Source organism: Eschrichtius robustus, chromosome 19 (genome assembly GCF_028021215.1).
Source record: "Eschrichtius robustus isolate mEscRob2 chromosome 19, mEscRob2.pri, whole genome shotgun sequence".
NCBI lineage: Eukaryota > Metazoa > Chordata > Mammalia > Artiodactyla > Eschrichtiidae > Eschrichtius > Eschrichtius robustus.
In genome coordinates this window covers 67,132,458-67,192,334 of record NC_090842.1, presented here as the reverse complement: position 1 = coordinate 67,192,334, position 59,877 = coordinate 67,132,458, and the positions used below count along the sequence as shown (strand labels likewise).

At 55.7% G+C, this 59,877-nt stretch overlaps 6 protein-coding genes across 11 annotated transcripts; 4 read left to right on the top strand and 2 right to left on the bottom strand.

Moving 5' to 3' along the window:
- The first annotated feature begins 2,131 nt into the window (after positions 1 to 2,131).
- LOC137752343 (leukocyte immunoglobulin-like receptor subfamily A member 6) lies at positions 2,132 to 5,228 on the top strand. 2 transcript variants are annotated; one of them, XM_068527078.1, is made up of 8 exons: positions 2,132 to 2,165; positions 2,326 to 2,361; positions 2,540 to 2,824; positions 2,972 to 3,274; positions 3,500 to 3,796; positions 4,056 to 4,358; positions 4,900 to 4,950; positions 5,092 to 5,228. In XM_068527078.1, the coding sequence occupies exons 1-8, from the start codon at positions 2,132 to 2,134 to the stop codon at positions 5,226 to 5,228; spliced, it is 1,446 nt and encodes a 481-aa protein (XP_068383179.1). The 2 variants fall into 2 exon arrangements, with proteins under 2 accessions (XP_068383179.1, XP_068383180.1); XM_068527079.1 differs by lacking the exon at positions 4,900 to 4,950.
- A 15,236-nt stretch (positions 5,229 to 20,464) lies between these two features.
- ZNF784 (zinc finger protein 784) lies at positions 20,465 to 22,716 on the top strand. The gene is made up of 2 exons (XM_068527998.1): positions 20,465 to 20,551; positions 21,795 to 22,716. Exons 1-2 carry the CDS (start codon positions 20,474 to 20,476, stop codon positions 22,683 to 22,685), a joined length of 969 nt encoding a protein of 322 aa, XP_068384099.1. The 5' UTR covers positions 20,465 to 20,473; the 3' UTR covers positions 22,686 to 22,716.
- A 3,153-nt stretch (positions 22,717 to 25,869) lies between these two features.
- Positions 25,870 to 35,961, bottom strand: ZNF865 (zinc finger protein 865). Its single transcript, XM_068527873.1, has 2 exons — positions 35,834 to 35,961; positions 25,870 to 29,441 (listed from the first exon to the last, which is right to left on the bottom strand). Exon 2 carries the CDS (start codon positions 29,412 to 29,414, stop codon positions 26,244 to 26,246), a length of 3,171 nt encoding a protein of 1,056 aa, XP_068383974.1. The 5' UTR covers positions 29,415 to 29,441; positions 35,834 to 35,961; the 3' UTR covers positions 25,870 to 26,243.
- Positions 35,962 to 37,563: 1,602 nt separating this feature from the next.
- ZNF524 (zinc finger protein 524) lies at positions 37,564 to 41,006 on the bottom strand. Of its 3 annotated transcripts, none has more exons than XM_068528007.1 (2): positions 40,925 to 41,006; positions 37,564 to 38,619 (listed from the first exon to the last, which is right to left on the bottom strand). In XM_068528007.1, the coding sequence occupies exon 2, from the start codon at positions 38,578 to 38,580 to the stop codon at positions 37,795 to 37,797; it is 786 nt and encodes a 261-aa protein (XP_068384108.1). In that variant the 5' UTR covers positions 38,581 to 38,619; positions 40,925 to 41,006; the 3' UTR covers positions 37,564 to 37,794. The 3 variants fall into 3 exon arrangements, with proteins under 3 accessions (XP_068384108.1, XP_068384107.1, XP_068384106.1); XM_068528006.1 differs by lacking the exon at positions 40,925 to 41,006 and adding an exon at positions 40,756 to 40,865; XM_068528005.1 differs by lacking the exon at positions 40,925 to 41,006 and adding an exon at positions 40,204 to 40,321.
- Positions 40,363 to 46,209, top strand: FIZ1 (FLT3 interacting zinc finger 1). 3 transcript variants are annotated; one of them, XM_068527925.1, is made up of 3 exons: positions 40,363 to 41,138; positions 42,652 to 42,997; positions 43,915 to 46,209. In XM_068527925.1, the coding sequence occupies exons 1-3, from the start codon at positions 40,789 to 40,791 to the stop codon at positions 45,112 to 45,114; spliced, it is 1,896 nt and encodes a 631-aa protein (XP_068384026.1). In that variant the 5' UTR covers positions 40,363 to 40,788; the 3' UTR covers positions 45,115 to 46,209. The 3 variants fall into 3 exon arrangements, with proteins under 3 accessions (XP_068384026.1, XP_068384027.1, XP_068384028.1); XM_068527926.1 differs by lacking the exon at positions 40,363 to 41,138 and adding an exon at positions 41,722 to 42,050; XM_068527927.1 differs by lacking the exon at positions 40,363 to 41,138 and adding an exon at positions 42,058 to 42,152.
- A 7,084-nt stretch (positions 46,210 to 53,293) lies between these two features.
- ZNF579 (zinc finger protein 579) lies at positions 53,294 to 56,480 on the top strand. The gene is made up of 2 exons (XM_068527949.1): positions 53,294 to 53,372; positions 54,373 to 56,480. Exon 2 carries the CDS (start codon positions 54,375 to 54,377, stop codon positions 56,064 to 56,066), a length of 1,692 nt encoding a protein of 563 aa, XP_068384050.1. The 5' UTR covers positions 53,294 to 53,372; positions 54,373 to 54,374; the 3' UTR covers positions 56,067 to 56,480.
- Positions 56,481 to 59,877: the final 3,397 nt, after the last annotated feature.

The window sequence follows — 59,877 nt, the reverse complement described above, 5'->3', positions numbered from 1 at the left end:
TGTCATGACCTTTCCTTCTGACACTTACAACAGATATGACGTTCGTTGGCCCTCCTCATTCTATTCCCCAAGTATCTTGAATTTCCATTTCTGGTCTCTCTAACCTTCATTCTGGAACATTTCCTCAATACTGTATTCAGTTTCATAATGGGTCCCTCAGCTGTCTTGTCCTTGATGGGATGACATTTTTTAATGTGTTGATTCTACTGGATTTTTCACCTCTACCTTTTCTAACTCTTTTCAATAACTGCCAGTTCTTCTATAAAATAATCCATATGGCTGCCTCCCTTTCTTTTTCAGATATGTAAACACGCTTAATTTAAATCGACTGTCGTATTTTCCTACTGATTCTTTTTTTTTCGTATTTTTATTTCAGCAAAGTCACTCATTGTGTTGTTATACAATCAAGATATTCACATCAAGTATGTTCTATATATTTTTTTCACCTCTTTATTGGTTTCCTACTGACTCTATTTCCTTGCCTAGGACACCCCCATGCATCAGCAGACGGCTGTCGTAGCACTGTCATCATTACTGGGTCACTGTGATGTCCATTCCTGTTAAAGGCGCTCCCCTCACACCCCCGATCTTTCCTAGAAGGCTTCTCCCAGGGCTGTGCTGGGCGTCAGGCGACCAGGGGAGACCGCTGCAGCCGCTCCTGCCCCGGGCTCTCCACCGTCTCAGACTTAGCACCTGCTCACGGCTGTGCCCTCGGGGATGATCCAATGGGACCCTCACACTCCCACGAGGGTGGACGCCCATGGCTGACAATCCTGGACTGAGTCTGTTTCATGCCACACAGGGGAGGTGGCTCAATGCTGACCACGGGTCTGGGGCAGTGAGCAGAGCCAACCCAGTGCCCGTCCAGAAACGCGGGGAAGGGGGTCCGCAGCTTCAGCCTTCACCTGGAGCCCTGACCCCTCCCCGCCTGTGAGGCCCTGGGTCCCTCTCTCTGTCCACACAGGTGGGAACCTCCTCCCTATGACCCCCTGGTGATCCCGGCCAGCGGGGGCCACTCAGCCTAGTTCCCTCGTCTTTGCTCTGGCTCCCTCTCCATTTGGGAAACTTTCTTTCTCTTTTTCTGCATGTGTCTGTGGGTACGTGTTTCAGAAATGTTCAAAATAGCATTTCTCAGTGTTAGGAGCAGAGGAGGGCTCTTGGGTGGGCACCACAATCACCCACTTTGCTGTGGAGTCTGAGCCCAGGGTCCTTTCCTGTCCCACCCACTCCTGTTGTCACCTGCTCTGGAAATTAACAATGATGATCCTGCAATGAACCTGACACCACTGAGCTCACAGCCACTCCGAGGAGTGGGGCTCGTGACAACATGCAGAGGAGGAAACTCAGGCTCAGAAAGGGCACTGCCCTCAAGGTTACAAGAGCAGTGGGGACAGATTGAAATAGAGATGTTTTCCTTCAAAGTGAGGCCTCTAACTCAAATCAACGTCCCCTAAGCTTCCAGGCAGGATGACAGGACGGGGAGGAGAGCCCTGTCCAAGGATCAAGGGCCACCAAGCAGGCAGGAATGACTCAGGGGCTTGTTCCCAGGAAGGTGGGGCGGACGCTGATGCACGAAAAAGGGAGAAGTCCCTGAAGGGGGCTGAGTTAGAAAGCAAACCCACACCCCGGGGCCAGGGGAGCAGGCATGTTTCCTTCCTTATTTCCCTGAACTTCTCCTCTGTGCTCATTGCCACGTTGACCTCCACGGAGCTGTAGGTAGATGTTAAACGTGCGTCTCTGCTGATCTGAGCTCTGCGGGGCAGCAGGAACCTGCATCCTCCCTGAAGCATCTCCAGGGCCTCGGTGACCCCTGTCCATGGTGAGGCCCCCACAGGGACGTGCTGATGGACGGGCTGAGGATGAAGGAGACCCCACGACGAGGCTCTGAGAGGGAAGGACGCGCCCGGGTCACCCTCACCTGGAAGGGGCGTCTCAGGAAGACATCGGGTCTGTCATGGGAATGAGAGCCAGGCTGTCAAGGAGGGGCAGTTCCCCTTCCTGTGGGACTGCTGACGTGACAGCCCCGTGACGGGGAGGACCAGCCTCCCAGTGGACACACCCTCGGGTCTCCGTCCTGAGGGCACCGTGGTCTCCGCCATCTGCACCGCCTGGACCACAGGGACGAGACACCATGACCCCCAGCCTCACGGCCCTGCTCTGCCTCGGTGAGATGGAGGAGGGGGAGGGGAAGCCCTAGTCACGGAGGGACCCCCCCCCCACAGCCAGGCTGCTCTGTCAGGAGCCCCCAGGACTCAGGAGGCTCACGGGGAGGAGAGGCGCTGCTCAGGATTCAGGGCAAATCTCTCACCGGGGTCTCTCTTCCAGGGCTGCGTGTGGGCCTGAGGACCCATGTGCAGGCAGGTGAGTCTGTCCCCAGGTGTTCCAGCTCCCTCCTGCTCATGGGGACAAGGGGCCACCCCCAGGCGATGGGGAACAGCAGTTCTGGGCTGAAGGAGGGGGAGTCTGGGAGGTTTGGGGCTGAGAGCTGGGGACCTGGGGATGAGGATGTCTTGTGACCCAGCCTCTGACGTCCTTCCAGGGACCCTCCCCAAACCCACCATCTGGGCTGAGCCAGGCTCTGTGATCCCTTGGGGGAGCCCCGTGACCATCTGGTGTCAGGGGACCCTGGGGGCCCGGGAGTTCCGTTTGGATAAAGAGGGAAGCTCAGGTCCCTGGGACAGACAGCCCCCACTGGAGCCCAGGGACAAGGGCAAGTTCTCCATCCCACACATGACACAGCCCGACGCAGGGAGATATCACTGTTACTATCGCAACCTCACTGGCTGGTCAGAGCGCAGTGACCCCCTGGAGCTGGTGGTGACAGGTGAGAAGACACTCGGGGGTCCCGGCCTCAGGCTCTGCCCTCAGGAAGGGGGTCTGCTCTCAGGGGTGTGTCCCTCTCACAGCCCAGCCCTGGGGGAGGAAAGGGGGGTGTGAGCCCCATTTCACAAGCTCCCTCCTTCTCTCCTAGGGGCCCACAGCAAACCCACCCTCTCAGCCCTGCCGAGCCCTGTGGTGACCTCGGGAGGGAACGTGACCCTCCAGTGTAGCTCATGGCAGGGATTGGACGGGTTCATTCTGACTAAGGAAGGAGAACACAAGTCCTCCTGGACCCTGGATGCACAGCGACGCCCCTATGGGCAGACCCAGGCCCTGCTCTCCGTGGGTCCCGTGACCCCCAGCCACAGGTGGACGTTCAGATGCCACGGCTTTAACAGGGACAAACCCCAGGTGTGGTCAGCCCCCAGTGACCCCCTGGAGCTCCTGGTCCCAGGTGAGGAAGTCCCACCCTGGCCTCACACACTTTGAGGCACGAGACAGATTATTAGATGCTTTTCTCCCAGGATTGTCCCAGATGAGAGGGTGGGGTGAGGGGGGAGTGGGGCGCACAGGACAGAGACACAGAGTGTGAGCGACAGTGAGGCCTGTGGACCAGGACGGGAGAAGGGGCTTCACGGGAGGAACCAGCCCCTACAGCCCAGGGCTGGTCTTCCCCCAGGTGTGTCTGGGAAGCCCTCCCTCCTGACCCCGCAGGGCCCTGTCGTGGCCTCTGGACAGAGCCTGACCCTCCAGTGTCGCTCTGACGTCGGCTACGACAGATTCGCTCTGTCCCAGGAGGGGGGACAGGCCCTCCCCCAGCGCCCTGGCCGGCAGCCCCAGGCTGGGCTCTCGCAGGCCGACTTCCCCCTGGGCCCGGTGACCAGCACCCACGGGGGCCGGTACAGATGCTACGGTGGGCACAGCCTCTCCTCCGAGTGGTCGGCCCCCAGTGACCCCCTGGACGTCCTGGTGGCAGGTGAGGAGCCAGCGGGTCAGTCAGGGACCCAGACTCTGCACAGGCCCTGCCGGGGGAGCCCCAGGTGGTGATGCTGGGACCAGGCGTGCGGGGTCCCCAGGGAGGGAGAGAGACAGAGAGAGACGGGGGTGGGCAGGGAGAGGGAGAGACTCAGAGAAAACAGAGACAGACAGCGATGAGGGGCCTCAGGGAGGCCCTGCTGAGTCGCAATTCAGAACCAGGGGGGCGGGCAGCCCCTCACCCCCCTTCCTCTCTCTAGGATGGTTCCCTGACACGCCCTCCCTCTCGGTGCAGCCGGGCCCCGTGGTGGCCTCAGGAGAGAACGTGACCCTGCTGTGTCAGTCAGGGAGCAGGACGGAAACTTTCCTTCTGTCCAAGGAGGGGGCAGCCCGTCCCCCACTGCGTCTTAGATCAAAGTACCGAGGTCGGCATATCCAGGCCGAATTCTCCATGAATCCTGTGACCTCAGCCCACAGTGGGACCTACAGGTGCTACAGCTCACTCAGCAGTAACCCCTACCTGCTGTCAAACGCCAGTGCCCCCCTGGAGCTCGCGGTCTCAGGTGATGGACCCTGACCCTGTCCCTGCTGACTCAGTCAGCTCAGGGCTCTGTCCCCAGAAATGTCTGAGGTAGTAATGAATGAGGGGATACAGGGGGGCTCCAGAGAGGAGGACATTCAATGCCCCTGACTCCAAACTCTCATCACTGGATCCTGGGTCCTCAGCTGTTGAATCAGTGGGAACTCCCAGAAGTAGGAGAATAAGATTACAGGGTCTTCAATCTCAGACTGAACACAGGACACACAGCACTCAATTATTTCTGCATTAAGAGACCACTTCTCTCACTAATCCTGAGCACCAGGGGCACAGCCGACTCGGTTCCAAAGTGATTCAAAAGCAGGTTCTGAGTTCAAAGAACACAGGGAGGCTGAGAGAATGCAATGAGGAGGGCAGAGGGGACCTGGCACATTAGAGGAAGGGTTCATTAAGGAACTGCGTAGGAGCTGTAATATGAGAACTGGGGGCATTGAGCACACAGAACCTGGGAGAAGGGCTCGTGTCTCCCCAGTTCCTCACTCACACCCTCACTTTATGCTTCTCAGGAGCAGCTGACGCCATCCACCCATCACAAAACATGTCAGATCCCACGAGAGGTAAAATCACTCAGATATGGGGCTGGGCTCCGAGCGTCATGTCCTGTCAAGGGGAGGCGGGTTCCCTAGGTGGACACCCTGGATTCTGGGGTGATTCTGATCTGCTCTGACCTCTGTGACCTCTTTGTCCACAAATCCTAGCCTCACACCCCCAAGACTACACAGTGGAGAATCTCATCCGGATGGGCGTGGCTGGCTTGATCCTGCTGGGCCTCGGGATTCTGCTCTTTCAGGCTCAACACGGCCACGGAGGAACCCAAGATGCAGCCAGGAGCTGAACACAAGAGGGAACCATGCACCGTCCCGAGTGGTGGAGCCCTGGACATGACCTTATGTGCCCAGGACGTTCTGGAAGAGAATCTGCAGCACGTGTTGTGTGAACTGTCTGACCAGGGAGGGAGAGACACGGTGTGGGTGCAGGAGAAGGTCTGGGAGTCCCTGTGGAGGCCTGGGCCTCGGTTAACCGTGGTGCCTTCCCTCCCCACCAGTGGTGACTCTCCCTGACTGCCCCGTCCCCTCTCACCCCTGTGCCGTGAGGCACATCCCACATGGCAGGTCTGCGTCCACACCTTACGCATGTTCTTGCTCTGGCCCACTTTCATGTAATACATTTGTTTATTTTTAAATTCCACCTTCGCTGGTGTGTGCTACTGACCTCCATCCCTTCACTCAGAAACAGAATATTGGACTTCCCTGGTGGCTCAGTGGTTAAGAACCCGCCTGCCAATGCAGGGGACATGGGTTCGAGCCCTGGTCTGGGAAGATCCCACATGCCGCGGAGCAACTAAGCCCGTGCGCCACAACTACTGAGCCTGCGCTCTAGAGCCCGCAAGCCACAACTACTGAGCCTGCGCTCTAGAGCCCGCGAGCGACAACTACTGAAGCCCACATGCCTAGAGCCCGTGCTCCACAACAAGAGAAGCCACTGCAATGAGAAGCCCACGCACCGCAACACTGAGCAGCCCCCGCTCGCCGCAACTAGAGAAAGCCCGCGTGCAGCAACGAAGACCCAACACAGCCAAAAATAAATAAATAAAACTAAAGTAATTTTTAAAAAAGAAACAGAATATCATTTAAAAGCTGAATGAATGGGTGAAATTGGGGCCAAATTTGGAACAGGTAAATCAAAAAGTCTTCCCTAAAACCCTCTCTTGACCCTTCAAGCCCTTCTCTCCTCATCAGATGACACCTGGTATAGTTTCTCCAGAAACACCATCAGTGTGAAGGAACAAGGTGTCGTTTGAAGTGACAGCCAGTTGCTGTGATATTAAACAGGCTTAGGAATATACCACTTTGTAAAAAGCCCAGATTCATGACATGTCTTTCTTTAGCGTAAATACTCTCTTTGCGGCCAACCTCATGGTACCTGTGTGAATGCGCTGAAGGCAGAGTGGGGAAGTAATGAGTAGAATTCTCTTTCCCAGAGAACTGAGTCTGATCCAGCTGGAGCACAGCTCAATGATGACCCCGATGCACACAGATGAGTCCTTTATATAAAGCATCATGATTAGATCATTTCCACGTCAGTTTTATGCCCTGGTTTTCATGAAATTATGATGCCAAACTCCTAGTCCATCCACATGAGAGGCAAAAGAGAAAACAATGGAAATCTCAGCTGTGGGAGAAACACTGAGCACTTTGAATCCCAGTACATTATTGGTAGGTGTACTACTTGCCTCAGTCAATTTGGAGAGTAAATAAGAATCATCGGTTAAAAGGAAGAGACACGCAGCTCTGACCCACAGTTATATAACCTAGAGGAACATGTGTACATAACCATGAATATACATTCAGGAGAACTTTGACAGAGGGGTCGTTCATGTCAGACAAAATGATAGAAACAAATCTCACCAAAAATTAATGGTTTGGTGTATATACTCATGTATGCAACTGAATTTTATATGACAGAAAAATACACAAAGTTAAACTGATACAATAATACGGATCAATTTTCAAGCATGACAGTGAATAAGTGAAGAAAAACTATAACGGTATATTTCATTACATCAAATTCAAAAGCACACAATCTGGGACCCGACTAAACCAAATAAGAATATGCAAGAGGAAAAATAACAATCTACCCCAAAGAAATACAAAAAAATCATAAGCTAATACTATAAACAATTCTATTCCTACACATTGGACAACCTAGAAGAAATGGACACGTTTTTAGGAACATACAGCCCACCAAAATGGAATCAAGAAGAAATAGATAACTTTGAACATACTGATCACTAGACGTGAAATAGAATCTGTAATTTAAAAAAACAAAAAAACTCCCTGCAAACACACGTCCAGGAGCAGATGACTTCACGGGAGAATCCTGCCAAACATACAAAGAAGGACTTACACCGATCCTTCTCAAACGTGTCCAAAAGATTAAAGAGGAGGAAACAGTCCCAAAGTCGTTGTATGAAGCCACCATCACTCTGATACCCAAAACCAGACACATACACCACCAAAAAAGAAAATCACAGGCCAATACTGTTGATGAATATAGATGCAGAAATGGTCCACAAAATATTAGCAAACCGAATCCAACAACACATCAAAAAGACCATACACCATAAGCAAGTTGGATTCATGCCAGGGTCACAAGGATGGCTCAACATACACAAATCAATCAGTGTGATACACCACATCAACAAAAGAAAAGACAAAACCACATGATCATCTCAATAGATGCAGAAAAAGCATCTGATAAAAGTCAACACCCAATCATGATAAAAACTCTCACCAAAGTGAGTACAGAGGGAACATATCTCAACGTAATAAACGCTATTTATGACAAACCCACAGCCAACATAATACTCAATGGTGAAAAGCTGAAAGCCCTCCAGCTGAATTGTGGAACGAGACAAGGATGCCCACTCTCACCACTTCTGTTCGACATAGTATTGGAAGTCCTAGCCACAGCAATCAGACAAGAAAAAAGAAAAAGGTATTCAAATTGGAAGGAAAGAGGTAAAATTGTCATTGCATGCAGATGACATGATACTCCATATAGAAAACACTGAAGACTCCACACAACAACTATTAGAACTGATAAACGAATTCAGCAAGGTAGCAGGATACAAGATTAACATAGGGAAATCTGTTGCATTTCTTTACACTAACAATGAAATACCAAAAAGAAAATATAAAATCAATTTCTTAAAATTGCATCAAAAATAAACTACCTAGGAGTAAACCTGATGAAGGAGGTGAAAAACTTATACACTGAGAACTATGAAACACTGATAAAGGAAATTGAAGATGATGCAAAGAAATGGAAAGATAGCCCATGCTCTTGGATTGGAAGAATTAATATAGTTAAAATGGCCATACTACCCAAAGCAGCCTACAGATTTAATGCGATCCCATGTCAAACTACCCATGACATTTTTCACAGAAATAGAATAAAAAATCCTAAAAATTTATATGGAACCACAAAAGACCCAGAATGGCCAAAGCAATCCTGAGGAAAAAAAACAAAGCTGGGGGCATAACCCTCCCAGACTTCAGACAATACTACAAAGCTACAGTAATCAAAACAGAATGATACTGCCACAAAAACAGACATATGGATCAATGGAACAGAACAGAGAGTCCAGAAATAAACCCACACACCTATGGTCCATTAATCTCCAACAAAGGAGGCAAGAATATTCAATGGAGAAAAGACAGTCTCTTCAATAAGTTGTGCTGGGCAAAGCAGACAGCTCCATATAAAAGAATGAAATAGAACATTCTCTAACACCATATACAAAGATAAACTCAAAATTGATTAAAGACCTAAATGTAAGACTGGATATGATAAAACTCCTAGAGGAAAACATAGGCAGAATACTCTTTGACATAAATTGCAGCAATATTTTTTTTTGGATCTGTCTCCTAGAGTAATGGAAATAAAAACAGAAATAAGCAAATGGGGCCTAATTAAACTTAAAAGCTTTTGCACAGCAAAGGAAACTATAAACAAAATCAAAAGACAACCTACAACTGAGAGAAAATATCTGCAAACGATGGAATCAACAAGGGATTCACTTCCAAAATATAAAAAACAGCTCATGGAGCTCAATATCAAAAAAAACAAAAAAAAAAACAAAAAAACTACCCAGTCAAAAAATGGACAGAAAACCTAAATAGACATTTCTCCAAAGAAGACATACAGATGGCCACCAGGCACATGAAAACATGCTCAACATCACTAACGTTAGAGAAATACAAATCAAAACCACAGTGAGGCACCAGCTCGCTCCATTCAGAATGGCCATCAAAGGGTCTACAATTAATACATGCTGGAGAGGGTGTGGAGAGAAGGGAACCCGCCTACACTGCTGGTGGGAATGTAAATTGGTGCAGCCACTATGGAGGACAGTATGGAGATTCTTTTAAAAACTAAAAATAGAGCTACCATATGACCCATCAATCCCACTCCAGGGTATATATCTGGAGAAAACTCTTATGAAAAAAGATACGTGCACCTCAATGTTCAGAGTAGCAGTATTCACAACAGCCAAGACATGGAAGCAGCCTAAATGTCCAGTGACAGAGGAATGGATAAAGAAGCTGTGGTGTACATATACAATGGAGTATTACCCATAAAAAATGAAATAATACCATTTGCAGCAACATGGTCGGACCTAGAGATTATCATACTAAGAGACAGACAAATATCTTATGATATCACTTACATGTGGAAGCTAAAATATGATACAAATGAACTTATTTACAAAGCAGAAAGAGACTGACAGACACAGAAAACAAACTTCCACAAAGTGGAAGAAGGGGGAGGGATAAATTAGGAGTTTGGAGTTAACATATACACACTACTATATATAAAATAAACAACAAGGACCTACTGTATAGCACAGGGAACTATATTAATATTTTGTAGTAACCTATAATGGAAAGCATCTGAAAAAGAATATATATATATATGTATAGCTGAATCACTTTGCTGTACACCTAACACAACATTGTAAATCAACTGTACTTTAATTAGAAGGGAGACAACATGTATTATTTAGGGAGGCAAAACTTTAGTCTTATAAAGAGAGGAAGGAAAACGCCCATGTGATCCCTGCAGTCGTTATGCACCAGGTGAGGTGGGGCGTGCTGTCAGGTGGAAAGCACAGGGGCTAGAACACGGGGCACGTCCTTCTTGGCTCTCCCGTAGTGACTCACGTCTACTCCTCATTATTGGTAAGTGGTGCACTTTGCTCTGTGACCTGTTGTTATTTGCATACAATTTAGTGAGGTGGGGATAAAGCAGGGTGGGGAAAGCCACACCCTACACTAGGGACCGAATTTATAACAAAATGGCCGTCGATCAGTCACAGCAAACACTTTACACACTAGCCTTGTGTTTTCCACACAACATGACCAGCTGCTGCCCAGGTGAGAAGCTGGGCCTCTGAACACTTGGCCCAATTCCAGACGACATGCAATGCAGCCCTGAGCATGTGACCATCCAGGCCTGGGGGAAGAGGGACGCTCTGAGCTCCAGCAGAAACAGGCACCCTGACATCCCCGCAGAGGACGGCTGCAGGCGTACAGTGACCGAGGGCACTGCAAGTGCCCCCAAGGGAAAGTATCACTGGAGGTGGCGCGGCCAGGGCAGGGGCGTCCATAGCCCACTCCCCCACTCTCTGCTCCTGTCCTCAGGCTGGACATGGGCCTGTGTCCCCCCAGGGACCCCATCCATACCAGGTCCCCTAAAGGGACGGTAGGGACCAGCACTGGGTCACCCTGCTGCTGAGCCTCACGTGTCCCCACAGAAGTGTCCCCATAGCAATGTTCCATCCTTCACATACCAAGGGGACATGCAGTTGTGTGGAGTTTTAAGGGCAATGGATAATTTGCTCCCCTCATAAGCCTCAGGAAGACATTACTACTATCATCCATGTGTCCACTTGAGGAAGGTAAGTTCAGAGACCAGGCCGCAGGCTCCGAGTTACAGAGGGGAGAAGAGCCAGACATGAGCGCAGCCTGCTGACAGCAGAGCCCCATCTTGCAAATACTACGCGTTTCCTCCTTGTATTAGTTTCCTAGGCCTGTCGTAACATTTCCACAATATGAGGAGACTAAAACAACAGACACGTGTTGTCTTTCAATGCTGGATGAGAACTCCACAATGAGGGTGTTCCTTTGAAGGTTCTGGGGGAGAATCCTTCCTGCCTCTTCCTAGTGACTGCTGGCCAAGGTACCTCCTCGTTTGTGGCAGTACAACTCCACGCTCTCCCCCAGCTCCACAGGGCTGACATCTCCTTGTGTATCTCTGTCGTCACCTGGCATTCCTCTCCATGTGCCTCTTCTCTTCATCAGATCAGAATGCCAAAATCACTGGGTGAGAAACCCCCATCCCCCACCTCAGTACGATCTTCTCTTCACTTGATGACTCGGCAAAGACCATTTCCAGAAAGTCACATTCACAGGATCTGGGGCTGATGATTTCAACACAGCAACTGAGGTGAAAAATAACAGCATCCGAAAGAAAAATATAGATAGGAATGAATTTATCAAAGGAGGCGCAATAGTTATACACTGTAGTTGTTTTTAATCTGATGAGGAAAATTTGAAAAGACCTAAATTAATGGCAAGACATCCCAGGATCACGGCTTGGAAGATTTATGTTGTAAAGATGACAATATTCTCAAGGCAACCCCTATCAGAATCCCAAAGTCTATTTCTGCAGGAAAAAAGCCATTTCTCTGAACTCAAGGTAATTGCAAAAGACCCACAATAGCCAAGAAATCTTGAAAAACAAGAACAAGGTTGGACACCACACACTTCCTGATTTCAACACTTACTACAAAGTTCCAGTCATCAAAACTGTGGTGCTGGCATGAGAACAGATATATCGATGCTTGGAATAAAGGTGAAGGCCAACATATAAACCCATATATAGGATCAGCTGATTTCTCACAAGGGTGCCACGACTATTCAATGGGGAAGGAACAGTCTCTTCAACAAATGGACTTGGGAAAGCTGGATATCCACATGCAGAAGAATGAAGCTGGACCCTTACACACACCATATACAAAAATTAGCTCAAAATGGATCAGTTTAAGAGTTAAAATTATAAATCCCTTAGAGAAAAACATGAAGCAAATCATCATAATTTCGAACTTGACAATAGTTCCTTTGATATGACACTAAATGGACCCGAACAAAAGAAAAAAATAGATGAATAGAATTTCATCAAAATTTAAAGTGTGTGCATCAAAAACCACTATCAAGAGTGTAAAAGACAACCTACAAAATTTGAAGAAATATTTGCACATCATCTATCTAATCAGAGGACAGTCTCCTGATCTGTAAAGACACCTTTAACTCGACAACAAGAAATGACCATATTTTTGGTGTGCTGAATTGGGCGATTGGGATTGACATGTATACACTGATGTGTATAAAATTGATGCCTAATAAGAACCTGCAGTATAAAAAAACAAACAAAACAACTAATACTAAACTTTCATTGGGTTATTTGTATGGAAATATGTTAATATAAATGTTTCAGACATTACATGAAATTTCTAAAATTTTTATATTTGTATTTGTATGGAAATATGTATGGAAATATGTTAATATAAATGTTTCAGACATTAAAAAAAAAAAATACTAGAAACAAAAGTGAAAATTCCCATAGCAACAGCTGCTCTTTTTCTATGCTACGTTTATGCTTTTAGAAGTAGTGTAAGAGCTGTTAAATGTGCGTTTTGCACATACTGTGTAAAACACATTGATGGAGAAAGAGCAGGGAATGAAGTATTTTGGCTAATCAAATAATAAACAGTGTATTGATTATCAATGTTCAGAGAAATATAATGTAATAAAGTAGATTAAGCATAAAAAAAAATAAAAAAATAAAAATAAAAAAAAAAGAAATGACCATATTTTTAAAAAATTGTCAAAGGCGTGCATAGACGTTTCTACACAAAGAAGAGATACAAATAGACAGCTAGCACATGAAAAGATGTTCAATTCATTAGTCATTAGGAAAATGAAAACAAAACCACAATGAGATACCACTCGATACCATCTAGATTGGCCAAAATTTGAAATAAAATCAAGTGGTGTTGAGGATGTGGAGAAACCTGAACAAACATACATTGCTGATGGGAATGTGAAATGGTTCTGCCACTGTGGAAAGCAACTGGAAGTTCCTTAAAAAGTCAAACCAGAAATTCTACTTCTAGGTGGAGTTTCAATTATTCAAGGTTAATAAATTCTGAAGATCTGCTGTACCACTATGCGCCTATCACTTACAATATCATACTGTGCAGGGAAATGGGTAAGGAGTGTATATCTCATGTTAAGTGCTCTTACCACGATGAAAACAAGAAAAGAAAAATAATTGCAAAAAAGGTATGCAAAGAAACTTCTACGCAGTGTGTTCACAGAATTATTCAGAGTAGACACAAAGTGACAACAATCCAAAAGTCCATCACTGATAAACGGATAAACAACAACAACAACAAACTGTTTATTGTCTCCAAATGGGGTTTTACCCAAAGCACAGAGACACCGTCCACAGCATCAGATGAGGCTTACTGTCTGGGGGACAAGAGGTGGGGAGGAGCGGAAACGACTCAGAGGTCTGGATGCAGAGGCATGACCAGAGGTGCTGCTGTGGATAGAAACAAGGAAGTCAGAGAGAGGAAGGGTTTGGGAGAAACAAAACTGCGTTCCCAGTGCCGGAGGGAGGTGGTGGTTCCTCTGTGTGTCAGTGGACAGGATGAGAAGCACCTCCCCGAGCCTCCTTCTCCCCTGGCGTCATCCGTTCTGTGACAGCCCCACCGGCTCCGCTAGACAAGCAAGGCAGACGGTGGAGGAGCCCTCAGTGCTTCACCCGCTTCCACCTCACGTACAATGAACCCATCCCACAGCCCTGGCCCCGAGCCCCGCGAATCCAGGACCCTGGTCCAGCACCACCGTCAAGCTCGGCGGCAGACTCAGGAGGACTGGCTAGTGCAACCCAGCACCTCCTTCCCGGCTCTTCCACCCCAGGGCCTCACTCCCAGCTGAGGAATTCGATTCTCATGGCCCCAACCTGATCTACTGCAGGACCCTCCCCTAAAAATAATTCTTCCGGGGCCTCCACCTGCCTTCAAGTAAATTCCAAGCATCTCCAGCTGACACTCCCTGAGGCTGATGCAGAAGGAGCTGACCTCTCAGGACCAGCAAAGCTAACTCCTACCTCAAAGCAAGCTCAGCCCACTTAACCACCGCCCCTCCCCAGACACACACACCTGCGTTATCACCACACCTGCGTCTCCTCAAGGGGTCATCTTTGAGCCGATTATGAAAACCAGAGACCCCTTTCCAAACCACCTGGAAGTCTTCCTGATTCATCCCACTCAACTGCGAAGGTATTCTGTTGTAGCATTTGTGGAAGGGTTACATGAGGAAACCTCATAAACCACGGAGGTACTGATCCACTCCTCACCTAGTGGTCACGCTGGTGCTGGGGCTGCATCACTATCACCGTCACAGCCCTGCTACAGCCCAGTCCCTGCAGAGTGGCGACCATCTCAGCACGGCTGTGTGTTCATACCTTCCTTTCCTGAAAGTCACCCTCCTGTCTTAAGGATAAAACCCAGGCACGCTTGCAGGGTGCACTGGACCCCGTGTGAGCAGGGCCCAGCACCCCCTGAACTCCAGTGCTCGGAATAGCTCCCCCTCTTCCCGGCCCAGGGTGCCGGCCCCTCACCACTCCTGCGCTAACCTCTATCAGCCCGGGTCTCTCCTTCTCCAGAAGGTCCCCACGCTCCCATCACAAGGCCGCTGGGCTTCCACCTGTCACTGTGCCTCACTGTTTTTCTCCTTCTGTACAACTGAACGAAACTAGACCCAAATTATTTATTGTCTAAATATGCGTATTGTCTGCTGTCATCATCAGAGCTCCATGAGTCCAGGGCAAGAATCGGCCACCTTCACCAATGAATCTCATGTCCGGATATAGTAACTGCTCAATACACATTGGAAGGAAGGAACACATTTTGCATTTTCAGCGTCTCGGGAAAGGGAACGGGCTTCTCCAAGGTCACACAGGTTCTATGAAAGGCAGAATCAGAAATGCAACCAAGCAGTGCGCTGGGCGGTGCCACGCACGTGTCTCTCGCTTCCACGGCGCTTGGACGGAACAGACGCAGGGGCGCCCCTTCCTCCAGACTCTGACCACCCTCCAAGCTCTTCTCCAGTCACAACCTTGAACCACCCACTCAGCTCTCCTCGGCCTCCGGGACCAGCCCACACCATTTTCTGAGCTTAGCTCCGTACTGCCGACCAACCATGAGCTCCCACATTCGTCACCGTTACTCCGCCGGGTGCAGGCCGCCGTCACCCGCCTGGTAACGCGCATCTGCCGCTCTCCCACACCTACCCGTCTCTGCGCTTCTCTTTCCACCCGACGCAGCGGCTCGCGAGGGCGTGAGACATCGTTCCGCGAACTGGCCGAGGAGAAGCCGGAGGGCCCGAGCTCACCGGAGAAGGCAGAAGCAGCGCTGTGGCCGCGCCCGCTTCCAAGACGTGCCCAAGCCGTCCCAGCAGCAGTGGGTGAAGCCCAGGCCGCCACGGAAGCCGCCCGGCTGACGGAGAAGAACCCGCACCAGGCCCTGTGGCTCCGCAGGCCCGGGGTTCTCCCCGCGCAGACCCCACCTCTGGACTTCCTGGAGCCACTTCCTGGATGAGCAGGTGAAACTCATCCAGGAGATGGGCGACCACCTGACCAACCTCCGCAGGCTGCCCGGCCCCCAGGCTGCGCTGGGCGAGCGTCTCTCCCAAAGGCTCAGCCTCAAGCACCACTAGGAGCCCCCGGAGCCCAGCGGCCTGTGAGGAGCCCCTCTGGGGTCAGGGCTCCTCCCTGAAGCCTCTCTCTGCAGCCACTGGGCAGCTTGTTAACCACCCTGGAGCCCTCTCCAAGCCTTGGGCCAAAGGGAAACAGGAAAGCTTCCTGCAGCCAAAAAAAAAAAAAAAAAAGAATCGGAGCCCAAACTGGGCTGTTCCTAGGCCCCGCCCTGCAGCCTCAACTTTCTGTCCTGGCACGAGTGTCACTCTCTGTCCTTGGGTTTGGCCCGAGGCGAGGCAGAGTGCGTGGGGTCTGCTGAGACCCAGATGTGGTCTGGAAGGTCCCAGAGCCTGCTGTCTCCTGGGCCCCATCCTGCAGGGAGAGCAGCGTGAGGCCCTGGGGGGCTGTTCCTCTTTCTGAGCGGCTGCTATGAAGGGACCGGTAACGTGCAACACAGAGCCTGCACCTTGTCACCCCCCGTGCATCTGTCTGTCCTGCTGCCTCTGTGGACTCTGTAAGCCACCAGCACGGCTGGGGACCATGGGAGGCACAGCCACGACCCCGACCCTCACTGCCCTTCTCTGCCTCGGTGGGCTTTGGGGAAGGGAGGGGGAAGGGGCCCCTCTCCTCCCAGGTCTGAAGCTGAGAGACCCCAGGTCTAAGAAGGCTCAGGGGGGGTTAGAACTTGGTAGGGGAGGGGGGAAGTGCTCAGCCCCAGATCTGACCCCAGCGCTCAGGGCCCAGACCAGGCCTGGAGCATGTATGTGTGTGTGCTGGGGGATGGGCGCTCACAGGGAACTCTCTCCCAGGGCTGTGCCCGGACCCATGGGAGCAGGTCCCGGCAGGTGAGCCCCCCCAAGACCTGCTTCAATCCCACAAGCCCCTGGTCATCTGGGGGGAGCACAGCAGGTCTGGGATGATGGTGACCAGTCTGGAAGGGGTCTGGGGGTGACAGCTGGGGAAACTGAGGGGAGAAAGGCACCCCTGACACTTCGGGTCTGATTCCTTTCCAGGAATCCACCTGACACCCTCCATCTGGGCTGACCTAGGCCCCATGGTCACCAAGGGAAGCCCTGTGACCATGTGGTGTCCGGGGTCTCCGAGGGCAGATGTCTACCGTCTGTATAGAGAGAGGCCCTCTGGACTCTGGGAGGCTAAGGCCCCACGGGACTCCAGTAACAAGGCCAGTTTCCCCTTTGAATCCTCGAGCTCAAGCCCTGCAGGGCGGTATCAGTGTGTCTCTCGCAGCAGGAAAGACAGGTAGAGCGGAGTGACCCCCTGCCCCTGGTGGAGACAGGCGGGAGGGAGGACCCGGGTCCCCTCCCACTGCGGCGGCGTCCTCACAGGCAGAGGGAGCAGAGTGTGGGCGCAGGGGGCCGGACGTCTCCCCTCGCAGCCCACACCTGCGGTGAGCGGGGTGACGCTCCCCCTTTAACCCAGCCCCTCCCCCTCCCTCAGGGGTGCACAGAGCCCCCCCTCTCAGCCCAGCCACGCCCTGTGGTGGCCTCAGGAGGGAGCGTGTCCCTGGCACGCAGCTCACAGTCTGCAGCGGGCACTTTGCACCTGCTGAAGAAGGAGGGAGGTGCTGACCCGCCCGACACAGGACATCGAGGACCCATGGGAGGGGACAGGCCGTGTGCCCTGTGGGGCCCGTGAACTCCTCCCGTGGGGGGACCTGCGGATGCTATGATTCTCCCAGCTCCCTCCGCATGTGTGGTCACACCCCAGTGACCCTCTGCATCGCCAGGTCACAGGTGAGGGCCCCCAGCCCCATCGTTTCCTGGACCCCTGACCTGAGCCTTGTGCCCAGTGAGCCCTGAGGTGATGGGGGTCAGTGATACTGCCCTCCTGGGGCAGAACCACTAGCGAGAGGCTTGGCAGGACCAGGGAGAGCTCTCACTGCAGCCCCAGTGAGCAGTGTGGGGTGAGCGTCCCCCTCGGTGCCACTGCCCCTCTCTGCAGGCGTGTACAGGGAGCCCTCCCTCTCAGCCCAGCCGGGACCTTCAGTGCCCTGGGGAGAGAACACGACCCTGCAGCGTGGCTCTGAGATCTGGTCCGATCCCCTCCATCTGTCCAAGGAGGGGTCACTCACTCCTCCCCAGAACCTTCGTCTGCAGGACACGGCTCCACCCTTTCAGGCCAGCTTCACCTTGAGTGCTGTGACCTCAGCCCACAGTGAGACCTACACGTGCTACAGCTCACTCAGCACCTCCCCCTCCCTGATGTCACAGCCCAGCGACCCCTGGAGCTCCTGCTCTCAGGTGAGGAGCCCCCTCCCCATATCCATTGAGGAGCCAGACCCTCGGCTCACAGCCCTGTCCCAGGAGGGCTCTGAGCTGGAGGAGGAGAAGAGAGACACAGGGACGCCAGCCACAGGTGGCCCCACCCCACGGAGGGACAGACAGTACAGGGGGAGCCCCTGTCCCTCTACTCCACTCACCCCACCGCAGGGTCCAGGCCGTGCTAGGTGTGTGCAGAAGGGAGGCGGGAGGCCGGAAGCTCGGGACTTTGAGGGAAGACACGGAGCTGAGAACAACATGAAGATGCAGACACGCCACACCCTCCCTCTGTCCTTGTTCCAGGCAGCACGGGGGTACAGACTCTCACCCACAGGCACGATCGCTGTGTCTGCTGGGTAACAGCGTCCTCTTAGCCTAGAGGAGACACCGTCTCCCCAGTCCTGGGCTGAGCTTCTGTTAGCCCTTCCCCACTAAACCTTTACAGAAGGGTCGCTTCCCACCGGACCTGGGGGTGGGAGTGGAGATGAAGGAAGGGGGCTTCATGTCTCAGGTATAACTGAGGTCACTGGTGCCTATTGGGTGGTCATAGTGAGGAGAAATGCATGAAGGGAAGATGCCCAGCTGAGAGAGGAGGAAAAAGCAGGTGCCCTCCTCGCCTCTGTCTGGGTGCTGATTTCTAGGAGCCCTTAGAGTCACCACGGCACCTATGGAATCAGCCCCACGATATGAAGGGCAGAGTGAAGGTGGCCTCTCATTTTCAGGTCAAGGAGGTGGTGGGATTCACTGGAGAGCTACATGTAAGTCATCAAATTAGAACACTCCCTCACACCATATACAAAAAAGACTCAAAATGGTTTAAAGACCTAAATGTAAGACATGACACTATAGGACTTCCCTGGTGGCACAGTGGTTAAGAATCCGCCTGCCAATGCAGGGGACACGGGTTCAAGCCCTGGTCTGGGAAGATCCCACATGCCGTGGAGCAACTAAGCCCGTGCACCACAACTACTGAGCCCATGCTCTAGAGCCCGCGAGTCACAACTACTGAGCCCACGTGCCACAACTACTGAAGCCCGCACGCCTAGAGCCTGTGCTCCACAACAAGAGAAGCCACCACAATGAGAAGCCCGCGCACCGCAACAAAGAGCAGCCCCTGCTCGCCACAACCAGAGAAAGCCCACCTGCAGCAACAAAGACCCAATGCAGCCAAAAGAAAAAAGAAAAAGAAGAAGAAAAAAGACTCCCTAGGTTTATCAGTCAAGATACAATAGGTTCTGCTGCAGTAACAAACAACCCCAAAGCTCAGTGGCTTTAATCAAACAAATGATAATTTTAAATGCTATATATCCAAGGAAGATGAGAATCAGGTTCTGGTCACTGTAGATACATACTCTGGAATTCAGGCTGATGGAAACTTCACTTCACCCAACAGATCCCCACGCACAGAACAGCCTGGATGGAAAGTGGTGAACCGCTTGCTGGCTCTCATCTTGTGCTGGAGCTGACACACATTGGTTTCACTTATAGTTCATTGGGCAAAGGGAATCACATGGCCACATCTAACTGCAAAGGAAAATGCAATCTTATCACGTTCCCATAAGGAGGAGAAACAGAGAATTTAGGAATGACCTTCATGTTCAGCATCTCCTACCCTGCCCTTCCAAGAAAACAACTTAAGGTTGTTCCAAAGATCTTGCATATCTCTTTCTTATTAGGTTTTACAACCCTCTACAGCTTTGTACGTGAGAAAATGCAGGCACAGTCCAGAGAAGTGTGTTGACCTCTCCAAGGTCACGCAGCCAGGCCATGAAATTAACAGTTGTAGGGCTAAGACCTCAGCCCTGTCCTTGGTGCTGCCGAAAACCACCAGTCTTTGGGCTCTTTCCTCCAAAAGAGCATTTCCCGGGACTTCCCTGGCGGTCCAGTAGTTAAGGCTCCGCACTTCCACTGCAGGGGGCACGAGTTCATCCCTGGTCAGGGAACTAAGATGCCGCATGCCATTGCGCGTGGCTGAAAAAAAAAGCGTTTCCCAAACGTCACACCACCTAAGGACTTCTGCAAATAAATCCCAGTACCACCCGTGTTGCTGTTTGCTGAATATCTTTCTGCAAACGGACTTTAAAAACCTTACATTCATAAACTTTGTCTCACTAGGTTATCACGAGCCATGCAGAGGAGGTGACCACAGAAACGTGTAACATGAAAACAGAACAAAGGTTATTCAATTCTGGTCAGTGTCAACTGACTGCCAGAGCTTACTCATACAGGTTAAAAGGAGAAATTCGAATTAGTTCGCAGCCACCCAGTGCCCCACGCAGGCTGTCTCCTGCGGAAACTGACAGGTTATTAGGAAGAAATTCATCACTTTCTCCCCGGGGAGGGCGAGACCCGGCTCCCGGGAAGCCCCGGCCGGTCCTCCAGTGCGCCTGCGCCGAGGCGCTGACGCCAGCCCAGGCCACGCCCCCTCCCGCAGCGACCACTGGCCTCGGGGGCGGGGCCTGGGCACAAGATGGCCGCTGCGCGCCCGGAGCCCCCGAGTCCGAGCTCAGCGGCCCCGGAGCCGAGATCCCCGGAGCCTCCGGACCTGGTGCGGGCGAGAAAGGGGCCTGGGCGGGGGGCTCGAGGCGGGAGGAGGGCGCAGGGCGGGGGGGGCGGGGCCAGGGCGGGGCTTAGGGATGGGCGAGGAAGGTATTTAGGGCTCCGGCCCTGGGGGTTGGTGCTTCTCGGGTTGGGCGAGGGGTGGGGCTTAGCACGGAGCCTATGAGGGTGGAGGGGCGGGGCCTGTGTGGGGGGTGGAGCCTGAGGAGGGGGTTGGGCGGAACATCTGAGCTGGTGATAGGTTCAGAGAGAGGAGTCCCAGGGATGAAGTTTGTCTAATTAGGGGGCGGAGCCTTCAGAGGGCGGGGCCTCAGAAATTCTAAGGTGGAAAGTTGGGAAGGTGACCCTGAAAGACAAAGGTGTGGGGTTATGGTTGGGGCATGCACGTTGGGGTGGGCGGATGATTCTGCAAGGGTCTGAGTGATGCGTCCTGATGCCCAGGGGAGGATCTGGGGGGAGAAATGACTGCTCCAGGTGACTTTGGAACCCCATTCAGGATGGGAGAGTATCTGAGGACAACCATTCATTCAACAGACATTTACTCAGCTCCTACTTGGGCTAGACAGATGGAGAGGTGAATGAGACACATAAACTGTATTCTTTTGCAGCATGCAGTCGGGTAGGGAAGAGAGACAATAGACGAGACTTATTGTGTTACGTTCTATAAAAACGAGTGAGCTGATAAGAGTTGGGGGGTAGGGGAGCTAAATTTAGACGAGAAAAGTCAGCTGTGTGCCGGCTTATATTTACACTAGGGTCAGAGAGAGAAGCAGGAGCCAGATCATGATGGATAGTAGATGGCGCTTTTGGATTTTAAGAGCAGTTGGAGTCATGGGAGGGTTTTGAGTAGGAAAATGACTGCCATCTGATTTCCGTTTTCAAAAGGTCATTCGGGCTGCTTTGGGGAGGTGGGTTATAAGGGAGCAGGCGTAGGAACAGAGTCATTCAGAGGGTCAGGGGACTTGGCAAGAAACGATTGGCTTAATTGTAAGTGGGGTGGAGGAGAGAAATGGCTGGATTTGTGATATATTTTGGACAGGAGGGGAAGTCTTGGTGGTCATACGGCAGAATCTCAGAGGAAGGAGAGCCGAATCTAGAAATTAAGGGGCTCAGTATGTTACAGAGTGTGTTTTAGTAAGTGTGTTTAATAAGTGTGTTTAATAAGGCGTGTTGGGGAGGCCTTGAGGCAGAGTCCACAGGCTCCTTGTTTCTTTCCCCCCCCCTTCACCCAGGTCCTGGTGCCTGACGACAGCCGCCCGGCCACCCCCCCGAGTGACCTCATCGAGATACAGGTGGTGAAGGTGACGGACACCACGCTGGTACCTGAGCCCCCGGAGCCAGGTTCTCTCCACTGTGCCTTGTGCCCAGCTGTCTTCCGGCTGGTCTCCGAGCTGCTGTTCCACGAACACGGCCACCTGGCGGGGGCTGAGGGTGGTGGGCAGGGTGGGGACCCAAGCCGGTGTCATGTGTGTGGCCACAGCTGTCCAGGCCCCGCCAGCCTCCGTGCCCACTACAGCCTGCACACGGGGGAGCGGCCCTACCGCTGCCCGCTCTGCCCCCGGGCCTTCAAGGCCCTGGCACCTCTGCTGCGGCACCAGCACCGACATGGGGTGGAGCCGGGGACCTCTCAAAGGCCTCCAGAGGCGGCGGCAGCTCAAGAACAGCGGCCCGGGGTGCCCCAGGAGAGGTCGGAGGTGGTGATGGCTGCGGCGGCCGCAGGCGCGGCGGTGGGGAAGCCTTTCGCCTGCAGGTTCTGCGCCAAGCCGTTCCGCCGCTCCTCAGACATGCGAGACCACGAGCGGGTGCACACGGGCGAGCGGCCCTACCACTGCGGCGTGTGCGGCAAGGGCTTCACCCAGTCCTCGGTGCTCAGCGGCCACGCCCGCATCCACACTGGCGAGCGCCCCTTCCGCTGCGCCCTCTGCGATCGCACTTTCAACAACTCCTCCAACTTCCGAAAGCATCAGCGCACCCACTTCCACGGGCCGGGACCGGGATTGGGAGACTCTGGAAGCCAGCTGGCATCGGGGGCCGAGGGGTCAGGGAGTGGGTGTGGGGCAGGAAACACTCTGGAAGAGGGACGTGGGGAGACCACCAAAGTGAAGGTGGAGCTCGACCAGTAGTCTGGGAGAACAGGAACGTGGGAGGTAGGCAGCAGGTTGCAGGGGAGGGGTGGGTGGGAAACGGAGGCAGGGAAGGAAGGGGAGAGGTGACGTAAGAGCCCACGGAGATGGCAACAAGCGGCCACTGTGGGCAAGCAGAGGGAGAAGCGGACTCAGGACGCTCACAAACCACAGAGCACCTGCACGAGATTCAGAGGAAGGCACAGAGGCAGCCCTGTGGATGCCCAGCGAAATGCAAGGAACACGGGCTCGATTTCATGGCCCCATTTGCCCCCCTGACGGGTTGTCCTTGCACAAGACACAGCTTGCGGCAGCAGAGCTGAGCACTGCAGAGGGGGGACCAGGATGGAACCTTTTGCCTACCTCACTGGATTGCACTGACCATGGGATGCATACCCAACCTCAGGCAGAAGACGCCCACCGGGTCCTCCATAAAGAGACTGGGACCCCATCACCTCAAAGCCAGAGGGCCCCCAAGTCATAGCCAAGAGCGCTCAAGTCGCAAGGATGGAAGCCTGACCGTAAGAATTTGACTGCAGGAGCTGCTAGCCCTGCTCCCGTGTGGTCCCGCCCTAAGCCACCCAGACTCCTCTTCCAAGGCAACTGAAAACCCAGACTACGAACAGTCACCTAACATCCCCCTCCTAAAGCTTCAGGCTCAGAGCCCATGGTCCCCCAGGTCTACAAAGTAGCCTCAAGTTTCTCTAACTACCTTCACTCCCAATTGGAAGCAAACGGCTTACAGCCTGGTCCCAAGCTATGCCAAGGAATGGTTGGTGGGTGGCAGTGTGGTGGCCTGGCTGGCGTCTGGCGGGTGGGGAACAGGAGTTGGGTCACTGGGGGGTTGGGCAAAGGAGGAGCTGGAGGTGGGAAGCTTCCAGTTCTATTCCCATTAAAGGACTTTATGAAGGGTTTTCTCTATGTTGGTCTTGTGTTCCAGGGCTGGGGGTAGAAGGGCCACACCGTGGTCCTGGCCTCAGCAGTGAGTTGCAACTCTCTCCAAACCTCTGTTTCCTCATCTTTAGAAAGGGGTGGACAGCGTCTGGCTATTCAGAGAAGCTATGTGGTTCAGCTATGGGATTGGGGGCCAGGGAAGTTTGGCAAAACGAAGGGACTCCTGTGTCAGGATACTAAAGAAGGGAGAGCCCTGGATTTGCACCCCTTCCTGTTCACCCAACACCCCCATAAGCTGTCCCACAGACAACTCATAAGGGGAACAGAATTCAGTTTTTACCAAGGAAACGCCCATGTTTCCCATCACTGGCATCACCACCCAAGCCAGAAGCCTTGGCAGGTTCCTTGAGTCTTTTTCATCCTTCATCCATTTATCTGACTCCCTGTCAATTTCCCGCTGCTGAGCCAAATATCTTTGGAATCCGAACGCTTCTTTTCATCCTCACTGCTCTTGTAGACCAAGCCAACAGTGGTCTCACACATCCACGCCCTGCCCTCTTCATTCTCCATACTGTGGCCACGTGGATCCATCCTTCCCAAACTCAGATCCCAACCTTGTCACCAACCCACAGCTCCTTGTGGCCGTGAGAAGGGATTCCAAATGTGAGTGCCTACAGGAACTGTGGTGGCAATGTAACTAAGTGAGGAAAGTGGCCGGGTTTGAGGGGAAACCCCAGGACCAGCGAGGTGCGATAGGACCACTGACACTTGGGCTCAGCGTTGGGATTTGACAGTGCTAGGGAAATGGCAGCAAACTGGAGAATATATGCCACGTCCAAAGAGACCAACGGCTACTTGGCCCCGGCAGGATGCAGACTGCATTGCTAGATCTTCCAAATTTTTCAGAAGTTGCATTAGTTCGTATTATGTAAAAATCTCTTGATTTTCAAATGTTGGCAACTAACTCAGCCTTTTTTTTTTTTTAATGTATGGGCTAAACCAAATGTGTCAGTGTCTTATATCCAGCAGCTGCCAGCTTCCAGCCCCGGGCCTACAAGATCACCCAAGGGCCGCTATTTGGAATTCACGGCCCTTCAGGATCCAGCCTCCTACCGCCAGCCTCTCAAACCATACCAATCTATTTGAAATTCTCTGGAACAGCTGGGTTGAGTTAGACACACAAAACCCTCCACCTGGAATTCTTTGCCCACTTTACCTGGCAAGCTCCTGTGGCTCTGTCGTCCTTCAGGCGTCTCTCCTCCAGGAAGCTTGGTTAGCCCCCTAGCCTGATGAAGTGACTCTTCCATGCTCTCAGCCCCCGGTGAAACTTCCATGTCCTTTATATTGTGGTCTTCCACATCCATGTGACTTTTGAGCCCCGGTACGAGGTCTGTCGCCTGCTGGATCTCCAGCCTTCGAGCATGGTGGCCACACTGCCGCCCTCTCGTGGGTCAAACCGGACTCACCAGGCAGTGCCCCCTGAACCGGCTTTGTCTTCAGGTTTCAGTACTGAGGGAGCCCGGACTGTAGTCCCAGTGCTACCACGAACTTCTTAGGTACCTTTGGAGCCTCTTTCTTCTCTACGACCTCAGCATCCTCTTCCGACAAGCAGGATAACTAAATGAACCTTGCAGGTCATATATTTCACTGTTCCAAGAACCAAAATGAGGGCTGTGAAAGGGCTTTTGAAGCTCCCCTAAGTCAGCCTGGAGGGAGAGGTTACTATGAGCGAGCTGTATAATAAACACGCGTCTGCACAAGGCTGGAACACAGTAATGGCTTCCCAGTTCTTTTCCATCTCACTCGAGGGCAAGGAACACGTCCAATTCATGTTTCCCCAGCGTCCATCGAAGGACCCGGCAGACAGGGGCCTTGGGGAAATGTTGGCTGAGTGAACAAATGCCAAAAGCTTCTTGAAGGGGAAGGAGTCCAGGCACATCGTCAGATCCCGAAAGCAGCGACTTACCTGTTTTGTTCATCTCCCATTTGCCCCACTGGAAGCCTAGAGCCTGGATATGGTGAACCCTTGGTAACTACCAGCTGAAGGAGGAAAAGCAGAGAGAGCGAGGGTGAGGCAGGAGGTGTCAGGAAATCGAAATCCCAGGACACAGAAGTTCTCAACCTTCGGTTTGTCAGCGCTTAATCCCCTCCCCCTGGGAGGCAAGAAAGGACTCCAGCGGCCCTGTTGATAAGATTTATTATTCTCCGCTCTGTACAAGCCGCGTCTGCCACCCGCCCCCCACCCCCCACAAACCAAGAGCGCCCAGTCCCCCCTTGTGCCCCCCCAAACTGCTCGTACCCCACTGTCCGGCCAGATTCCAAAGGAAGGGGGAAGGGCAGTTCAGGCCCACCTCCACCGAGCTTATTGGGGGACTGAACAGCTGCTGCGGCAGGGGGCTGATGAGGGTTACAAAACGGGGCTGGACGGAGGATTAAGTTCAGCGTCTGACAGGAGGAGAAGAGGGCCAGAGAGGTCCAGATGGGGATGGTTCAGTCTTGAGTTTGCATGACACGGGCCTGGAAGGAGGCTAGTCTGTCTGAAGTTCTGAAGGATGGATGGGACAAAGGGAGGAGGGGAAAGAGTCTGCTCGGCCTCCCGAAGGGGCGAGTCCGGAAGGGGACACCTGATCAGAGTGGCAGATGGGAAGCACCCCCCCGCCCTGGTCAGGCATCCTTCCCGGGCAAGGTGCCCGTCCCTGCTCCAGGCCCCCCGAGGCCCTCGGCCTTGTGGGCCAGGCGGTGTTTCTTGAGGCCGTAGGTGTTGGCGAAACCCTCACCGCAGGAGGAGCAGCGGAAAGGCCGGCCGCCCTGGTGAGCCGCCAGGTGCTTACGGAAGTAGCCAGGATCCTTGAAGGCCTTGAGGCAGGCGGGACAGCGGAGCTCGGGCCGCGGCGGCTCGTGCGCGCGCTGGTGGCGCAGCACGGAGCTCAGGTAGAAGAAGCCCTTGCCACAGTGCTCGCAGCGGTAGGCGCGCTCGCCCAGGTGCAGCCGCTGGTGCTCCAGCAGGTTGGAGCGGTAGCGGAAGGTCTTGCCGCAGGCGCCGCAGCGCTGGGGCCGGGCCACCGCGTGCAGCCGCCGATGCTCCGCCAGGCTGGACGACTGCGCGAAGCGCTTGGCGCACACGCCGCACTTGAAGGCCCGCTCGCCCGTGTGCACCACGCGGTGCTGCCGCAGGTACCAGGAGCGCAGGAAGCCTCGGCCACACACGCCGCACCGGTAGGGCCGCTGCTCCGTGTGGCAGCGCTGGTGGCGCATCAACAGGGCCGCCTCCCAGAAGCGCTTGCCGCACACCGGGCAGCGGAAGCCCCGCTTCTGCCGGTGGCTGCGGCGATGCAGGAGCAGGTCGTAGGCACCCGCGAAGCTCTGGCCGCAGAGGCCGCAGCCCAGGGTCCGCCGCACCAGGTGCACGTACTTGTGAGTCACGAGGCCCAGGAAGTGCTTGAAGCTCTGGCCGCACGTGGCACAACTGAAGCGCTCGGGGCCCGCACCAGCAGCCCCGCCGCCCCCGGCCACCGCCGCCCCGCTCGCATCGTCGCCCCCAGACACCCCTGCCAGCGCCGCTACGGCCGCCCCCACCTCCCCGGCCAGCCCGTTGTCCAGCACGTTGGCCGCATCGGTGCTGCTGGAGCCATCCGAGGGCTGGGGGCCGCCGGGCGCGGGCGGGAGCAGGCGCTCGGGAGCAGCCTGGTGGACCAGCTTGTGCCACATGAGGTTCTCGATGAAGCCGAACGTCTTGCCGCAGGCGTCGCAGCCGTACGGCTTCTCCGCCATGTGCGCCTCCTTGTGGCTCATGACGTGGAAGAGGTCCGGGAAGTGCTCGCCGCAGTCCGAGCAGGCATAGCTCAGTCCATCGGCGGCGCCCCCGGACGTGGCCGAAGCGCCCGGGCCACAGGCCCCGGCCGCGCCCTGGCTGGCGGGGAGGCCGGCGGCCCCGGCCAGGGCGCAGGGCAGCTGGAGCCGGTGCACCTGGCGGTGGCGGGTGAGGCTCTGCGGGTAGCCGAAGACCTTGCCGCACAGCTCGCACTTGTAGGGCCGCTCGCGGGTGTGCACCACGTGGTGCTTGCTCAAGTGGAAGGACTCGCGGAAGCGCTTCCCGCACACCGGGCACTGGTGTGGCTTCTCGCCCGTGTGGATGCGCTCGTGGCGCTTCAGGGTCTCGCGGCGCCCGAAGCCGCGCCCGCAGATGCCGCAGCAGAACGTCTTGCCGGGGACACTGGCGCCCGAGGCTCCAGCCCCGCTGGTACCGGCCCCGCCGAGCAGCAGCGGGTGAGCGCCCAGGAGCGGGACGGGCACGGCGCCGTACACCACCGCCGCCGCGGCCGCCGCCGCCTTCTCGCTGTCTGTGGCCGGGGGGTCGGGGGGTAGGAGGTAGGGTCCCGAGGGGAAGGTGGGCGGGGGCTGCGGGACGGAGGCCGTCGCGTCCTTGGGCGCGTCGGGGGCCGCGGGCGGGGCGTGGGCAGCCTTGTGCCGCAGCAGGCTCTGGGGCGCCGAGTAGGACTTGCCGCACAGGTCGCAGGGGTACACGGGCCTCGGCCCCGCCGCGCCCGCGCCCGCGCCCGCGTGGGCCGCCTGGTGCTTGAGCAGGTAGGCAGCGTCGCGGAAGGCCTTCCCGCAGATGCCGCAGGGCAGGCGCAGCAGGTCGGCGGAGTGCGTCTTCACGTGCCGCTTGAGGCTCTCCCTGCGGTTGAAGCTCTTGCTGCACACGGAGCACGAGAAGGGCTTCTCGCCCGTGTGGATGATCTGGTGCTGGTGCAGGTGGCTGGGCTTCTTGAACACCTTCCAGCAGAGCGTGCAGGCGAACGGGCCGTCGCCGCCCCCCGCCGCCGCCGCCGCCGGAGGGGGCACCCCCAGCCCCGCAGGGGCGGTGGGGGTCGCGTTGCCGTCGGCGGGGGCGGCGGGCGTGGCCGGGGGGCCGGAGGACGCCGAGGTGGCGGCGGCGGCGGCGGCGGCGGCGGCGGCGGCGGCGGCGGGCGCGGGCAGGCCTAGCGGGGGGAGCGGCGCGCCTGGCTGCTGCGGGCCCCCCGCGGCCGGCGGCACGTCCTTGTGGCAGCGGCGGTGGCGGATGAGGCTGGAGACGTGGTTGTAGGTGCGGCCGCAGACGCCGCACTCGTATGGCCTCTCCCCCGAGTGCACCAGCATGTGCTGGACCAGGTGCGAGGACTGCTTGAAGGACTTCTGGCACACGCCGCAGGGGAAGCGCCGCTCCATCAGGTACTTCAGCCTCCGGAAGTAGCCCTTGTCGTCCTTGGCGGGATCGCAGCCCGCCCCCGCGGTGGGGCCCGGCGGCGTCTGCGAGGGCGCGGGGAGCGGCCCGGGCGTCCCCGTGGGGGCAGCCAGCCCCGGCGTCGCCCCCGGCCCGGATGCCGGCCCTCCGCGCTTCAGGTTCCCGAACAGGTGCTGGTGTCCCGAGAGGTCGACGATGCCCCACTGCGGGGCCGGGAAGGCGGCATCGAAGAGCGGAGGAGGGGGCGCCCCGAAGGCGGGCGGCAGGGGCGGGTCGGGCTTCTTGGCTTGGGAGGAGGACGACGAAGAGGACGACGAGGACGACGAGGATGAGGAGGGCACCTCGGCCTTGGGTTTGAAGGTGGACTGCGGCGGGTAGTCGTACTGCGGCGGCGGCGGCTGGGGCGGCGGCTGGGGCGGCGGCCCGGGGGCGCAGGGCAGCGCCGCCACCGCCTTGGCGTGCTCCCCGTACAGTTCCATGGGCTCGAAGCGCTGGTGGTTGAGGAACTCTAGGAAGTCGAAGGGGTAGCTCTGGAAGTGAACCCCGTCCTCGCCCCCTAGGCCGCTGCTCCCGCCGCCCCCGGCGCCGCTGCCCGCTGCGTTGGCCTCCATCCTGGGCGGGTGGGAGGTGGGGGAACCCTGCAGAGAGGAGGACGGGGCTGAGGAGGCAGGGCCTCGCGCGGGGTCCCCCGGCTGTGGGCACTGGAAGACTCACACCCACCGGCTGGAGATCCGCCTCCCTCATCGTCCAGCCTTGCTCACCCCTCCCTCTGTCCTTCCACCCCACAGACCAGCCTTCCTCTTGGCTCCGCTGGCCCCAGTGACCTCTCCCCCTCGGCCTGTCCCCTTTCTGAGTCCTCTTCGCTCCTCGTCTCCCTCCTGTTTCTCTGATGCCTTCTATCTCTCCCCGTTTGTCTAGGCTCTTCACACATCTCTATCCATCCTGCAGACCCTGCAGGCCCTCGACTTCCTCTCCTGAGATTCTAATTCTTCCAGCATCCCTGGCTTCCGCTCTCAGTCCCTTGTGCAAACTCTCTCAGGCCTCCACTCTGGGCCCCCCCAGGCCCTCTGCTCTGAGCCCCCTCCCCCCCAACACACACACACTATCCCCAGCCCCCTCCTCTCAATCCCCTCAGGTTTGGCCTTTGGCAAATGATAATAATAGTTTCCATCAGAGCGGTTAAGAGGGTGGCCTCTGGAGACAATGCCAGATCTGAATCTAAGCCCTGCCATTCTCTAGCTGTGTGACCACAGACAAGTTCCTGAAGCTCTCTGTGCCTCGATTTCCTCATCTGCAAATGAAGGTGACAGAGCACCTCCCTACCTCACAGGGCTGCTGTGAGGCTCCAGCAAGCTATGTGTGTGCAGTGCCTGCTTCCCGGCACGCTGGACGCGATTCTAGTTATCGCTCTCACTGCTAGCCGCACGAAGAGAAAGTCAGGACAAATGAGGACAGCTGGAATGAAGTCAGTGTCGGGAGGGGGTTCTTTTACTACAAGGTAGGAAGGAGACTCTGCTTGCCTGGGAAGACCAAGTCACAGCAGCGGGGCTGGGCAGCCTGACACGGCAGGAAACACGCGGGCCCTGGCCCTGGGTTCAAGTCCCATCTCCTTCCTGACCCACACTCTCTCCACTTCTACAAGGGGGCGGTGACCCCCAGAAGGCAGGGGGGCTTAAGGGGGCTGAAATAGGAGGTAAGGAAACACAGCCACTGGCAGAGCTCGTTCAGCCCCTGGAGCTATCTGTACCTTCAGCGACATCGCACACCTGGGAGGAGCCTGATGGATGCTCGGGGAGCATGGGTTCCTGTCCTCGCCCCTGGGGACCCTCCAGGATGGCAGTTATTCTCTGGGCGCCTCCTTTACAGGACTTCTCATTCCAGACTGCGGCTGTCCATGTCTGTCTACCCACCCCCCAACCTCGTCTCCTGCAATTGACCTCTGAGCCTCAGACCCACCAGGGACCTCGGGAAACTCCTCCACTGAGCGGGTGGAGAGCCGGTGAGAGAAGGGCCCACAAGGTCTGCCATGATTCTTGGCTGCCATCCCCCTTCACTGGGGGCCTGGCTCTGCGCCCAGCCCACCACAGGGGTCAGTGGGGGCTACCAACGCCAGGGCCCATCAGCCCCCATCCATCTGGCTGTCTCCCCAGAGAGGTGAAAGGCGAGTGTCTCCTCCACCCCTGCCCGGAGGTCAGTATTTTTAGCCTCCAGCTCTGGGTGTCCCTGGATGAGACTCAACATCCTATGGCCTTCACACTCCCCTAGTTAAGCTGATCTCCGGAAGCAGCAGAGGAGTGCCTGGGGGCTCGGGGAAGCCTGTGGGCAGAACCTGAGTCTGGGAGACGGCGCTGGACTGGGCTGGGGGACAGGGAGAAAGTACATGGAGAAAGGGTGCAGGGAGTAGGGGAGCAGTTAGGGTGCTACGGTGGGGGCATGGGGGGACGGCGTCCTAGGAAGGAAGCCCCGCCCTGGCTCGCCTCCATCAGAGCACAGGTTAACAGCTAGCTCTGCCGGGGCATTTCCCACAGGCCAGCACGCTTCCAAGCAGGTCACGCACACTAACTCACTGAATCCCCACCACAGTTCTATGAGATTGTGACACGGGGCCTGTTGTTATCCCCATTTGACAAAACAGAGGCACAGAGAGGACAAGTGATTTGCCCAAGGTCACAGAGCAAGTTTGTGGCTGGACCCCACCACTACCACCACCACCACCACCACCACCACACACACATACAGGATTGTTCCCTGAGGAGGACGAAGGGGAGGGTGGAACTGTGGGGACAGGAGCCTTATTTGGGGGTGCTCTCTGCATTATGCGGGGCATTCATAGAAGGGGCCAGGTGGCTGGGGGAGGTATTTACCATCCTGAACAGATGGAGCAGTGATGTGGTGAGGCCGTTCCCTCTTGCCTGGAACATTCTTCCCCAGACCTCAAGGCTCCCTCCCGTGCCTCCTTCAGGTCTCTGCTCAGATGTCATCTCCAAGAGAGGGAAAACCTCTAACCCCACCACTCACCAGCCCCTCATCCTGCTGCATTTTTTCCACCACAGTCATTGCCACCAACTTATTGCGTATATTTCCTTTGCTGTGTATTTACTGTCTGGCCTCCTCACCTAAGAGAGTGAAGACTTGGCCTGTCTTGTTCACCACTGGGCCCCTAGCACCTAGCACAGCACCTGGCACAGTGTGGGTACTTGATAAATATTTGCTGAAATGTGGGAATTAAACAGCACCCTCCCAAATCACCAGAGGGTCTACAATGAAATCACAAGGAAAACTAGATGAACAAGAAATGGAAAAGCAACATACCAAAACAGAAGATGCAGCTAAAGCTGTGCTCAGAGATAAATTTATAGCTGTAAATGTCTACTGATACATATTTGTTGCATGAGTGAAGGGATGAGACTATTGCTGACCAGAGCTACCTGAGGGAGGAAGGGGGACATTTAGTGGAGACGGAGCTAATATTGGCAGGGTGTTCCCAGGAGAATGAATTCTGGTGGAAGTGATGTTACGAAGAGGGCCCCAAGGGCAGGTGGGCAGATGCTGAAGGACTGCTGTTGGGAGAGGCAAAGGGGGTGTTACTGGGGACACAGCTGCTCAGGCTCACAATTATTTCCAATGGTAAACGAGAGACATCTCCTTTCTTAGGGGACCCAAGCCTCAAACTGCTATCTTTCTAAGGGGAGATGTGCCATGGATTTCATGCACAGAGTGGTGTGATGGGGGGAACCCCTCCCAAGGGGCAGGAGTCCCACAGCAACCGCAATCACAATCATGACAACTCATGTTTATTGTTTGACCAGTTTCACATGTACCATCACCTTGATGCCTCATAATAGTGCTGTACCATTACTGGACCCATTTTATATGTAGGGAAACTGAGGAGAAGGGGGGGGTCATTTCCCTAAGGTCATGTAGCCAGTGGAGGGGAAAGCAAGTATTGGACTCCAGGTCTCTCTGATGCCAGGACCTGTGGGCCATTCTGGTACAACAAAGCTGCCTTGTGATGAAACTCTAGTCTGTAATAACAATAATAGTAACATATAGTAACACGTAACACTGAACCAAGTGCTTTTTACATGCCCAGTACCCTCCTAAATCCTTTACATGTGTCGACTCAATGAATCTTCCCAATAACCCTAAAAGATGGTTAGGATTATTAACCCCATTTTACAGAGGAAGAGACTGAGGGCCAGAGAGGTCAGTTAATCTCCTAAAGTCATACCACTAACAAGTGGCAAGGCCAGGAGTTGAAGGCAAGCAGTGGGGTTCCAGAGTACATGCTGTTACCCTTACAACATGCTGTCTTTCCTTTTTTTTTTTTTTTGGCTGCACTGCGTGGCCTGTGGGATCTTAGCTCCAACCAGGGATCGAACCCAGGCCCACAGCAGTGGAGTCCTAACCACTGGACTGCCAGGGAATTCCCATGCTGTCTTCGGGTATTTCTCTCTCCAAAATAAAGGAAAGCCCTCTCTCCACCTTATACTGGAAGTATACTTTGCCCCATCCACTTCCCTGGCACTCAGCCCCGGGACTAGCCACTGGCATTTCCTGAATGCTAACAAGCACCGCACTAGGTGTCTTATGTGGCTTGTCTCAAGCAGACTTCACAACAGATTCATAAGATAAGCATTACTACTGTTCACATTTAGTAGACAGGAGGACTAAGGCCAAACCATGTCACTGTCACTCCTCCACTCAAAACCTTCAGTGACACCATCTCAAAGCAGATCAGAGATGACCTCCACAGCCCCAGCAGCTTCCTGGCTGCTCCACCAACGTGCCAGCTCTATTCCTGCCCCAGGGCCTTTGCACTGGCTGTTGCTTCTGCCTGGAAGGCTCTCGCTCCCTCACCTCCTTCACGTCTTTGCTCAGATGCTGTCTTCTCAGTGAGGTGCTCCAAGACCACTGTAACCTGTCACCCAAACCAACATTCCTGCTCGCCCCAGCCTCCTTCCTTTCTCTCCTTTCCTGTCAGCATCACCTGACAAACCATATGGTCTGTTTGTCTGTCTTCTTGCTGTTGGGCTCCAGCTCTAAGAGGCGGGGTCCAAGCAGGCAAGATTTTGTACCTGTTTTGTTCATTGCTCTATCCCCAGGACCTAGAACAGGGCCTGTCTCAAGTATTTGTTAAATAAGTGAATGAATGAAGCCTGGGAAATAGGGAATAGTTTGCTCAGAGATACGCCGGCTGGTGGGATCCAGGGCTCATCCTTGTAACCATTTCACTCTCGGGGGAGGGGAGCAGTAAGGCAGCCCCCTGGTGGGCCACAGCTGTCCAAGAGAGGAGTTTACATACAGGTGTAACTTTCTGGTGTGTGGCTTTCTGGCGGGGGGGGGGGGGGGGGGGGAACAAGAGGATCACAGGAATCTCTTGAAAGCGACCTTCCTGGCACCCCCTCTGACACCGCAGCCCCTGTAACTCTATGCCCTTATCCTACTGTATTTTCTTCACACAAACATTTGTAGTTTGCTTTTTAATTTTCTGCCCCATGAACTGGCATATACACTCCACCAGGACAGGGGGTTTTGTCTGTTTTGTTCTCTGCTGCATCCCCAGTGTGTATAGGTGTTCATTAAACAGTTGTTGAACAAAGGAAAGAATGAACAAATGAAGAACATTCTGGGCTCTGTAGAGCTGACAAAGGCCAGGTGACTGATCACAATGCCCTCACTTCTAAGGCCCTATGAGAGCAAACCTTCTCTCCCCTCATTCTTCCCTTCAATTCCTCTGCTCCAACCTCACTGGCCTCCCACGCCGCCCTTCTGATCCTCATGATCATGGCCACCTCAGGGCCTTTGCACGTGCTCTTCCTCTGCCTGGATGCCTGGAACAGTTCACCCACATCTTTACATGGCAAAGTTCCCTCTGCTAATTCAGGTTTCACCTCTGAAGTAGCTCATAAGACTCAGAAAACCCCGAAAACAGCATTGGTCTTGTTTGTTTGCTTGCTTTTGATCTGTCTCCTCAACTAGACTGTAAATGCCCACAAAACAAAGACTGTGTGTCTCTCTCTCTTTCATGGATGTACGTCCTGGACCTAGAACAGTGAATATTCATTCTGTAAAGAGCGAATGAATGAATGTCTAGGGAAAAAAGAAGTCATGCCCTAGTGGAGCTGGGAGTCTTCCTCAGGGAGTCCAGGAGAAGGGAGTGAGAAGTGGAAGGTCAGGATGAGAGCTGTCAGGGGCAGGGGAAGACGAGCATCCTGAGAGGGAAAGCCTCACGCAGGGCACTGCTCTGTGGGAAGACAGCGGACAGGAGCTGACCCGGAGGAGGGTGGGGTGGGAGTGTTTCATGGGAGCCTGGGGCTAAACTGGCAGCTATTTCTACCTAAAGGGGGAGAGGATGTGGGTGTGAGAGCACAACTCTAGACGGAACTGTTTATGGGGGGGGTGAGGGGTGTCGGTGATTGAAAGGATTATTCTCAAGGGTAATTATTGGGGGGGGGGGGAATTGGAGAAGGAAAAAAGGCATTCTTGGCCACTGACCAGAATGCAAAGTATTTTTACACTAATGAAGGGGGCGTTGTGGGGGGGGGGCTGGTTAGGAGCTTTGGGGGCTGTTGTGTGTAGACAGACATAATGGGAGACAGATCTGCCGTAAAGCACTAATGCCACACTCTTTGGAGGCAACCTACAGGGGATACTAAAGGGAGGGTTTACGGGCAGCTGCCCTGCATGGGGACGGGCAATGCCGGTGGCATTTTTGGGGCTGTCCTGGAGGAAGCAATGACGGGGGGGTATGTAGAAGGGATCCTATGAGAAAGCCTTCGTGGGGGGCCCTGGCAGCAGTTGGGGGGATCACCACGAATGAGGGCGCTCTGGCAGCTGTCCTACATGGGGGCATTAATGGGGAGATATCTGGAGTAGTCTTTTGGGGGAGCAGTCACTGGGGGGCCCCTGGCGAGGGCTCGGCGGGAGAAGCACTGATGGGAACGTTCTGGGGACCAGGGCGGGCCAGGGCGGGGCCCTCCCGCCCACGTTGCCCCCGGGACCCCGGGCCACGCGCCCCGTCACTCACCGGCGCCGGGGTCTCCGCCGGGAGGAGGCCGAGGAGGCGGAGGAGGCGCCGCCGCTCCGGGGAGACCCGAGGGCCCGACCGGAAGTGCCGCCCCCTCCCCCTCCCCGGCAGCCCCGCGCCGCCCGCCTGCCGCCCGCCCGGAAGCGGAAATCGCGCCCGTCTCCGCGGCGCCGGCGTGGAGGAGCGGAAAGAGGAGGCGGCGGCGGCGACCGGGAAGAGGAAGTGCGCCTGCGCGTTGGCACGGACCAGCGGGCGGGGGAAGACCCGGCCGCTTCCTGTGGGCAGCTGAGCATAGTGCGCCTGCGTCCTGTGCGCCCGCCTCTTCTTAGGACACCGCCCACACCCTCTGGACATCCGGTTAAGCCACGCCCCCTCCTGTAAATTTCATTTAAGCCCCGCCCAGGTCCCCGAATCACGCCTATTTCAGAGCTTAATTATCATAATCCCCACCCATCGTCTCAGAATCCGTCCTCCTCGACCCAGCCTCGTGAAGTTTACCCTGTTCTTCCCCGCCTCCAATCCCCTAATCCCTAGAACTCCAGCTCTCCCTCATAAGCCCCTCCTCTCAGAGCTCCTTAGGCCGAACCACGCCCCTGCGTCTAAGCCCAGCCCCTTCCGTCCATAGCATTTAAGTCCCACCTCTCTTATGACTTTCATGCTAAATTAATTCTGCCTCGAACTTCCAAAGCGTTCTCTGAAGTCAGTGGGTCTCAAAGTACGGTTTGGAGACCAGCAGCATTGGCATCACCAGGGAATTTGTTAGAAATGTAAATTCTCAGATCCCCCTGCCTCTTGACTTCCTGAATCAGAGGCCCTGGGGGTAGGACCTAAGGACCTGGGTTTTAAAATACCCTTCAGGTGATTCTGATGCAGGCTGAAGTTTCGAACCACAGCTTTACCACACCTTACACGGGCCCTCTCGTATACTCTCTGTAAGCCTCGCCCCTAACTCGGCCCCACCTCAAGCAGCTGAGCCCGATTCTATTCAGCTCTTCCTCCTAAGCGCCCCCTCTCTCAGGGCCTTTCCTTCGTTACTCCTCTTAGGTACCCCCTTTTCTCCCCTTGGCCTGCATAGCAGTCATACCCACCGCTCAGCATCTTAACAGTTCAAGTCCTACCTCTCCTAACACCTTGCTCTCCGGCAGTTTCCCCTTGAAACCCCTCCCCTCAGATAAACGCTATCCATTCCCTCTAAATGCTCTCAATTTCTGCCCGCCAACCCTTACACCTCCTTAAGCCCCACGTCAGCTCTCAGCCAGCCCCACCCACAGTTCTCACCTAACTGCCCTACAAGCCTCGCCCCTCAGCCTCAGCGCCGCCTCATGAGTCCTTAGCCCCGCCCCTCTGGCCCTACCAAAGTGGTCAGTCCCGCACACAACCCTCAGCTCAGTGTTTCTCTGCAAACAGTGCCAGGACAGAGATGGGCCAAAGTGGTGGCTGCAGAATTTCCGGGAATCTGGTTAGAACGGCGCCGGGGGTTGCGGGGGTGGGGGGGTACCTAGAGTCACGTTTGCACCGAAGGTTCAATGTTCTACTTAAGAGTGGATCTTTAGAGGGAGTGTTTTGAGGTCCACTGGAGATGGGAGAAGCGGCAAAGTCTTCCCCCAAGCCAGTCTTTAGCGCCAAGCTAACGAGGCACACGACAAGGGGGTGGTGTAGCGGGGAAGAACATTTGAAGGGAGGAGAAGAGGGGCGCCAGCCCTGGGATCATCACGGAACACACACAGGAAGCCAGTAGGCAGAAATTTATTTCCACAGCCCCTGCCTCCACAGGTCTGTCAGTCCGAGGGAGGGTGGCAGAAGGCTGCAGGACCCAGAAGTGGACGTCCTCACCCTCGACCTCCTCCCACAACGGGAAGACTACCAGACAAGAGTGTGTCCCGGTTTCCCTGCCCAGGTTCAGTGCCAGCTGAACGCCCAGCTCTAAACCTGGTCTGGGGAGCGGTGGCCGGGGGTGGGGGTCAAGCCACCTCTTTCCCCTCCAGCTCCTCCTCATCGGCCCCTGCCGTGGCCGGGATACCCTCGTCGTCCCACGGTGGTTCAGGTCCTGATTCCCGAGGACCCAGGGGTGCCTCCATGGCCTCGGGGTGCTTGCGTTTGGCATGGCGCCGGAGCGTGTTGGCCTCGGTGAAGCGCAGCCGGCAGACGGGGCACTGGTAGGGGCGCTCCCCGGAGTGGACGCGGTGGTGGTGGGCCAGCTCGCCCGCCTCTCGGAAGCGGCGGGGGCAGAGCGGGCAGCGGAAGGGCCGAAGGCCGGCATGGATGTTGCAGTGCCGCCGCAGGTGGCTGGACCGCTTGAAGGTCTTGCCGCAATCCTTGCACTCGTGCGGCTTCAGCTCTGAGTGTGAGATGCTGTGGCGCTCCAGGTCGGAGAGGTAGGGGAAGGCCCGAAGGCACACCGGGCAGAAGTGCGGGGCCTTCTTAGGGCCAGAGCTCTCGGGCCCGCCTGCTACTGACCCTTCAGAGACTGTGTAGGGCACACCCTGATCATCGATCAACAGGAGGTCACTGCCACCGCCGCTGCCCACCGGGGCTGTCACCCCCTGTGCCAGTGGGGGCTCCTGCCCCGACTTGGGGGGGCGGCCCCGCTTGCGAGGGAGGGAGGCCTTGAGAGTCCGATTCGAGGAGGTGGCCCCTCCGGGACGTCGGCCTCGGCGGCCCCGGGGAACAGGAGGAGGTAAGGCCAGAGGTTTCTCTTCCTCCCCGGGCAAAGGCGAAGGCCACGGGTCTGGGCTGGGGGTGTCCATTGAGCAGTGGGGGGCTTGGGTCTGGGCACTGGAGCCGGGCTAAGAGGAGAGAAGGGGTAGCCGTCAGTGCAGGAGGGTATGCAGCAGCCCTTGTCCCCCCAAACCTCGCCATCCCTGGGTCCGAGTCTGTCGACCTGGGCGTGGCCAACATTCACTTGGACGCACAATTAAAGCCACGCTAGTGGGTAAAACAGCAAGATAATTCTGTACCGGTTGGTAAACAGGCACTGCCCTGAGCCCCACAGGTGTCTCCCAGACCTCCCTAACCCCTCCTAGACATTCAGAGTCAACTTGAGCCAAAATACAGAAAAATCTTCCAAGGAGGATAGAGTCCAAGTGAGGGTGCAGGCGAGTATTTCGATCCTCAAAACAGAGAACCCATCAAACAGAAGAGCTACAAAGGCCTCAGAAATGTTTTCGTCCCTCCTTCTGACAGAAGTGACAGAGGGAGAGTAGGGGGGTCAGGACTGGACGAAGAAAGGGACTGGTCCCAGGTGACGTTTGCCCCTGAGTTGTGGATGTGGACATATATCAGAGCTGTTGAAGAGTGTGGGCTCTGGAGCCAGAGGTTCTGGGTTCGATTCCTGAGTCTGTTACTTAGTCTCTGTGCGGTGGCCTTGGGCCTCTCACCTCTCTGAGCGTCAGCTAAGCCTTTTGCAAAACAGGATGAGTATTTCCACCTACTCGCACATAAAGTGTTCAGTACACGGAAGTGCTTAGGAGATATTAGCTCTTATTACCACGGTGAGCAGCTAAGCCTCACACCGACTCTCTGAATAAGGGTATATCACGCCCATTTTGCAAATGGGGAAACCAAGGCACAGGAAAGTCAAATCAGTTGCCCAAGCTCCCTCTGCCGGTACGTGGCAGGGCCAAGACTTGATCTCATGGACCCCAACGGCCCAGGGAGTGAGAAGTAATGGACCCAAGGGACATCATAGGTCCCTTAGTCCTGCGTTTGAATCCAGCTCTACCGTTCATTAACAAGTGGCTTTGCCTATCTGAGCCAGTTTTCCCCTCTGTAAAATGGATACAGCAGGGTTGTCGGTCGGCATATATATAGTAAGCACCAAATGAACTACCATCACCAACACCACCATCAGCAGCAAAGCCTGGGACCATGGGACTGGGGAGTAATAAAGTGGAGAGGGAGGAGAGCACAGGTGCAGTTAGGATTAGGGGTTACAGGTGCCACTGCACCCCACTGGAGCAAGCACACAGATTAAGGTCCAGAGGACGGCAGCCACTTTTCCATGATCACACGGCTCGCTCGGTTGGGGTTGCCTGGACTAGAATACGGGTCTCTGGAACGGTGCCCCTAACCCTCGCCCTCCTCCACCCCGGTGCAGGCGCGCGCCCGTGAGCACCGACCGCGCGGGGCGGGCCCTGCGGGGGCGGCGGCCAATGAGCGGCGCCGGGCCGCGGACGGCGAGGGCCGCCAGGAAGGGGGTCTGCGCGCGCGCGCCCAGGCGGGCCGGCTCCGCGGGGCGCGAGGTCGGCGCGCGCGCTTCAGCGAGTGCAAGAGCAGAAGCAGGTGGGGGGCGCGCTCCAGGAGCGCGCGGCCCCGGGCCTCCCCTCCCTCCGCTCCCCTCCCCCCACCCGGGCCCCCCGCCTCTCGGGTACCTCATTTGCATGTCGCCTGGACTCGCGAGTGTGCGCGCGCGGGGGCGCGGGGCCGGCGCGTGGGAAAGGGCGGGGGCGAGGGGGCCCTGCCCCTCGGCGGCGCGCGCGCGCGGGACTGCCCCGCCCCTCGGAGCGGACGCCGGTCGGCCCCTCCCTCCCCTCCCCCTCCCCATCGGGCCCGCGCCCGCGGGGAACAAAGGGGACCCGCTGGGTCCTAAGGGCCGGTCACATCCCCATCGGCAAACCGCGCCTGCGCACCCGTCGCCCTCGCTGGCCCCGAACGGGAAATTATCCCACCAACACATCCCAAACACATAGAAATGTCTTTTCTCCCACAAAGCACCCAGCCGGGTGACCCAATCAAAGAAAGGTACCGAAAAGATAAAGAGCGGGAAAATGGCCCCTCATTCCCGTAATTAACATGGCGCCTGATTAGCTTCAAAGCCCACTGGAAGCCTAAGCACAAGATGGAGCCTGCTCTACCATCCTAGCTCTATCGCAGAACGGCGAACTTCGATTTCTCTCTTCTCCTGATGCAACTCTACATCCTACCCAGGAGGAGCCTGAGGCCGCGAAAAGGGAATCATGTCTGCCCTCATCTATGTTAACACCGGCCAGCGTCGATACCGCAGGGAGGAGGCCGCGCGCGCTGAGCTTGTTGCCCTTAGTCTGTATGGCGCCGGGGGCCACCCTAAGCCCCGCCCCTTCTCCATGCCCTCACCCAAGATGGCGCCACCCTGGCTTCTCGAACCTCCAGTAGCTGGGAAAGGGACGGGAAAGAGAGAGAAGGGAGGGCGGCGGGGAGGAGGGAAGTCAAGAAGGCGGGAGAAAGGGGGAGTGCGGGGGAGAAGGGAGCCGAGGCGGAAGTCGAGGGGCCCCCCGGGTGGAAGTGACGCTACCCCCGCTGCCCAAAATGTCGGCGCCCAGAGGGAGGTGTAAGTAATTAAAGAGGAAAGCCGACTGACTTTCCCGGCCTCCCGGGGCCGCCTCAGGGCCCCAGAACCCCCGCTCCGTAAGAGCAAGGTGGACTCGCCCGACTGCGGGTCTAGCCTGACCTGCCCCCGCCCCGGGCGCTTGGGGCCGCACCTTTTAGGGACGGGGGGGAGGGGTACAAAAGCCCGGCTCTAGGGGCCTGGGTCCTCGAGCTGACTGGGGAGGGGGGCTCAGCCCCACGGGCGACTGGGTGGGGAGGAGGCGGGGCTTAGTGGTGGCTTGGGCGGAGCAGTGGGTGGGCGTGGTTTAGAGTGGAAATGGGCGGGACTGTGGGTAGAAAGTGGGAGGAGCTTAGGCAAAGGGGTGAGGTTTGGCAAAGGGGCGTGGCTCAGTGAGAATGGCAGGAGGGCCCTAGGTTGAAGGGTCCTAATTGGGGCTGAGGGGGGTAAAGGGGTTCAGTGTGGAGGTGGGAGGAGCTTAGAGTAGAAGGAGTGGAGTTTGTCTAGGGATGTGGCTTTCAGGAAGTGGTGGACATAGTGAGGGGGTGGGGTTTAAGCGTGTAATTTGGGGCGTCGTAGTGGAAATAGCAAGTCTTTATATTGCAGGTGAAATGACAGGATGGGGAGGGTGTCAGAGAGGAAGGGCTGAGATGGCAAGAGAGGTAGAGTGGCAGGTGGTCTTGGAAAGGAAGGAGTTTACTTAAAGGCTGAGTTTAAAGGAAAACTTGAGTGGGGTTTAGGAGGCGGATCTTAGTGGGGAAGAGATGGGGGACTTAAAGAGGAAACTCGGAGGAACTTAGCAGATAGTGGTAATCAAAACAGCTTACCTGTTGAGTCTTTGCTGTGCACAAGCGTCAGTAAGCACGCCGCACGCACGGCCACCAGTTTGCTTAGTCCTCACCACCACTCCATGAGGTAGGTCCTCCCATTATTCCTATTTTGCAGATGGAAAGAGAATCAGTTGGCTTTATCCAAGGTTCCAGGACTAGTCCTGGTCTCCCTGGAAGGCTGACTCAGGTGCGCTTAGCCCCAAATTTTCATACTGTCCTTGGCTAAGAATGTCGTCAATCTTCATCTGAAGATGACTTTCATCTTCAAAGAAGAGTGGGAGTGGCTTTCAGAGGGGAAGGGGCTTGTCAAGGAATATTAAAGGCTTCAGGAACAACATGGAGACTTTGGAAGGGGTAGGCGGGACCTGAACACGAGTGGGCGGGGTTTAACCACACTCATTGGGGCTTAGAGCGGGATGGGAGTTCATTCACAAAGAAGGGGAGAGGCTTAAAAGCATTCAGTGGCTTAGAAGTGACTTGGAAGTGATTAGGTAGATAGATGAGTGGTGGAAGGGGTTGTAGGAGAGTGGGCGGGGCTTAAAGAGCAGTAGGTGTAGCTTGGATAGATGGGCGTGGCTTAGAAGGTAGTAGGCCGGGCCTCACAGGTCTGTGAGTCCAAAGAGCCTGATAGGGGAGGCTGATGGGGACGTGGCTCCCTCACCCCACTCCATGTCTCCCCGCTCCAGAGAGAGCCCCCACCCGCCACTGCCCTCGCGCCACGCCACCATGGATGACGCCCCGCTGCCAGCGCCCCCGGTCCCTGCCCCGGCCCCGGCTCCGCCCGCTGCTGCCCCCCGCGTCCCGTTTCACTGCAGTGAGTGTGGCAAGAGCTTCCGCTACCGCTCGGACCTGCGGCGCCACTTCGCTCGGCACACTGCTCTCAAACCCCACGCGTGTCCGCGCTGCGGCAAAGGCTTCAAGCACAGCTTCAACCTGGCCAACCACCTGCGCTCGCACACCGGCGAGCGGCCCTACCGCTGCTCCGCCTGCCCCAAGGGGTTCCGAGACTCCACCGGCCTGCTGCACCACCAGGTGAGTCCTGCAGGCCGGCCCCAAGCTGGCCTCCCTGGGCTGGACTCGCCCTTGGAGACCCGGGGACCCACTATGGGCAACAGACAGCTGGCCCCTAAGAAAATTTCTGTCTCCCTCCCTCCCTCCCTCCTTCCCTCTCCATCGAAGCGCCCTGACCAGTCAAAGCATGAGTTGTTTCTCTTTCAGTCTACACCCAACCCAGGAACTAAAACATTCATAGTAAATTTGCCCCACCTCTATGCACCTCCCCTCTCCCGTGCCCCTTCTCATATGCCAGCGTCTGCAACTGTGTGCTCATCATTCCGTTACCGTTTTTAAAGATAGATTTACCACGTATGTATTTAATTCCTTTACTCAGCAATTACCTATTGAATGTTTTCCCTGCTCCCAACACCTGGGATACCAAGGTGAAATCAATAAAGTCCACGCCTTCGGAGAACTTACATTCCATTGCGAGTGGTCCATAGTCAGGTAGACAATCAGCAAGAAAGCAAATACACAGGCAAGGATGATCTGGAAAAGGAGAAGCGTTGGGAAGGAAGTTAAAACAACAACAGCAATAATAACCATCTGATATGTAGGAGTAAAGAGGGGAGAGCTATGGGCTACCACACAAGGCGGGGGAAAGTCAGGGCAAGGTGATATTTGAGCTGAGACCTGAAGGAAGAGCAGGAATCCACCATGGGAACAGCATTCCAGGCAAAGGGAACAACAAGTGCAAGGATCCTGAGGCTGGAGGGGCCAAAAGCATGCTAACGTGGCCGGAAGCAGAGAACGAGAATGAGAGGGTTGAAGCTAGATCTTGGCCCTGTGGACCTGGCAGGGAGCTTCCTCCGCATCTCTCTGGGAGGCCAAGAATCTGTCCCGCGGGCTAGACCCTCAGCCCTGACGCTGGGCTCTTCCTCCTGCCCTCCCAGGTCGTCCACACTGGCGAGAAGCCCTACTGCTGCCTAGTCTGCGAGCTCCGCTTCTCCTCGCGCTCCAGCCTGGGCCGCCACCTCAAGCGCCAGCACCGCGGGGTGCTCCCGTCCCCCCTGCAGCCCGGCCCAGGCCTGCCCGCCCTGAGCGCTCCCTGCTCGGTCTGCTGCAACGTGGGGCCCTGCTCGGTGTGCGGGGGCGCGGGGGCCGGCGGCGGAGAGGGCCCAGAGGGCGCAGGCGCGGGCCCGGGGAGCTGGGGGCTGGCGGAGGCGGCGGCCGCGGCGGCGGCCTCACTGCCGCCGTTCGCGTGCGGTGCTTGCGCGCGGCGCTTCGACCAGGGCCGCGAGCTGGCCGCCCACTGGGCTGCGCACACCGACGTGAAGCCCTTCAAGTGTCCGCGCTGTGAGCGCGACTTCAACGCCCCCGCGCTGCTGGAGCGGCACAAGCTGACCCACGACCTGCAGGGGCCGGGCGCGCCCCCCGCGCAGGCCTGGGTCTCCGGGGCTGGCGCCGGGCCCGAGACGGCCGGCGAGGGCGGCGCTGCGGAGGCCGGCGAGGCTCAGCCGGCCTGGGACGGCAGGCTGCTCCTGGGCCGCGCCGGGGGCGGCGTGCCCGAGTTGGGGGGGCTGCTCCCCGAGGGCGGCGGGGAGGCTCCTGCGCCCGCGGCCGCGGCCGAGCCGTCGGAAGACACCCTCTACCAGTGCGACTGCGGGACCTTCTTCGCGTCGGCGGCGGCGCTGGCCAGCCACCTGGAGGCGCACTCGCGCCCCGCGACCTACGGCTGCGGCCACTGCGGGGCCCTCTACGCGGCCCTGGCGGCCCTGGAGGAGCACCGGCGCGCCAGCCACGGCGAGGGCGGCGGCGCGGAGGAGGCGGCGGCGCCCGCCCCGGAGAGGGAGCCCGCGTCTGGGGAGCCTGCGTCCGGCTCGGGCCGCGGCAAGAAGATCTTTGGCTGCTCCGAGTGCGAGAAGCTGTTCCGCTCGCCGCGGGACCTGGAGCGGCACGTGCTGGTGCACACGGGCGAGAAGCCGTTCCCGTGCCTGGAGTGCGGCAAGTTCTTCCGCCACGAGTGCTACCTCAAGCGCCACCGGCTGCTGCACGGCACCGAGCGGCCCTTCCCCTGCCACATCTGTGGCAAGGGCTTCATCACGCTCAGCAACCTCTCCAGGCACCTGAAGCTGCACCGGGGCATGGACTGACGTGGCCAGGCCGTGCGCCCCTCCGCTAGACCACCCCTCCCAAGGGCTGGACTCAGGGCCTGGGCCAAGGGACCTAGGGACCACGAGGGAGGCCCCGGCCCTCCAGATCCAGACACGGGCCCCGAGATGAGGGGACCCTGGCTGGAGACATGGAGCCGCCAAACACACGGGCCCCTGAGCTGGGGGGCAGCGAATAAACGGAGAGATTCCTCAGCTCGAGGGTCCCGGATCTGTGGAGAGATTCCTAAGCTCCAGGCCGCTGGAATACGTGCTGAGCACCCCCAAATCAATAGGCCCCTAAGCTGCGGGACCTAGGAATGAGAAATGGGTCTCCACAAGTACTTCTCATCTTGAGGGCCCAAATAATAAAAGATGGGCACCCCTCCCCCAAGGGAAGACTGCCCCTCTCCCTAAGAGCCATCATTCCGACGACCTTGATCCGGAGAATGGGGGGAACCATGTTCCCGGATTTCCCTGGATCCACTCCAAATGCTACCCACCAGAGTCACTGGTGCCCCCAGATAATGGATATAGCCGGAATCTGCCTCTCCCCTCCCCCGACTTTATTCCCTATGCGGAAAGAGGACCAGGGTAGTTGCCCCCTGCCCTCAACCCCTTCCCCAATTAGGTCTCCCTCCCCTACTAAGGAATGGAACGACCCTAATGATCTCCCCCACCCCCAAAAACTAGAATAGCCTGGTTCAAAATCCCTGCGCCCAGTAGGATGGACTGATCCAGATACACATACCCCCACGCCCTGTCCACTGGAATGGGCTGGGCCAGGTTGCCACCTGCGCCCCACGCTCCTTAGAATGCATACGGCAGACACTCCTCCCCTTCCTCTAGCGTGTGGGCAGGTCCACGTCATTCCGCATTATGTGAACTCACGAGTGGGAGGTGGGAGACATTGGGGTATCCCTCCCGCTCTGCTGTAGCACCTGTTGGTCTTTCCATCTCTGTCAGTTTGTCTCTGTGTTCTTCCCAACCCCAAGGGGAAGGGGGATTTGGCTAGGGGGTTTCCCCCTGTGAGCCTCGACCTTGCCCCCTATCCCACTCCCCAGTGTCTCCTGGACCCCAATAAACCTTGTCCTGTCAGCCATTGCCGTCTCACTTTCTGATCCTTGGCTTTAGGTAAGTGGGGATTCCTCCCCCTCTGATTTAGGACAGGCCTCCTAAATAGAGGCAGATCTTTCCTTCCACCTGAGAAATTTCGAGTCCTTTAGACAGTGCATGACCCTTTTAATATCAGAGATGGTTTAGATCTCATCTAAGTGGAACCCTGCATCTTAACTACAAAATCCACCTCCAACAGACGGACATGCCCCCTAGGACCAGACACGCCCTTTAGAAACCTTCAGTCCCATAGGACACGCCCCCTGAAAACCAAACTCTTTACAGAAGTCCTACCCCTAGGAAGAGGCCCCGCCCCTTAGACTCTGTCTCCCAGGCAACCAAGTTTGTACCTTAGCCGCTAGATCCTTCCCCTAGATTAGGATCCGCCCATCTAAGGATGGGCGGGCCGTAGGTTGTCTCCTACGCACTAGATTACATTCCGGTGCCAGGTGCTGTCACCCCCTCTGGGGATCCAACAGTGAACAAAATAACTCTTTAAGAAAACGAGTGGCTGGGCTGTGCCACCTTATGCGGGGTGGTCCAGCAGGGAGGAGGTGGGGGGGGGGGTGCTTCTCTGCAGAGGTGGCATTTGATCTGAGACCAGAAGGGTGAGGAGGGGCCGGCCAGGTGGACACCTGGATGAGCCCAGGAGGGGAGGGAGGGGTGAGAAGAGGTGGAGAGGTAAGCAGAGGTCAGGGTACACAGACCCTGGTGGGCCGAGATGGGCATTTTACTGTGCTTTGTGGGCAATGGCAAGCAAGACTGTAAGTGTGAAGGGATGTGACCACTCTTGCACTTTCCGAGGGTCCCTCTGCCTGCTGAGTGGAAAAGGGCCTGCAGGGGCAGAGTGAATGCAGCAGAGGCTACTGCAGTCCACCAGGAGAGGGGTGTGGGGGCCTGGGGCAGAGGGACGGACAGAACCAGGTGGGCCCAAGATGAATTCTGGAGGTGGAATGTGCGAGCGTGTGTTGTGTGTGCGCGTGCGTAATGGAAAGGGAGGAATGGGGGCGGGGCTGGGAACTGGTTGCGCGGTGCCGCTTTGTATTAAGACCAGAAAACGGAGAGAGAACAAGTTCGGGTGGAAGCTAGAGGGATCAGGAGTTCCATCTTGAGCTTCTTAAATTTGAGATGCTTGGGAGATTGGCATGCTCTAATAAGGCTGAAGATGTGCATATGCCACAGATAGGCACGAACCCTAGAGAAACTCATGTTCACCTGCACCAGGAGATTCATATAAGAACATTCACAGCAGCAAAATGTACAGCCCTGAACCCAGAACAACTCAAATGTCCACCGGTTTGGGCTGAATGTTTGTGTCACCCCAAATTCATATGTCGAAATCCTAATGCCGGGACTTCCCTGGTGGCACAGTGGTTAAGACTCCGCCTGCCAATGCAGGGGACACGGGTTCGAGCCCTGGTCCGGGAATATCCCAAAAGCTGTGGAGCAACTAAGTCTGTGCACCACAACTACTGAGCCTGTGCTCTAGAGCCCGTGCACCGCAACTACTGAGCCCGCGTGCTGCAACTACTGAAGCCCGTGCACCTAGAGCTCATGCTCCACGACAAGAGAAGCCACAGCAATGAGAAGCCTGCACACCGCAACAAAGGGTAGCTCCTGCTCGCCGCAACTGGAGAAAGCCCGCGCGTAGCAACCGAGACCCAACAAAGCCCAAAAATAAATAAATAAATAAATAAATAAATAAATAAATAAATAAATAAATAAATAAATAAATAAAAGAAATCCTAAGGCCCAATGTGATGGTACTTGGAGGTGGAGCCTTTGGAAGGTGCTTAAGTCATGAAAGTGGAGCCCTCATGAATGGGATTAGTGCCTTTATAGAAGAGGCATCAGAGAGACCCCTAGCCCCTTCCACCAGGTAAGGGCACAGCAAGAAGGAACGCCTATGAACCAGGAAAAGGACCCTCACCAGAAGGTGACCGTGCTGGCACCTTGATCTTGGACTTCCCAGCTTCCAGAAGTGTGAGCAATAAATTTCTGTTGTTTATAAGCTACCTGGTCTGTGGTATTTTGTTATAGCAGCCCCAACAGATGAAGACATTCATCAACAATACAGTGGATAAATAAATGGTGGTATATTATGCCATGGAATACTATACAGCAAGAGAACGAATGAGTACAGATGCACAAAATTACATGAATGAAAGTTACAAAGAAGCTGGACGCAAGAAACCAGGTGCAGAGAGTACCATTCCATTTCTATAACATTTAAGCAAGCAGAACTAAACTGTAGTATTGTTTAGGATGCCTTGTGGGTGTGAGCCATCTAGAAGAGCAAGGAAAACTTTTTTTATTTTCATAAAGCTCAGAACAGTGGAGTTGGATGGGTTAAGTTCGGGATGGGACATGGCGGAACCTCCTATGGGCTGTGGGCTGGCTGCCAACATTCCGTTTCTTAATCTGGTGATAATTTCATAATTATTTGTTAAATTGTGCGTTTTTATCGTGCCCTTTTCATCTATACGTCTTCTATTTCACAACGAAAAACATTTAAAGGAGGGAGATAAGTTTGGAGGCAAACAAGTAAGAGTTTGGCATGCAAGGAAGACATTTTTGCCTGGAGATCCACAATTCCCCATTTGAAAAGGCTCCAGGTCGGCCCCTGGGAACGCTCAACCTTGGAGATATTCCTCTCCACTCTGCCACCACTACACAGGAAGGGGGATCAGACTCACCCCTTTGGGGGGGAAAAAAATCCTCCACGTTGGAAAAACAAGACCTGCCTCCTTAGATATAGGTGCCGCCCCCAGGGACAAGACCTGCCCACTTGGAGACTGGCTCGGCCTCCAGAGCTGAGGGCCTGGAAAAGTGCCAGGGTTGTCATGGAGATGGCCGCCTGGCAGTGGGGTGATGAATAGGGACCTCCCGCCTACCTCACCTCCACTCCAATCCTTTCTCTTCTGAGAGGGTAGCACTAGGGACTCGTCCCCTTTCCCGAGTGTCTCAGTGCCAGGTGGTGGGCTGGACCTCGTCCCCAACTCGTGACACCGTGGCCGCATTTTATCAATGTGCTAATTGAGGCTCAAAGGCAGAGGGGGAGGATTTAACCCTGGGTGCGATCTCAACCGGTCCAGAGCATCAATTACTAGCCAGACGCTGGCGACTCCGACGCCTCTGTGGGCAGAGCTGACTCTCACGCGCGGACAGGTGCAGCCAGCCACCCTCACCGCCCGCTCACTTGCGCGTCGCATCTCCCCACCACGTCAGTCTTCTCCCCTTCCAGGGCGCCCCTCACTCCAAAACCTAAGGCCCGAGTTCGCCTCACTCCTCCTCACCCTTCGTCCCTCTCTATTCACCCACAAATACTGCTTGATATGCGAGGCTTGCTGAGGGTAGAGCAGTTAAACAGGCTAAGCCTGGAATATAAACTCCCTGGGAATTTATATTCCAGTGGAAGGGGAAATAGGCAAAATAGGAAAAGTAGCCTAATGTTTGCAGTAAGTACAATGTTGAAAATCAGGGCAGAGCAAGGACTAGAGGGCGCCAGGAAAGCTATTTTATTTTTATTTATTTATTGGCCGCACTGCGCAGTTTGTGGGATCTTAGTTCCGCCACCAGGGATGGAACCCATGGCCCCTGCAGTGGAAGCGCGGAGTCCTAACCACTGGACCGCCAGGGAATTCCCAGGAGGGTTGTTTTAGGTAACGTGAACGGGACAGGTGTCTCTGGGGAGATCTGTAAGAAATGAGGGAAGTAAGGGAAACATTATGGAAACCTAGGAGAAGGACATTCCAGGCAGTGAACTGCACGTGCAAAGGCCCTGAGTCCGAAAGAGCAAAGAAGGCAGTGTGGATGGAGCAGAGTGAAGCAGAGGGAGAAAGACAGGAATCCGTGAAGGGAGCTTCCAGGGTTCAGACGGTAGGGCGTGGGGTGCAGATGAGGAAGGTGGGGAGGAAGAGGTGAGAGCCACGGGACGGTGTTCAGCGCAGGAGCGAAGTGATGTGATTTCTAGGTGCCGGAGACTGCACGCGAGGGAGGCGGGGGGCCGAAGCAGGGAAGCCAATGAGGAGGTGGAGGCGGTGGGAATGGCATCCAGGAGGGCAGCCCTGAGCCAATCAGCGCCAGGTCCCGCCCCCTGCCCGAGGCCGGCCCCGCCCAGGCCCCCCCATCTCTCACCTGGACCCGGGCACCGCCTCCTTCCTGCTCCCCGCCTCGGTCTCCCCTGCATCCGGCCGGGCCTCCTCGCGGGTCCCACAGGAATTTCTCTAAAACACTAATCGGATCATGTGACTCTCCAGCTTAAAACCTTTTCAATGGCTTCTCAGTACACTCGGAATGCGTCCAGCATTCAGCCTGGACTGGGAGGCCGGACATAGTTGCTCGTGCAGCTCCGGCCTCTCTCCACCACACTGGCCGCCTTTGATGCCCCAATCCAAGGCCCCAAATCTCCCCCAGGGCATGATCCTCACCTCCGCCCACGCCGACACACACATACAACACGCTGATCTCTCTGAAATTTCTTTCCCCTCACCCTCATTCCTGAATTCGTTTCTTTCTTTTATTTAGGAAAATATATATATTAAGGCTTCAAAATATAGATAATAAAATAATAACACACTCACACACCCTAGGTATATACTCAAAAGAACTGAAAACAGCCATTAAAACAAAAACTTATACGTAACAAATGTTCATAACAGTACTGCTCACGATAGCCAAAAGGTAGATACAACCCAAGGTCCATGAACAAACGAATGGATAAACAAAATACAGTATACCCATACAATGGAATATTATTCAGCCGTAAAAAGGAATGAAGTGCTGCCACACGCTACAATGTGGATGAACCTTGAAAACATTATGCTAAGTGAAAGAAGCCAGTCATAAAAGACCACATACTAGATGACTTAATTGATATGAAATAGCCACAGAAGACAAACCCAAAGAGACAGAAAGACGATTATTGGTTGCCAGGAGATGGGGGGAAAAGGGAATGGGGAATGACAGATTAATGGATCCGGGTTTCTGTTTGGGGTGATGAAAAAGTTCTGGAACTAGATAGTGAAACTAGTGAATTTTTGTTTGTTTTTGTTTGCTTTTGGCCGCCCTGCATGGCAGGAGGGATCTTAGTTCCCCTATCAGGGATCCAACCCATGCCCCCTGCAGTGGAAACGAAGAGTCCTAACCACTGCACAGCCAGGGAATTCCCCTCGAGAATGTACTTAATGACACTGAGTTGTACACTTCAAAATGGTTAAAATGGTAAATTTTATGTTACATGTATTTCAACAAATAAAAAGTATACACACACACACCCATATATTGACTACCAGTTTTATTAAAACATAAGAGATACACCTGACTCCATAGACCTCCCCCCCTCCAAGATCTGATTGCCTCTCCCTTCTCAAAGGTAACCCCTAACCCAAATTTGGTGCTTATTATTTCCATGGATGTGTTTAGACTTTTGCTCTATATGTATATGTCCTTAAAAATGTAGTATTATTGACCAGACGTTTTTAAAAATCATGCTCCTCACCATCATTTCTCCCATCTCTTTGTGAAATGCAAAGACTTAGACTCACTACTTTGAAACCTCTCAGTACCTCACTTTACTGCTCTGTGAAATGGGAGAATGTTACCCACTTCTTAACGTAAGGAGGAACAAATGGGTTTGTATTTGTAAAGCACTTACAAGAGTCAGCTATCATTTATTTTCATTTTATTTATTTTTATTATCCCCCATCATCTGTTTCTTTTTCCTTTACTTTGTTAAGTATGAAACACATTCACGTGGTTTCAAATTCCGAAAGTACAAAAGGACAGAGTGTAGTAAGTTTCAGTCCTGGGAGTTAGAATGTTGCCAGTTTCTTCTCTCTCCTTCCAGTTCTCCCAGACACAACCCGCTGATAAGTGCAGATAGAACAGGCTGCAGGCTGTGCTCAACCTTCCATGTTTTCTCCGTTATCACTTGGAGCCTTTCCATGTTTTTACACAGTGAACTTCTTCATTCTTTTTTTTATGGACACATAGCGTTCCGCTGGGTGGGTGGATCAATCACGATTTATCACTCAAATCCCTGACCGATGGGCATGTAGCTCATTTCCTGCCTTTCGAAGTCATGCACAATACTGCAACGATTAACCTGGTACAGACACCGTTTGTGGCATGTTTCTGAGTAGAACTATCAGAAGAATAGTGTCTGTGTTGGTATATGTCTCTCCCATTTCCATTTGCCTCCCCCTTCCCATTCCTAACCCTCGGCTTTCATCCTGCAGGTTTCAGCGGAAACATCGTTGCCTCCAGGAAGCCTTCAGGGATCACTCTCACTCAGTGTTGTCTCTGCTCCCTGTAATCCCACTGCATCCTGCTTCTGGCTTTAGAGCACACTCTCCAGGAGGGCCATTGGATCTGTGTCTGTCTGCCTCCTCCGCCAGACCCTGAGCTCCCTGTGGACAGGGTCCAGTGGCCTCTGTCTTTGCCACTGCAGCTCCAGCACCAAGGACAGAGCTAGAACATAGTAGGTGCTCAGTAAATATTGGTGGCTTAGGATCGAGTGAATACATGCTGCAAAATGAGTAACTGGTGTCTTAGGGTCAAGCGGATATACGCGGGGTTTATCACAGAGGAGACTGAGGCTCAGAGAAGGGAAAGTCGCTTGCTCAGGCAGCCACGTGAAGGCTGCAGTCAGGTTCCAGCCCAGATTGCCGGTACTTTCCCTGAAGCCTCTGTCACTGCCTCATTCATCTCCTTTCCCGGCCACCCCCCTCGCCCAACACAGTGCCTGGCACAGACAGGACCTGATAAATGTGTATTTGTTGAAGGAATGAATGAATATGTGTGTCTGTTGGGGAGGGGAGGAAGGGGGGCCGGACCCAGCCCCCTCCTCCCTCGGGGAGCCCAGAGGACGGGGCCCCAGCCCCCTCCCCTTACAGGACCCAGGAGCCCAAGCCGCCCCCCCCCCCGCCCCCTGGGTCCCCTCGTCCACCATCTTCCGTCTTCCCAGCCAGTCTTTCCTCTCTCAGGCTCGGACGAAAAGCCGGGTTTCCGGGGGGAAGGCTTAGGCGGTGACACCGAGCCCAGCCTCCTCCACCCCCCACCACGCTCGGGGCCCTCCCTCCCCGCCACCACCGTCCGCGCTCGGCCGGCCGCGGGGAAGGAAGAAAGGAGCAAAGGAGGCGGAGGTAAGAACCGGGCGCCCAGTCATCAGGGCCGAGCCCCAGGCCCTGGGCTCAGAAATCTGCAAGGCCTCGACCCGCGGCCCCAGTTCTGCAGATCATGCCTGCGGGGAACCAAAGGCTGGGCCCAGCGGGGAGATCGGCCCCCCCGCCTTGGAGACCTAGGGCTCCCGACCCTCAGCAGCCTTCCTCGGGGGTCGGGGGGTGTGGTCCAGGGCCCTGGCCCTCAGCCTCCTCCTTGCTGGAGATTTCGAGCAGCTGGGCCCCCAGCCCCGTCCTCTCCCTTGTCTTTGGAGCTCAGCCCCCTCCCCCAGCCCTCTCCACCACTGGGACCCAGGAATCCATACCCACCACATACAGAAGTCTAGAGGCTGGACCCCAGTCATCTCCCAACACCCCACCCCCACCCCCAACCTCAGCACCCGGGATCTCGCCCCCTCCCTCCCTAGCCCCCTCCCTGCCCAAGAGTCTGAGCCCTCCTACTCCCGGCCTCTCCCAGACTCTGGCGACTGGGCACCCACACTCCATTTCCGGGGCCTCCCGATTTTGAATCCCACCCCCTCCACTCCGGCACCAAGGGCTGTTTCCCAGCCCCTCCCCATACGTTCCAGCGGGGCCCCTGGAGGAAAAGCAGTTCACTGACTTTGTCTGCCTCTGTCTCTTCTACTGTCTCTCTCTGTCTTGCTCTCCCTCCCTCCACCCTGCCATGGTTCCTCTGATCTCTGTGTTTGCACCATCTCTGCCTAAATCTCTTTGTTTTCTCTTCGTCTCTGTCTCTGCTGGGTGTCCCCATCTCTCTCTCCTGCTTTCTGCCTCTCACCATCCTTTCTGTTTCTCCTGGTCTCTGCCTCTCATCTCGGCCTTTTTCGTCTGTCTCTCCTTCCCTTGCCCGGCTAAATATCTGACCCTCACCCTCTCCGCCTCTCCCTGGCTCTCTGTCTCCTTGTCTCTCTCTGCACACCCCCCCACCCCCGCCAATCTCCATCTCTTCCCTATCTCTTTACAGGCATGGATCCACAGCCTCCTCCACCAGCCCAGGGCAGCCCACCTCACCGTGGCCGGGGCCGGGGTCGTGGCCGAGGCCGTGGTAGAGGCCGAGGCCGTGGCAGGGGGGGCGCTGGAGCTCCTCGGGCGCCCCTGCCCTGCCCCACTTGTGGCCGCCTCTTCCGCTTCCCTTACTACCTCTCCCGGCACCGGCTGAGCCACTCGGGCCTGCGGCCCCACGCCTGCCCCCTGTGCCCCAAGGCCTTCCGCCGGCCTGCCCACCTCTCGCGCCACCTGCGTGGCCACGGGCCGCAGCCCCCGCTGCGCTGCGCCGCCTGCCCCCGCACCTTCCCTGAGCCTGCCCAGCTCAGGCGCCACCTGGCCCAGGAGCACGCGGGCGGCGGGGTCGAGCTGGCCATCGAGAGGGCAGCCAAGGAGGCGGCCGGGTCCGGCTGGAGCCCGCAGGACAAGGGCGCCGAGCAGCCCACCTCTGCAGCAGCGGGCGCCGCGGAGGAGGAGGAGGCGGCGGCGGCGCGGCCCGAGACGTGGTCCGCGGGGGAGCCGGCCACGCTGGCGGCCGCCACGAGCGCGGAGCCCCGCGAGTCGGAGGAGGAGGAGGCCGAGGCCGGGGCGGCGGAGCTGAGGGCCGAGCTGGCGCTGGCGGCCGGACGGCAGGAGGAGAAGCAGGTCCTGCTCCAGGCCGACTGGACGCTGCTGTGCCTCCGCTGCCGGGAAGCTTTCGCCACCAAGGGCGAGCTCAAAGCGCACCCGTGCCTGCGCCCCGAGGGCGAACAGGAGGGCGAAGGGGGGCCCCCGCCCCGCCCCAAGCGCCACCAGTGCTCCATCTGCCTCAAGGCCTTCGCCAGGCCCTGGTCGCTGTCCCGCCACCGGCTGGTCCACTCCACCGACCGCCCCTTCGTGTGCACGGACTGCGGCCTGGCCTTCCGCCTCGCCTCCTACCTCCGCCAGCACCGTCGCGTCCACGGCGCGCTCAGCCTCCTGGCCCCGCTGCCCGCGGCGGGCAAGAAGGACGACAAGGTGTCGGGCGGACGGACCTCAGGGAAGGGGCCCGAGGGGGGCGAAGGGGCAGAGTGCGGGGGCGCCTCGGAGGGTGGAGAAGGCGGGCAGAACGGAGCGGATGCCGCCCCGGCCCGGCCCCCCGCCGGGGAGCCCCGATTCTGGTGCCCCGAGTGCGGCAAAGGTTTCCGGCGCCGGGCGCACTTGCGGCAGCACGGGGTGACCCACTCTGGGGCGCGGCCCTTCCAGTGCGTGCGCTGCCAGCGGGAGTTCAAGCGGCTGGCCGACCTGGCCCGCCACGCGCAGGTCCACGCGGGCGGCCCGGCCCCGCACCCGTGCCCGCACTGCTCGCGGCGCTTCTCGCGCGCCTACAGCCTCCTGCGCCACCAACGCTGCCACCGCGCTGAGCTGGAGAGGGCGGCCGCCGCGCAGCAGGCGCTCCAGGCCCAGGCGCCGCCGTCGCCTCCGCCGCCCCCGCCGCCCCCCGCTGGCCAGGAGGAGGAAGGGCTCCCGCTGCCCATCGCACACATCAAGGAGGAGCCGCCGTCCCCGGGGACCCCACCCCAGCCGCCGCCGGCACCCCCCGTCTTCCTCAGCGCCTCCTGTTTTGACAGCCAAGACCACTCAGCCTTCGAGATGGAGGAAGAAGAGATTGACAGCAAGGCTCACCTGCGCGGATTGGGGGGCCTGGCCTCCTGACCCGCACACCCATCCTCAGCCCCTCCGTTTGACCCCCCGGTTTGCAATATGGAGGAGGGAAGTTGAAGGCGAGAAACCTCCTCTGTGTACCCACCCCTCCCCTTCTAGCCCTCGACACTAAGGAGGGAGGAGGCTGGGCCGCCCCTCCCTCCCCATCGCCCACCCCCAGGCCACCCTGATGCTGGTTAGAAACTGCTCACCCCACTTCTGAAGGCAGGACGCTGATTCAGGAGGTGGAGGACACTGGCAAGAGGGATGGACACTGAGGGGGGGCCCCCGGCCTGGCTGTCCCCCGTTACACACACTGGACACCATCACCTCTTTGGAGCTGCCAGACCCTGGGGGGGGTCCCCAGTGAGCAAAGGTCTGTCCCTGTCCCTTTGTCTGTCTGTGAATAAATGTGAGTTCGTGGAACTGGAGAGAGTGGGGCTGTCTGTGGGAGTGAGGGCTGCCTGAGGGCGTCTGGGTGAGCAGGGATGTATCCACCAGGCTCGGAGCTTGGGTTCAGAGCGGGAAGGATGCAGATAAGCACATCAGGGACCATGGCGCTCTCAGCCAAGCAGGAAACTCACAAGAAACAGGAGTGGAGGAAGGCAAGCTGCCATCTGCCCTGGGCATCTTCAGGGATCCCTACGTGGAATCCCTGCTTGCGTTCATTCATCATTTACCAGGCGCAGTGCTAGGCCCCGAAGAAAGCCGCACCATGAGGAGCTGGAATTGTAGCTCTACACAGCTTAATACGGTTTAGCCACTAGCCCCTGGCGGCTGTTTCCACTTGAGAATAATATCAATACATTCACAATAAAATAATTAAAATGGAATAAGATTAAAAGTTCAGTTCCTTGGTCACACTGTTTCAAGTGCCCAGTATCCCCCTGTGGCTGGTGGCTATGCTGTTGGACAGCACAGATCTGGAACATTCCACATCGCAAAAAGTTCCACTGGACCTTGCTGCCCTACGTAATAAACCAATCTGCAACATAACATCAGGTATTGGTAAGGGCTCCCGAGAAAACTACAGGGCACTGTGAAGAGGGTGCCCGTGGGGAGGGCAGGGCCTCTGGGGAGATGACATCTGACCTTCTGACCTGACAAAGAACCAGGCGGAGGGGCGGGAAGAGCAGGGGCAAAGGCCGTGTGTGAGGTGGTTGGGCGCAACATGTTTGAGAAACCGCAAGGAATTGGTGGTGGGTTGGGGAGCGTCATTTTCTACATATCCTCCAGGTGTGTGTGTGTGTGTGTGTGTGTGTGTGTGTGTGTGTGTGTGTGTGTGTGTGTTTAACCCATTTGTTTAGGTCCTAGTAGTGGTGGGGTTGGGGTGGGGGGGAAGGATGTCTCCAAGCCAGTCCTCCTCAAACGCCTTCTCTTTCCTCCCGTTGACGTCCTGCCTTCCCCACCTCTCCCTTGCTCTATGCAGGTAATGACACTAACTACTTAGGTATCTTGACACCTGTAAGGCCAGGCCGGAGAGGGGTGACATCATGCTTGTTTTCCAGGGCAACAAACCGAGTCTTCGAGGCTCAGGAGGGAAGTTTGCTTCCCTGGTGTGATGAAACACAGGCAGAGGGAGGGCGGGAGGGAAGCTGGAAAGAGGGCCGCTGAGAGTCAGGGAGGGGAGATAATGACCACCCAGAGCTTTGCAGAATTCCCTCTGTCCAAGAGGTAACGAGACACATCTTAGCCGAGCCCTTGGAACGGTGCCTGGCACGTACGAAGCACTCAACACGTGCTAGCCTGTTTGATCAGCCCTGTGTTCACTATCACCCAGTGCTGGATGCTGGGGGCAAAGACCAGCTGAGCACCTGCCCTCATGGAGCTTACAGACCAGTGGGGAAGACGGATGAGAATCAAATATTGGCACAAATAAATTAGGGTTTCCAAATGAGCCAAGTTCTCCAATGCACTAGCTCCTACAAGAATCTGTAACTTAACCTTGGGTGTTGGGGAGAAGGGGGGCTGGGCTATGCTTTCCTCACAGGCCAGCCACCTCCCCCCGCCCGCCCAGGAACCTTCAGTGGCTCCCTATTACCACATCCCAATGTGGGCCAGAAAACTTTTCAGCACAATCTCATGGACAAAACTCATTGAGGGAGGTGTTTATACAGCCCCGTTTATAAAAGGGGCAAACTGAGGATTAAAGCTAAGAAGGCACTTGTCTTACTTCTGTGATCACTAATATGAATTGAGTCCTTCATATTAAAGGGTTACTTTGGGGAATTCCCTGGCGGTCCAGTGGTTAGGACTCCGCACTCTCACTGCCAAGGTCCCAGGTTTGATCTCTGATCTCTGGTCGGGGAACTAAGATCCCACAAACCGGGCAGCGCAGCCAGAAAAAAAAGGGTTACTTTGTGGAAAGAGCTGAAGACAATGGTTGGCACCTGGGAGGAGGTCTTTGCTGTTGTTGCTTTGTTATTATTATTCTCCCAGGTTGCTATAAATATGATCTCAGGGAATCCTAGTTCTTGATGGGAAACATCCTCACCATTTTCCAGAGGTGGAAACAGCACTCAGAGCGGAAGTCTCTTGTCCAAAATCCCATACCTAGGAACTGGTGGACACTGGATTTGAACCTAGGCTGGACCAGCTCCATGCCCTGAACCCTACATCAGGCCCATATGACCTTCACAATCAGCTCCCAGCCACACAACCCACCTTTCCAGCTCCCCCCGCACACACACACACATCCTGGTCTCCAAGCCCCAAGGCACACCCCGCCACTACAGGTTTGCCCACCACCTTCCCCCACCCCATACACTTCCTCAACCTTGACATGCCACATCCGAAGAGAAACATTCCTAGAAAAAAATACAGAACTTATGGCAAGAAAAGGGCCTTAGACATGGAGCCCAGTTCTCCCATTTTGCAGATAAGAAAACTGAGGCCCACGTACGTGGGACAGACACAGGAAATGGTAAAATAACCAAGTAATTCGTATTATTATGAAGCAATAGTAGTGGTGTTCTTGAATCTAACTCTATTGCTTGTCTTTCCCTGTGGTGAGCATCTTACGTGGACGATCTCAACACACTTGTTAATAATAATACAAAACACATTTCTTGAGTATTTACCCTACATCTCTTTCTGAGGGGATTTACGTGGATTAGCTCACTTAATCTTCACAATGGCATCATTAGATAGTATGGGCTCTGTTTTTTTCTTCTTAAGCAGCTTTGTTGAGGTATCATTTACATTCCACAGAATTCACTCATTTTAAGTGTACCATTCAATAATTTTTAGTAAATTCACAGGATTGTGCAACTATCACCACAATCCAATTTTAGAACATTTCCATCACCCCAGTAAGATCTCCTGTGCTCATTAATCGTCACGTCCCATTTCCACCTGCAGTTCCAGGCAGCCACTAAAGTACTTTCTGTCTCTACAGATTTGCCTTTTCTGGACACTTCATAGACATGGATCATACAATATGTGGCCTTTTGTATCTGGCCTCTTTCACTTAATGTCTTCAAGGTCCATCCATGTTGTAAATTGTAACAGCACGTTATTACTTTTACGGCTGAATAATATTCCATTATATGGACAGACCACATTTTTTTTTTATCAGTTCATCGTTGATGGGGGTTTGGGCTGTATCTACCCTTTGGCTGTTATAAATAGTGCTGCTATGAACATGTGTGTACAAGTCTTCCTGTAGACGTATGCTTCTGTTTCTCTTGGGCAGATTCCCAGGAGCGGAATTGCTAGAGTGTGTGGGAAGTTTACGATGAACTTTTTTTTTTTTTTTTTAAACCAATTCTCTTTGTTTCCTTTGGATTTTTTTTTTTTGGAGTGAAGGATGGAAGAAATTTTT

Coding starts and splice junctions, on each gene's coding strand:
- LOC137752343 (XM_068527078.1), top strand. CDS start 2,132: ATGACCCCCAGCCTCACGGCCCTGCTCTGCCTCG. Junction 2,166..2,325: donor CACGGCCCTGCTCTGCCTCG/GTGAGATGGAGG, acceptor TCTCTCTTCCAG/GGCTGCGTGTGGGCCTGAGG. Junction 2,362..2,539: donor GAGGACCCATGTGCAGGCAG/GTGAGTCTGTCC, acceptor ACGTCCTTCCAG/GGACCCTCCCCAAACCCACC.
- ZNF784 (XM_068527998.1), top strand. CDS start 20,474: ATGGCCGCTGCGCGCCCGGAGCCCCCGAGTCCGAGCTCAGCGGCCCCG. Junction 20,552..21,794: donor CCCCGGAGCCTCCGGACCTG/GTGCGGGCGAGA, acceptor CCCTTCACCCAG/GTCCTGGTGCCTGACGACAG.
- ZNF865 (XM_068527873.1), bottom strand. CDS start 29,414: ATGGAGGCCAACGCAGCGGGCAGCGGCGCCGGGGGCGGCGGGAGCAGC.
- ZNF524 (XM_068528007.1), bottom strand. CDS start 38,580: ATGGACACCCCCAGCCCAGACCCGTGGCCTTCGCCTTTGCCCGGGGAG.
- FIZ1 (XM_068527925.1), top strand. CDS start 40,789: ATGTCTGCCCTCATCTATGTTAACACCGGCCAGCGTCGATACCGCAGG. Junction 41,139..42,651: donor GTCGGCGCCCAGAGGGAGGT/GTAAGTAATTAA, acceptor TCCCCGCTCCAG/AGAGAGCCCCCACCCGCCAC. Junction 42,998..43,914: donor CCGGCCTGCTGCACCACCAG/GTGAGTCCTGCA, acceptor CTGCCCTCCCAG/GTCGTCCACACTGGCGAGAA.
- ZNF579 (XM_068527949.1), top strand. CDS start 54,375: ATGGATCCACAGCCTCCTCCACCAGCCCAGGGCAGCCCACCTCACCGT.